Source organism: Triticum aestivum, chromosome 7A (genome assembly GCF_018294505.1).
Source record: "Triticum aestivum cultivar Chinese Spring chromosome 7A, IWGSC CS RefSeq v2.1, whole genome shotgun sequence".
Classification (NCBI taxonomy): domain Eukaryota; kingdom Viridiplantae; phylum Streptophyta; class Magnoliopsida; order Poales; family Poaceae; genus Triticum; species Triticum aestivum.
In genome coordinates this window covers 682,241,880-682,313,968 of record NC_057812.1, presented here as the reverse complement: position 1 = coordinate 682,313,968, position 72,089 = coordinate 682,241,880, and the positions used below count along the sequence as shown (strand labels likewise).

Genomic DNA, 72,089 nt, shown 5'->3' with positions numbered 1-72,089 from the left:
TCTATATAGTCAAATTTGCATGCCTTGGGGACTGGGAGAGAGTCATGCAAGACGGCCCGTGGAATTTTAGGGGCGATGTGGTGCTCATAGTGTCGTATGATGGAGTCACTAAACCATCAATTATCAAGCTGGAAACTATTGACATTTGGATTCAGATTCATGATGTGCCTGACCTGTATGCCCACTTAGTTGGTCTGATGGCGAAGAAGGTAGGAGAGGTGATGTATGCTGAAACGGGCTCTAATGATTTTACTGGAAACTTTTATCGTGTGTGGGTTCACATCAATGTTCTCAAACCTCTAAAGAATGTTGTTTCGGTGATAAGAGATGGACAGAGGCAAATCTACAGGGTAAAGTATGAGCGGCTTCCTGACTGGTGTGCCGTGTGTGGTATGTTGGGGCATCTTTACAAGGGGCATGGTAATGGAATACACCCATCCTCGGCGTTGGTTTTCAAGGATCTATGTGCTTCCTGGTTCATGCGCGCAGGGCGAGGACCGGGTGAGGGCAATGGCCGTTGGGGTGGCCGCGCTGGTGGCTGCACTGGAGGACGTACGAGGGGTGATCCAGGAGCAACCAAAGAGGAATTTCGTCAGGACATTGGGGATGGATCAGCAGCTTTGGTTGATGTGGACATGACTGATTAGAATAGGAAGAGATCCAATCTATGCGTTGCAAACTCCATGCAGACTCAGCAGATGGTTAAAGGGGGCCAAAATGACCAGAACAACACACAAATAGCATCTAACCAATTGGCGATTGTCCCCCACCTTCCTTCGCCAATCAGCCCTCCGCCGAAGATGGACCTCAAGAGAAACAAACATGCTGTAGAAGAGAAGGAAAGTGCTCCGAAAAACAGTTTGGCGGGCTCCCAAGTGGGGCGCCGCCAAGCTGAGTGTCTTCTGCTGGAACTGCCGTGGCGCGGGCAAACCTGCGGCAGTTCGCGAACTTTGTGATTTTGCGTTGAAGTTTGCCCCTACCGTACTATCTATTGTCGAGACACAAATCAGTGGTGTACGTGTAGAAGCTTTTGCTAGCACTCTGGGGTATGATAACTCTTATGCAATGAATAGTCAGGGTAGAAGTGGTGGAATTGGAAAGTTTTGGAATAATACAATCGATGTTGAGATTTTGGGCGACTCTGTTTATCACATTGATGCGAGAATACAGGGGGCGGGGCAGGACCCATGGCGATTGACATGCTTTTATGGGGAGGCCCAAACTAGTCTGAGGCACCAAACCTGGGATCTAATGGAAAACTTGGCAGCTTTGAATGAATTGCCTTGGGTCTGTGTGGGTGATTTCAACGAGGTGCTACGTTAGGAAGAAAACCAGGGCGTAGCTAATAGAAGCAATGCACAAATCCAAGCTTTCCGGGATGCTGTGGATGTTTACATGTTGATGGACATTGGGTATCAGGGAAGATTCTGGACTTTTGAGAAGAAGGTGGACGGGGGTTCTTATGCCAGGGTGCGACTGGACAGGGCTCTGGCATCTACTGGTTGGATGGACATGTTCCCTACAGCGACCCTGTAACACCTTACGTCAGCAAGCTCGGATCATGGCCCAATTCTTCTTAGCTTTGATCAAGAGCCGCAACAGATGGGAGGTGTGAAGGCCTTCAAATATGAGGTCATGTGGGAGTCACATGAGGACTGCAGGCGAACTATCGAGTCAAGATGGAATGATGTGTCCCTGGGTTATGGCGTAGGAGATTTCAGAGACAAGCTTCTCTCCATATCCCATCAAATAACATCTTGGAGCAGAGACACCTTCGGTAGTGTCCGGAAGGAGATAAAGGAGCTAAAATCCTCACTTGAGAGGATGTGAAGTGATCCAGCACGCACGGGACCGACGCACATAGATATCAAAATGAATGAAAAGTTGGTGGAGTTGTACCATAGAGAGGAGATTATGTGGCGGCAAAGATCAAGATTGGAATGGCTGTCAGTAGGAGACAGAAACACTAAGTTTTTTCATATGCAGGCAAGCATGAGAAGGAAGAAGAACATGATCAAGGCATTATACAACTCATTGGGTGTACACACCGATGACCCAGCCGAGCTACGCACCATGGTTCGTGAGTTCTATGAGGCACTGTACACGTCAGAGGGTGTCATCGGTGTTGAGGAGGTGTTGCAGCACGTTCCCCATAAAGTAACCCCGGCCATGAACGATATCTTATGTGCCCCTTATACCAGCGAGGAAGTTAAGCATGCGTTATTTCTGATGTTCCCAACCAAGGCCCCGGGACCCGACGGGTTCCCAGCTCATTTCTATCAGAGGCATTGGGATCTATGTGGCGAGGAACTTACTAAGGTCGTACTGCGCATCATCAAGGGTGAAGAGAGTGCAGAAATTATTAATGACACGGTGTTGGTACTTATCCCTAAGGTAACAAACCCTACATTACTGTCTCAGTTCAGGCCTATCAGTCTTTGTAATGTGTTGTACAAAATAGCTTCCAAGGTGGTAGCGAATAGATTAAAACAAATTCTTCCTGATATCATATCAGAAGAACAGTCTGCGTTTGTACCTGGAAGGCTTATTACTGACAACATTACATGTGCCTATGAGTGTCTGCATTTCATGAAGAGGAATAGATCAAAAACTTCCGGACTTTGTGCCTTGAAGCTGGATATGATGAAGGCCTACGACAGGCTTGAGTGGGATTATTTACAGGCGATCATGGTGAAACTGGGTTTTGCCCCAGCTTGGGTTGATGTGGTGATGTCTATGGTCAGGTCCGTATCTTTTTCGGTCTTATTCAATGGAGAGAAGCTAGAACAGTTCAAACCTACAAGAGGTATACGGCAGGGAGATCCCATCTCCCCCTATTTATTCTTGCTAGCAACGGAGGGCCTTTCATGCCTTTTAAAATCTAATTCTCAGTCATCAGTGCTCCGTGGCATCAAGGTGGCACCGACAGCTCCTGCTGTCAACCATCTTTTGTTTGCGGATGACAGCCTGCTGCTTTTTAAGTCTAGTGTGGAGGGTGCAACCAGGGTTTCAAACCTATTGGATATTTACTGTGGAGCGTCGGGACAGAAGGTAAACAATGAAAAATCATCTATTTTCTTCAGCAAAGGGTGCCCTGTCTCTCAAAGACGGGAGGTAAAGGATGTCCTTAATGTGCAAAATGAGACCTTGAGTGAAAGGAATCTAGGGATGCCGACGGAGGTTGTTCAGTCAAAGAATGGCACTTTCAAATACCTTCGTGATAGGGTATGGGAAAGGATCAAGGGATGGATGGAGAAGCTCTTGTCTGCCGCTGGGAAGGAGGTTTTGATTAAATAAGTAGCACAAACTATTCCGGTATTTTCAATGCCTTGCTTTAGATTGCCAAGGGGTCTCTGTGAGAGCATAACTTCTCTCATTCGTCAATTCTGGTGGGGCAGCAAACATGGAAAAAGAAAGTCGTATTGGGTATCTTGGGATATTATGACTAATCCTAAAAACTTGGGTGATCTAGGCTTTCGGGACATGGAACTTTTTAACCTAGTCCTTGAGTTTGCGTATACTGAAGGCAATCTACTTCCCGAACACCACTGTTGTTGACGCTGAACTTGGATCATCACCATCGCAGATTTGGCGTTCTATTGTGGACGGGCGAGACACTATGTTGAACGGAATTATTCGGAGGATAGGAGACGGAACCACAACACATATTTGGGAGCATAATTGGCTGCCCAGGGACGGGCTGATGAGGCCTCTTTCTTCAAGGGTTGCTAACCCTCCGCAACTTGTTTCACAACTTATCAATGCCACCACGGCTTCATGGAGAGAGGAACTAGTGCGGGATGTATTCGTGCCACTGGATGCTGAAACAATCCTCAAGATCCCTCTATGCACGAGACAGGTTGGTGATTTTTGGGCATGGTTAGAGGATCCTCGAGGCCGGTTCTCTGTTTCTTCGGCATACAAGATGATCTCACGCATCAAGGCGAGCAGAGAGGCATGGTTGGAGGAGGGGCATAATGCTTCTAACACTGCCATCGAGAAGAAGGGATGGTCCTCAATCTGGTCTATGCAAGTTCCATCAAAACTTAAGGTTTTCACATGGAGGCTGGCTCAACACTCGCTACCGACGGGTGACGTCCTACATCACCGTAATATGGCGTCTACTCATGTGTGCGCACTGTGCGGAGTTGAAGATAACTGGAGACACTCGTTGCTTGAGTGCACCATGGCGAAAAGTGTGTGGGCCTTGAGCAAAGAGGAGCTGGTTCAACACATGTGCGCGAATAGAGATGACAACGCGGAGAGCTGGCTTTTTACTATGAGTGAATCAGTACTATCCGAAGACTTCACGGAACTGATAGTCACCATGTGGGCGATTTGGCATGCACATCGCAAGGTAATCGACAAGGGAATCTTCCAAACACCTTTTGTGACTCATAGCTTTATCACAATTTACCTCTCTGAACTACAAGCGTTGAAGAAGCCGGTACTAAGACCGGCGCCTCAGAAGGCACGACCTAATTCCTGGATCCCACCGACGACTGGACATGTGAAGATCAATGTCGACGCAGCTACTTCTAGAGCGGGAGGTTTTGGTGCTGTGAGCGTTGTTGCGCGTAACTCAGAAGGCATCTATCAGGGAGCTTCTCTAGTAATTTTCAGAAAAATTGATGATCCCGAAGTTCTGGAAACTCTAGCGATCAGAGAGGCGTTAGCACTGGCTAATGACATGTACATTCAGCAAGTTCATGTGGCATCCGATTGCAAGCAGGCCGTCGAGGCCATCAAGGAAGGAATTGCCTCATCTTATGCGGCAATTGTGTTGAAAATTAAGGCACAAGCTATTTCTTTAGTTTCCGGTTTTTTTAGCCGTGAATTTAGAACCTCAAATGTCGAGGCTCAAAGACTAGCAAAGCATGCGTTAACGCTCGGGGTTGGCCGCCATGTCTGATTAGGTTACCCTGGGGATCTTTTGTTCGTCCCTGTAACTGTGTGACGGGTGAATAAAGATTTGTTGGTTTGCCTCAAAACAAAGTAATAACGAAACCAAATAGCGTACGTGAAATTAATTGAAGCGAGACCAAACAAAACGGGACGAAACCAAGAATACCACCTTCCTTTAATAGTAGGTATAGAGTATAGATATAGATATAGATATAGATATAAATATAGATATAGATTTATCTTTTATCTCAGTCTAAATTATTGCTTAGCTCGATCCCAGACATTATAGTATGAATTAAATAAAGTTTGCTACCCCTAAGCCGGGGTATCTTATATTTGTTTGTGTGCATCGTACTGTAGATATTTTTTTTGAGACGGAATACTGTAGATTTATTTGACAGTTGTTGTTGGGCTCGGCCTCTAGTTTTCGGATGAAGTCTAGTCTCGAAATCACGGAATATGCCTGCAACATATTAAGTATCATATTTTTATTAAAAATAAATGGCATAATTCATTGTGAAAACGGGTCGTGAGTCGGAAAATATGAGGGCCAAGGAGTGCTCTTGGGAAGGTGATACGCATCCATTCGAAGACTCTGCCCCTGCGTCGCTCCGGCCCCAGGGGCGGCACGGGCGGCGACCCCAGCCACCGAGGCGCTCGGCCCCTTGATCCCCTCCGCCCCCTCGCCGTCGCCGGTGCCTCTTGCGGGCAAAGCTCGTGCGGAGCGGGCGGCGGCGAGGTCTTCTCTCGCGCTAGCGGGCGCTGCAGGATGGGGATCTCGTGGCGTTGGGCAGCGGCTGGCGTCGGCGAGCAGCCTTGTGCCCAGGCGTGGAGGCGGTGGTCCTGCTGCGGCTTGGCGACCTGCAGTGGTTCGGCGGCTCGGCGGTGGCAGCGGGGCTCGGGCGGCTCGATGGGGCGGCGGGCCCCGATCTGACGGAGTGGATCCGGATGGTGAAGGTGCTCTGGCGGCTCTTGGCAGCATGGATCCGGCGGTTGGGGCTGCGGCCGGAGGCTCCTGGGTCTTCAGCGGCGGCGCCCCTGCTGCTATTGTGGTTGTGGCAGATGTGCTCGGGTTTCGGCCTGGCAACTCTGCTCGGTGAGATGGGGTGGGGTGGCGCCCCCCCCCCCCTCCCTGCCTGGTGCTACGGTGCTGGCCGGCTTGCTAGCCCGGCGTGGCTGGCGGCGTGGTGGAGGCTGCCGGGGCGGCGGCCCCGGATTTGGTGGAAGCGGCTTCGGCTGGGGGGCGGTGCGCGCGTCTGGGCGTGGTGGGTCGTGGGATCCCACGACCAGTGCGAGGTTGGCCTTGGCAGGATGGGGTTTGTTGGTTGCGTTGATGCGGGCAGGTGGTGGTTGAGCATCTCTGGGAGAAATCCTGTGTCCGGCCATTGCCGGATCGGGCGACGACGACATCCGTGGGCGTCGTGCTCTTTCTTGGAAGCGTTGCTGTTGTGTGGTGCTCCTCCTCCCTCCCCGCGGCCTTGGCTTCGAAGGGAAACCTCAGATCTTCAGGATCGGGCGATGAAGGCGCCTTCACGTCTTCTTCCTCTTTGGGGGCATCGTCTCGGAGCCGGCCACAACCTGGAGACCAGTGGATGGCAGCATCTTCGTCGTGTGGGTTGCGGCATCTTCGCCGCGTGGTTTGCGGCATCTTCGCCGCGTAGTTTGCTGAGGCGGCCATTTCGGGGGCGTGGATTTTTGTTTGGCAACGATGATGGCTTCGAGAGGAGCTTTGGTCACGGCTCGGGCTTCGGTAGTCGGATCTTCCCGGCGTGTCCGAGGTGCTCTTCCGCTGGTTGCTTGGTTGCTTTGAAGTCGGAGCTGCGGTGGAGTGTGTCCAGGCGGTGACGATGATAGACGCTCGGTGGTCGGTTTCGGAGGGCACGGGCGGCGCAAGTCCTGCATATTTCCCTTGTGATGATCATCGTCAAAGTCGGAGCTGTCGGTTGTTCACGCGTGTGGCCTTCTGTTGGCATGTGCCATCATGGTTTTCTGTGCAGCTGTTTGTAGCTCTATGATCCCATGTCGGTGGCCAGGTTGGCCGGTGGTGCCCATGTCATGTGGGTTGAGTTGTATCGGTTTTAGCCCGGCTTTCCATCAATTAACCGGGCAAGTCTCTTCTTCTTAATCAATGAAAATGGCAAATTTTTTGCCTTGTTTCAAAAAAAATAAGATACACCCAGAGCATGTACTTCTCTAAAAAAATCAGTAAATTATAAAAACCGCACGTGCAAATGAGTCAAGTATGTTTGCACATAAAAATTTTATGAAAAACACAACTTTTTTGTGATTCGTGAAAAAGGTGACTCTTGTTTTTTATCCATGTCGCAAATTAATAAAAAAAATCGCAAAATTTACTGGTACATGACCCACTCTAAGATCTACACACCAGATTGCTCTCGGAAAAATTCAAAATTGCAGTCATCTTTGAATTTTTCTAAAATAAAAGGACCTTGTGCTCTTCAAATCGAAGCAACAAAAAAAAAACATTCTTATTTTTATGTTAGAGGTTTCCATCACTCTCCCCTTCCAAGACATTTATAAACTCATTTTCCTGGACTTGCATCTCAGTTATACAGAGGCCGGGTGTAATGCTTAATCTTTTTAGATAATAAAGCTCCCTTTATCAAAAAATAAACTCATTTCCCTTATTTTTTTATATAAACGCATTTCCCTCAAAAAGGCCCCACACGGCCACACCCTAGTTGGCCCATGCCACACCCGACCCGAGCACCACCCACTCCCCGCTCCCCCCACTCCGAGTCCCCAGCTCCAAAGGCACGCCGCCGCCGCCGCCGCCATCCATCCATCTCCGCCGCTGCCGCCGCCTACCTATTCCACCCAAGAACCGTAGCCAGCGCTCGCGGCGGACACACGGCATGGAGGAGCAGATGTCGAGGCTCACCCACGACCTAATGGCGGAGATCCTCTCTCGCGTGCCCTACAAATCACTCTGCATCTGCAAGTGTGTGTGCCCTGCCTGGCGCGACCTCATCGCAGATCCGGAGAGTCGGAAGAAGATTGTGCAGTCCCTGGCCGGTTTCTTCTACCACATCCCGGCCGACTCTGCCGAGCCCCGCGGCTTGGCCGTCAACTACGCCGACCTCTCTGCCTTCCCTTGGTCCAGCGTGCCCAGGACCTACCCGCGCCTGCCACTACCGCCAGACAGCGCAGACTGTTCCTTCACTCTCAAGGATTCCTGCGATGGGCTGTTTCTTACCCGGATTGGGACGGGCACGCCGGAGCTACAGTTTCGCTACATGGTCTCCAATCCAGCTACCGGTGAGTACACTCTGCTGCCCCACTCTGGCTACGCCGGCAACTGCTGTGGCCCTTACTTGGGGTTCGACAGTGGTGTCTCCACTGAAGAGTTTCATGTGTTCGAGTTTGTGGAATGGGCAGACGAGCACTGGGTTCCCCCGGTTGTGACAGGAGTCAACATTTACTCTTCAGAAACTGGTGCATGGGTAGCAATGGAACCCAAATGGGACATCCAAGTTAGCTTGTGCGGCGGTCCACCTGGAGTTTTCCATAAGGGGTGTTTGCACCTGCTCATACATCTTGATGGGTTGGCAATACTTGATGCACAAGGGCTAAACTGGAGGACCATCCCCGTGCCAAATTTCATCGACCCGAGTTTCTCGGGTTTCATCGGAAAATCTGCAGGACAACTGTTCTATATCAACTCTGACGACAGTGAAGAAGGATATGGCTCGACCTCATTCTCAACTATATCTGTCTACGTTCTTAGCAGCGGGATTTATAACTGGGATGCGTCTTATTTGGACGACGGATGCGCGCATTGGATATTGTTGCACAAGCTTTCAGATGTGATTCCAAAGGAGAATTTTTGTCTCGGCTGGGACCTCAAAGTCATCGGAGTACACCCACATGCCAATATCATCTTTATGGCTGATTTCAACAATAATGAGCTGTTGGCATATGATTTGGATCATCGTGAAAGTACAGCTGTACACCACATTGAGCGGACCTACCTCGCACATGAGCAATATTTCCCATATGTGCCACTGCTGTCCAGCCTACGGCTGCCAACGCCCAGTTGATGAATGTTCCGCTGATTGAAAATGGGAAGGCATGGATGAGGTGCTCAGTTGGCCGTTGCGTTTTCAAGTGAACTCTTCACAAAGATTCAAACGGAGATGCTGTATTGTTCATAGAAAATGCTACCTTTAGTTTCAGTTTGATCTGCATTGGTTTTCATTTCTAGTATTTGTGTCATTGGATGTTTCCCTCATGGATGTGTTAGTCTGAGTTGTAGTATACTCTATGCCTTTTGATGGGCAACAAGTATGGCTGTATAAGACATTTCCGTGTGTACCTCCATTGGCTAAGCCAGAATTATTTATCTTCTACTATGGATGTGTACAAGACACTTGGTATGAGCTGTAGAATATTCTGTGCCTTTTGATGTGCAACAAGTAGAGCCATATATGAGACAGTGAGACACTAGTGTGTTCTATTTTTTTTTATGTTTTACCTGAGTGGCTAAGCAAGAGTTGCTTATGCTCTGATATGCGCACATACAATTCTATCTAGGTGTTTGCAATGTTTCTTGGCCTCTTGTTTTTACTTGTTTATGTTATTGTTCATAGAAGTTTGCATATGTGTACAGCATGTAATGTGATCATGCTAGCTCAAAGGTTGACAAAGGTCATTGTAGTGTCAGAAATGATCATAATCTCTTGATGATGCATGGACAGTTTCCTGGTCTGTTCTTTCTTCTAAAGGATTCAAATTGAAACTATGGCTACATAATCTAGTTTAATTTTCCGCATCCATGCTTGAACGGTGTTGGGAAACCATCTATTTAACTCTGTTCCAGCTTCAAAAATTTGGATGAAAGTAATAGCCCTTATCCAAAGCTTTTTACTAGTCAACAGCTAGAAAGTAATGATAATGAGAGTTTACAAATTTGATTTTTTTTATTTATGTTTTACCTGAATGGCTAACCAAGAGTTGCTTATGTTATGGTTTTTTGCACATACAGTTCTATCTAGGTGTTTGCAAGGTTTTCTTGGCATCTTTGTTTTTTCTTGTTTGATGTTATATTCATACAGGTTTGCATATGTGTACACCATGTAATGTGGTCATGCTAGCTCAGAAGGTTGAGAAAAGGTCATTTTTGATGATTCATATCCCAGTTGGTTTATATTATATGTCAGAAATGATCATAATATCTTGATGAGGCTTGAATAATTTTCTGCTCTGTTTTTTTTCTTCTAAAGGATCCAAATTGAAAGTACAGCTGTTTTTAAAATTTTCTGCATCAATGCTTCAACAGTGTTTGTAAACCATCTATTTAACAACAGTGTCGGTATATCCCAAACCCAAAACCACTCTAACTTTATACTGCATTTTGTTGCTCTAGCCCATGTCCTTTTTGTACTTGCTGCTTTAGTTTTTCTATTAATGACATCCTGATATTTCCTGCATTTATTCATTGTAGCTACACTACTTTTGTTTCTTCGATTGGTTATCTCCTGCAGGTGACTTCCATTGACCTCTTTCCTGGAGAGATTGCAGAGAGGATTCTCATTATTCCAGTAAGTTCTGAAGGTTGTACTGATTTTCCACCTTGGCCACTCACTAAGATTGGAGTATATTCAGCCAGATCTGCACATAACCTAGCCAGATCCCAGCCATTCTAGAAAAACCAAAGTGATTATTCCAAAAAAGCATCGTCAAATCAAGGTTCTATGGAAAAAGCTTGGAGAGAAACTTATGGGCAATTCTTATCAAATCCACCATAAAATTGGAAAGAAGCATCCTTACAAGATGGAGGTGGTTTTATGGAGAAGGATTGTAATTGCCTTCTTACGGGTATCCAACTTCAAGTGCGATCAATCACAACAAGGTATGAGTATCATCTTTGTAATTGAAAGGAAATGTGGAGCATTGTTTTTTGTAATGCCAATATGTTAAATAAATATGGAAAGAGCCGAAGAAATATATTTTGGATACTAGACAGGGTGGCATCCACATCGCCCCTGCAAGGCCAGCCAAGCTCCAGGAATGTACCTCACCAGATATATTTTCCCCTAGGCACAGATGATAATGGAGCAGACCTTTGTGGTCGTCTTCTTTGGGTGGCATCTTCTTCGGGCAGTTGTTGGCATCGCAACGTTGCAGCACGTCCTGCCAGACAGCGCGGGTGAAAGGGCATTGGGCAAGAAAGTTAAGAGCTGATTCTAGGTGAATGCAACATAACTTGTAGACGGGGCTGTGAGGCCATCACTAGTAGAAAACAGGGCTTTGGTCCAGGCCGGGTCAGCCCATTAGTCCCGGTTCAGTCCAGAACCGGGACCAATGGGGGCATTGGACCCGGTTCGTGAGACCAGGGGGCCGGCCGGGCCACGTGGGCCATTGGTCCCGGTTCATCTGGATCTTTTGGTCCCGGTTGGTGGGACGAACCGGGACCAATGGGCCTCGCTCCTGGCCCACCACCATTGGTCCCGGTTGGTGGGACGAACCGGGACCAATGGGCCTCGCCTTTAGTCTCAGTTCATGCCACCAACCGGGACCAATGAGGTGCCTATATATACCCCCTCGCGTAAGAGTAGAGCACACTGCTTTGTTTTTTTTTTGGCCGAGGGGGAGAGGGCTTGGTGGTGCTCTAGCTCATCTCCTATGCACACAAGGTGTTCGATGGAATGCCCGAGCCACACTAAGCTTTCTCCTTCAAGCTCCATTTTCCTTAATATTTGTCTAGGTTTAGCGGTTCGTCACGCCCCGTCCCCGTCTTCACCGCCGTCGATCACCCGCGCCGAGCTCATCGCCAGCACCACCGTGGTGAGCCTCTTGTTCTTATCTTCTTTCTGAAAGGAAAAATATTCTTACTTGTATGTTTACATAGATACTTGTATTATTTTCTTACTTTTATTATTGCATCTCATATAGTGTGATGGTTTTGGTATCCGCCCCCGTTGGCCCTCGTCCTGTCTATGATTCGGATGTGGTATATATATTATCTTTATTACTATTGGTTCATTTATTGTTTATGAAAATTATGCCGACCAACGTGACATAGATTTTATTTATGTAGGATGTATGTGAATCGGAAATGCCAACCGATCCTATTGTCGAGAGGTTAAATTTAGTTGAAGAAGAAAATAATTTGTTGAAGGAAAAAAATTAGGAGAAGATGATATTGGAGTTGCATGTTGCGGATGTCGTCGATGATCACAAGATCAAGATGGATGCAATGCGCTTGAAGATTAGAAAGATTAGAAAATATGCCATTCATACTGAGGCTTGGTATCATTATGTCATTGGATCAATTGTTACCTTGGTTGCGATTATGATTGCATTTGTTTTCGCATTCAAATGTTTTACATAGTTTCAATGTATAGTTTAATTAATTAGATGCTCTGGAGAGCTATATGTTGTTAGATGAGAACTATGTATGCACTTTGGTTTTAATGTGATGATGAACTTTTATTAATTTGGACACTTAATTATATATAATGCACGCAGATGAACCGACAATGGATGTACGGTGACAAACACACCTCCGAGTACATTAAGGGCATGCATGAGTTTCTCGATGCGGCTGAGGCAAACAAGCAGAATGGTTTTATGTGTTGTTCATGCATTGAATGTGGGAATACGAGGTCTTACTCTAACCGAAAAATCCTTCACTCCCACCTGCTTTATAAGGGTTTTATGCCACACTATAATGTTTGGATGAGGCACAGAGAAATAGGGGTTATGATGGAAGACGGCGAAGAAGAAGAGTACGATGACAACTATGTGCCCCCTGAATACGGTGATGCTGAAACGGGGGGAGCTGGTGAAGATGAAGAGGAACCAGACGATGTGCCCAATGATGCTGCAACGGGTGAAGCTGTTGAAGATCAAGAGGAACCAGATGATGTGCCCGATGATGATGATCTCCGCCGGGTCATTGTCGATGCAAGGACGCAATGCGAAAGTCAAAAGGAGAAGCTGAAGTTCGATCGCATGTTAAAGGATCACAAAAAAGGTTTGTACCCCAATTGCGAAGATGGTAACACAAAGCTCGGTACCGTACTGGAATTGCTGCAGTGGAAGGCAGAGAATGCTGTGGCTGACAAAGGATTTGAGAAGCTACTGAAAATATTGAAGAAGAAGCTTCCAAAGGATAAAGAATTGCCCGACAGTACATACGCAGCAAAGAAGGTCGTATGCCCTCTAGGATTGGAGGTGGAGAAGTGTTGGGTTTCGTAGTAATTTCAAAAAATTTCCTACGCACACGCAAGATCATGTGATGCATAGCAACGAGAGGGGAGAGTGTTGTCTACGTACCCAACGCAGACCGACTGCGGAAGCGCTGACACGACGTAGAGGAAGTAGTCGTACGTCTTCACGATCCAACCGATCAAGCACCGAAACTACGGCACATCCGAGTTCGAGCACACTTCAGCTCGATGACGATCCCCGGACTCCGATCCAGCAAAGTGTCGGGGAAGAGTTCCGTCAGCACGACGGCGTGGTGACGATCTTGATGTACTACAGCACCAGGGCTTCGCCTAAACTCCGCTACAGTATTATCGAGGAATATGGTGGCTGGGGCACCGCACACGGCTAAGGAATAGATCACGTGGATCAACTTGTGTGTTTCTGGGGTGCCTCTTCCTCAGTATATAAAGGACTAGAGGGGGGAGGCTGGCCGGCCATAGGAGGTGCGCGAGGAGAGTCCTACTCCCTCTGGGAGTAGGATTCCCCCCCAATCCTAGTTGGAATAGGATTCGCGGAGGGGGGAAAGAGAGAGAGGGGGCCGGCCACCTCTCCTAGTCTTAATAGGACTAGGGGAAGGGGGGAGGCGCACAGCCACCTTGGGCTGCCCCTTTCTCCTTTCACTAAAGCCCACTAAGGCCCATATAGCTCCCGGGGGGTTCCGGTAACCTCCCGGTACTCCGGTAAAATCCCGATTTCACCCGGAACACTTCCGACATCCAAACATAGGCCTCCAATATATCAATCTTTATATCTCGACCATTTCGAGACTCCTCGTCATGTCCGTGATCACATCCGGGACTCCGAACAACCTTCGGTACATCAAAATGCATAAACTCATAATATAACTGTCATCGTTACCTTAAGCGTGCGGACCCTACGGGTTCGAGAACAATGTAGACATGACCGAGACACGTCTCCGGTCAATAACCAATAGCTGGACCTGGATGCCCATGTTGGCTCCTACATATTCTACAAAGATCTTTATTGGTCAGACCGCATAACAACATACGTTGTTCCCTTTGTCATCGGTATGTTACTTGCCTGAGATTCGATCGTCGGTATCCAATACCTAGTTCAATCTCGTTACCGGCAAGTCTCTTTACTCGTTCCGTAATACATCATCTCACAACTAACATATTAGTTGTAATGCTTGCAAGGCTTATGTGATGTGCATCACCGAGAGGGCCCAGAGATACCTCTCCGACAATCGGAGTGACAAATCCTAATCTCAAAATATGCCAACCCAACATGTACCTTTGGAGACACCTGTAGTACTCCTTTATAATCACCCAGTTACGTTGTGACGTTTGGTAGTACCCAAAGTGTTCCTCCGATAAACGGGAGTTGCATAATCTCATAGTTATAGGAACATGTATAAGTCATGAAGAAAGCAATAGCAACATACTAAACGATCGGGTGCTAAGCTAATGGAATGGGTCATGTCAATCAGATCATTCAACTAATAATGTGACCTCGTTAATCAAATAACAACACTTTGTTCATGGCCAGGAAACATAACCATCTTTGATTAACGAGCTAGTCAAGTAGAGGCATACTAGTGACACTAAGTTTGTCTATGTATTCACACATGTATTATGTTTCCGGTTAATACAATTCTAGCATGAATAATAAACATTTATCATGATATAAGGAAATAAATAATAACTTTATTATTACCTCTAGGGCATATTTCCTTCAAGAAGATACATGCATGCCCTAATGACTGCATCCTCTACCGCGGTGCATACAAGGATCTGAGCGCATGCCCGGTATGCGGTGCATTGCGGTATAAGATCAGACGAGATGACTCTGGTTATGTTGACGGCGAGCCCCCCAGAAAGAGGGTTCCTGCGAAGGTGATGTGGTATGCTCCTATAATACCATGGTTGAAACGTTTGTTCAGAAACGAAGAGCATGCCAAGTTGATGCGATGGCACAGTGAGGACCGGAAGAAAGACGGCAAGTTGAGAGCACCCGCTGACAGGTTGCAGTGGAGAAAAATCGAGAGAAAGTACTGGGATGAGTTTGCAAAGGACCCAATGAATGTATGGTTTGCTTTAAGCGCGGATGGCATTAATCCTTTCGGGGAGCAGAGCAGCAATCATAGCACCTGGCCCGTGACTCTATGTATGTATAACCTTCCTCCTTGGATGTGCATGAAGCGGAAGTTCATTATGATGCCAGTTCTCATCCAAGGCCCTAAGCAACCCGGCAACGACATTGATGTGTACCTAAGGCCATTAGTTGAAGAACTTTTACAGTTGTGGAATGGAAACAGTGTATGTATGTGAGATGAGCACAGACAGGAGGAATTTAACCTAAAGACGTTGCTGTTCGTGACCATCAACGATTGGCTCGCTCTCAGTAACCTTTTAGGACAGACAAACAAAGGATACCACGCATGGACGCACTGTTTAGATGACACTGAAAGTATATACCTGGACAAATGCAGGAAGAATGTGTACCTGGGCCATCGTCGATTTCTTCGACCAACCATCAATGCCGAAAGAAAGGCAAGCATTTCAAAGGCGAGGCAGATCACCGGAAGAAGCCCGCCATGCGTACCGGTGATCACGTACTTGCTATGGTCAATGATTTACACGTAATCTTTGAAAAGGGTCCCGGCGGACTAGCTGTTCCGAATGACGCTGAGGGACACGCACCCATGTGGAAGAAGAAATCTATATTTTGGAACCTACCCTACTGGAAAGACCTAGAGGTCCGCTCTTCAATCGACATGATGCACGTGACGAAGAACCTTTGCGTGAACCTGCTAGGCTTCTTGGGCGTGTATGGGAAGACAAAAGATACACCTGAGGCACGAGAGGACCTGCAACGTTTGCACGAAAAAGACGGCATGCCTCCGATGCAGTATAAAGGTCCTGCCAGCTACGCTCTTACGAAAGAAGAGAAATAAATCTTTTTTGAATGCCTGCTCAGTATGAAGGTCACGACTGGCTTCTCGTCGAATATAAAGGGAATAATAAATATGCTAGAGAAAAAGTTTTAGAACCTAAAGTCTCATGACTGCCACGTGATTATGACGCAACTGCTTCCGGTTGCATTGAGGGGGCTTCTACCGGAAAACTTCCGATTAGCCATTGTGAAGCTATGTGCATTCCTCAATGCAATCTCTCAGAAGGTGATCGATCCAGAAATCGTACCAAGGCTAAGGAGTGATGTGGCGCAATGTCTTGTCAGTTTCGAGCTGGTGTTCCCACCATCCTTCTTCAATATCATGACGCACGTCCTAGTTCATCTAGTCGATGAGATTGTCATCCTGGGGCCCGTATTTCTACACAATATGTTCCTCTTTGAGAGGTTCATGGGAGTCCTAAAGAAATATGTCCGTAACCGCGCTAGGCCAGAAGGAAGGGCCATCAAATAGAGGATGTTATCGGGTTTTGTGTTGACTTTATTCCTGGCCTTAAGAAGATAGGTCTCCCTAAATCGCGGTATGAGGGGAGACTGACTGGAAAAGGCACTCTTGGAAGTGACTCAATAATATGTAGGGACGGATATTCTTGGTCTCAAGCACACTACACAGTTCTACAGAACTCTACTTGGTGACCCCGTATGTCGATGAACACAAGAACAGTCTGCGCTCCAAACACCCGAAGCAGTGCGACGACTAAATTGCATGTGAACACATCAGGACTTTCAGCAGTTGGTTGGAAACACGTCTCAGAGGTGACAACACTATTTGTGATGAGCTGTACTTGTTGTCCAGGGGACCATCTTTGACTGTATTGACTTACAAAGGATACGAGATAAATGGGAATACATTTTACACGATCACCCAAGATCAAAAGAGCACCAACCAAAACAGCGGTGTCTGCTTTGATGCAGCAACCGAGAGCGGAAATGACACATATTATGGTTACATAGTGGACATATGGGAACTTGACTACGGACATGATTTTAAGGTCCCTTTATTTAAGTGCAAATGGGTCAATCTGTCAGGCGGCGGGGTACATGTAGACCCACAGTACGGAATAACAATAGTGGATCTGAAAAATCTTGGGTACACTACGAACCGTTCGTCCTAGCCAATGATGTGGCACAGGTTATCTATGTGAAGAACATGTCTACCAAACCGAGAAAAAGAAAAGATAAAGAAGCGAATACATCATACGATGAGCCAAAGCGCCACATAGTTCTTTCAAGAAAAAGGGATATCCTGGGAGTGGAGGGCAAGACAGACATGTCTAAAGATTATGAAAAGTTTCATGAAATTCCTCCCTTCAATGTCAAGGCTGACCCAAGCATCTTGATAAATGATGAAGATTATCCATGGTTACGCCGCAATAAGCAAATGACACAAGCGAAGAAAAAGTGAAGACTTTCTCCCGCAACTATTATGATGATACCATGCCAACTTTGTAACACACAAGTATGCTATGCCAACTTTTTCAGAGTTCATTTGAAAACTATGAATTTAGGTTGAATTTTCTTTATAGGTGCATCTATGTTCATTATTTAGTAAAGTTAATCACAAACTTGTGATTCACACAAATTTCAAAGAATTCAAATTTGAAAACTAATGTCACTAACAGAAAGTTTATAATTTTTCTAAAACTAATGGCACTAACAGAAAGTTTATAATTTTGCTGACCTAAAAGCAAAAAGAAATAAAAAATAAAGCAAAAAACAAAAGAAAATAAATAATGCAGAAAACAAAACAAAAAATCTAGAAAAAAATAAAAATAGCAACAATAACTATTTTTTTGTAAACAGAAACAAAATAAAATAAATAAAGCAACAAATAAAACAAAAAAACTAAAAAAGTGTTTTCAAATTTGAAAACTAATGGCACTAACAGAAAGTTTATAATTTTTCTAAAACTAAAAGAAAAAAGAATTAAAAACAAAACAAAAAACAAAAGAAAATAAATAATGCAGAAAACAAAACAAAAAAACTGAGAAAAAATAGCAACAATAAGTATTTTGTTGTAAGTAGAAACAAAATAAAATAAATAAAGCAGCAAAGAAAAAACAAAAAAAGTGTTTTCAAATTTGAAAACTAATGGCACTAACTAAAAGTTCATATTTTTTGTAAAACTAAAAGCAAAAAAGAATTAAAAAATAAAGCAAAAAACAAAAGAAAATAAATAATGCAGAAAACAAAACAAAAAAACTGAAAAAAAATAGCAACAATAAGTATTTTGTTGTAAGTAGAAACAAAATAAAATAAATAAAGCAACAAAGGCAAAAAAAGTGTCACCTACTGGGCCCCCACGGCCTGAATACGACTAGAAACCCTATCATGGGCCAGGATTCAGATCCGCAGGAGGCCCAGTAGGCCCACAGGCACACAGCGCAGGGTTAGGCCCAAAAGCCTGCATTTGAGAGGAGCTCGAGAGGGAAGGCGCAGTAGCACTTATAAACCACTCTCGAGCTCTCTCAGCTAGCGAGGTGGGACTAAAGTTTTGGCGCGGGGTAGGCGCAGGCCTTTGGTCCCGGTTGATGGCACCAACCGGGACAAAAGGCCTCTTTTCAGCAGCCCAAAGGGCGGGAAGCGGCGGCCTTTGGTCCCGGTTGGTGGCACCAACTGGGAAGCGGCGGCCTTTGGTCCCGGTTGGTGGCACTAACCGGGACTAAAGGGGGGCATTGGTCCCGGTTTGAGCCACGAACCGGGACCAATGCCTTTGCTATATAAGCCAGCACTTAGGAAATTTTCACATTTCCCTCGCAGTTGCCCCCGACGACGCCGAACACATCGACGCCGCCAGGCTGCCCCGACGCCGCCCGCCGCCCCCGCCATCGCCGTCGCCCGCGCCCTCGCCCGTCGTCGCCGTCGCCCGCGCCCTTGCCGGCCGTCGCCTGCGCCCGTTGTCGCCGTCGCCCGCGCCCTCGCCGGCCGTCGCCAGCGCCCATCGTCGCAGTCGCCCACGCCCTTGCCCGCGCCCTCGTCACCCGCGCCCTCGCCGGCCATCGCCCGCGCCCTCGCCGGCCATCGCCCGCGCCCTCGCCGGCCGTCCACTGCCTCGACGCGTCGCCGCCTCTGCGAGCACCGCGCGTCTGCCGCCCCCGCCGCCGCCGTGCAATTTTTTTAATTATACATGCTTTTTTACATGTTTTTAGATTTTCATATATATATGTATGTATGTATTTTTTAGATATATGTTTTTTTATGTATGTTCATATATGTTTTTTTATGTATGTTCATATATGTATATATGTATGTATGTTTTCAATTGTAATGATGTTTTAAAAATACATATATGCAAGAGTTAGATTTTTAATTAGAAAAGTTTTATCTATATATGTTCTCTGATTTAGTACATTTTAGGTTAGTTTCATTTTAAAAAAAGTTTTATATATTTAGGAAGAAGGAATAGAAGGAAGAAGAAGGAAGAAAATGTTTTATATATGAGGGTCGAGAGGGGGTCGACGGTCGCCGAGGGGTAGAGGGTCGTCAAACATGAGAGGAAGAAGAGGATAAAAAAAGAAGAGGAATAAAAAAAAGAGGAGAATAAAGAATAAAGGAGATTCCCCTCTATTCTTTCTTCTCCTCTTTTTTTCTTCTTCTTCCTCTTTTTTTATCGGGAACGAGGGTCCTCTATTCTTTCTTCTCCTCTTTTTTTATTCTTCTTCCTCTTTTTTTATCGGGAACGAGGGTCGTCGAGGGTCGCCGAGGGGTCGAGGGTCGAGAGGGGGTCGACGGTCGCCAAGGGGTCGAGGGTCGAGAGGGGGTCTAGGGCCGCCGAGGGGTCGAGGGTCGTCGAACATGGGAGGAAGAAGAGGATAAAAAAAGAAGAGGAAGAAGAAAAAAAGGAGAAGAAAGAATAGAGGAGAGTTCTTCTCCTCTATTCTTTCTTCTCCTCTTTTTTTTCTTCTTCTTCCCCTTTTTTTTTATTGGGAATGAGGGTCGTCGAGGGTTGCAGAGCGGTAGAGGAAACCCTAAATAGCAAGTATTGTCGGTGTGAGATACATGTGACCGTCGGTGTCGGACACTACATCCACGTCCCACAAGTGACGCGGGCTTCGACGCCCACGTCACTTGTGGGATGTGGATGTAGTGTCCGACACCGACGGTCACATGTATCTCACTCCGCCTCCTTCTCCGCCTCGTCAGCAAGGGCGGAAGAGACCTGCCGCCGCTCCGGCTGCTCCGACGCGTCGTAGTCCTTCTCCTCCGCCTCGTAAGCAAGTAAAGAAGACAACCGCTCCGTCTGCTCTGCCGGCGTCTAGCAGTACAGCCAGAGGCGGGAGGACATACAGATTCGGTCCTTCTCTGAAGACTCCAGAGAAGTTACCATACGAGAGGACCCCGGAGGAGAACGCCGAGATCGCGCGAGAAGAAGTGAGGAACTTCTTTGAAGGGGTGAAAGCAAAGAAACATCCACCTCCGGAGGAGAAGGTAGATCCGGTGAAAGCGAAGCGCACTCTGGCTGCCCTGAAAAAATCACCAAAGTCTTCGTCGAAAGGAAACTATGAGCGCATTATTGGAAAGGAATTTGCCGAAGCGGAGCGGTCGGGAAGTACTGTCAGTGATCAAAGGCTGAAAGAACGACGAGCTGGAAAACAAATTGCACAGCTCAGCGAACAAGCGAAGCAATTGTGCCCCCCGCTCAAGGTGCCTAGAGACATCGTCGCTAATGATCCGAGGATGGTGCCCTGTTATAGCAATCTTGGCGATTACCTGCCCGACGATGTACATTATGATTTCATGGAGGTGCAGATACAAAGATACGAGTACGGGAATCCTCTCATCAAAAATGAAAGATCTCTATCAACGATGATGCGAAGATTGCATGATTGATACTTGAAAATCTGCAGAGAGTCTGGGGGAGGAGTACTTTGTATGTGAGAGTTAAAAAGGAGCATGACCTCGTTGGAATTGAACTGTTGCCTGTTCCATTTGAGGAGTTCTTTCAGTTTTTCAATCAATTGGCTCTCGATAAAGCAACGGTCACCTGCTACTGTCTGTAAGTACTACTACTTCTGTCATTAAGTCTCTCTATATAGCTCAGCTCTTTCATTGCATGTATTTATAATTATCCTCACTATATTATGCAGATTGAAGATCGCCGAATTGAAGAAAAGACAAGTCGGTGATATTGGGTTCATTAACACATATCTCATAGATGCAACTGAGGTTAAATTTCATGTCGCAGATACCAAGGCCAACTTGCTACGATCGTTGGTAATAAATAAAAACAAAGATATAATACTCTTTCCTTACAACTTCAAGTGAGTGTTACTGTCTTATGCGTATTCGGTTTCTCTTATATATTAGTCAATGTTATAGTAATGTAATTGATGAGTTATGCATGCGTGTGCAGTTTCCACTATATTCTCCTAGAGATTAAGCTTGAGCAGGGACTAGTAACCGTCTTAGACTCAAGACGAAAAGATCCTCAGTACTATGCGGACATGACTCAATGCTCGAGAAGTAAGTTAAATCGATCATTATCCACCATATCAGTAATTTTGTTCATTTCCTGATATATCAAGTAATTGTTTTCTTTGTCTGGCAGGGTTTGGAAAAAATTCACCAAAAAAGCTTCAGGACTCCTGAAGAAGCTGCAATTTAGACACCCGAAAGTACTATAGTAGCATGTTCCGCGCATCTCCTATTGATTCAAGCGCTAGTTTCATCAATACCATTTGGCATTCTTGCTTATCAGTTTGATTGACCTCTATTTCTTGTAAAGTGGTTGTGGCAGGAATAAGGAAATGATTTTTGTGGATACTACGTTTGTGAGTCCATCCGCCACACGACCTGTGAGCGGGGCTACTCTGACGAACAATATGAAGTACGTAAATAACAACATTCACAATTTTATTTTGTTATCATCATTTGTGTTGAGTTTCATTCATTCATATATATATATATATATATGTATTGACCCCCTTCTTCAAATTAGATGTTTCAGAAGCGGGATGAACTCCTAGCACCAGCTCGCATGCGAACAATTCAAGAGGAATTGGCGGCATTCTTTCTTGACCACGTGATCGCTGAAGACGGAGAATACTATGTGGACCATGAATTCGTATGTTAGGAGATTATATTTGTAAGAGATAATTATTGTATATATGTAGCCGGTAGTGTCGGATAGATATACGAGAACTTGTTGTTCGACCAATCTCTCGGAAAAGGAGAGGTGGTCGATATCACTTCTCTCTGTATGCATATATGTTCATGACGATCTTCTATTTCCTTCGTTTGCTTACTAGCTAGCTAGCGTGTCTAGTTCTCTCTATACGTATGTATAGTTCGTGCGTCGACCAAGCACGGACATAAGAGAGGACACTTCTCTCTATTAATTATAGCTAGCTAACACAATATATGAAACACCTAAATTAACCCCCAAAACCCCCAACCCCCTCCCCCCTCCCCCCCTTAAAAAAACAAAAACCCCAACCACAGAAATGCTGACGCGTGGCCAAAAGCCCTCCAGTCTGGGCTCCGCGCACAGGCCACATGGAGGCCCTTCTATCCTGGTTCTGGATTGAACCGGGACTAAAGGGACAGGGCATTACTAGCGACCCTTTAGTCCCGGTTCAGGAACCGGGACAAAAGACCCTTACGAACCGGGACAATAGGCCCTTTTTCTACTAGTGCATCCCTTCCTCTGGACAACATAGGCAGTGTAGATCATCAGCTTATAATCCAAACAGCGCTCACAGTCAGAAAACGAAACCTGTATGGTCTTGGCATACTTCGCACAATCTTGTCTGGCGCTACGGTTGAGCAATGGAAATCATGTAGAAAGTGAGGAGGGCAGAGAGGGCCATGAGCACCAGGATAAGCGTGCCCGAAATGTTCATCCAGCCAATCTTCCTGATGGTGCATTTGGAACCAAATTTGTCCATGACTGGCTGACAGTCGGTTTTGGTAAGTTTTCTGTCAGAGAGAAGCATGCTGAGGTATTTTGCAGCGGAATGGTCCGAGCTGGCACCCGAGAGCGAGCTGAAGGGGTTGCAGATCAATGCCCTCACATCTTTCTGGTATGGAGGAGCCACTTTTCTGAAACTTTGTGCGCCGGTCAGTGGCATGTCCGAGCTTTCCTTTCTTTAAGAACTAGAGGGTAACCCATGTGTTTCCGCAGAATCATGGTAGAAACAAATGCAAAAGTTTATGCTTGTGTGATTGCTTGTCGTCGGTAGATCGACGTGCGCCCCGGATTGTTCTATCAGTTACAGGTCAGTGAAAACTGCTTAGGGGGAAATGGCAGACATGTCACCACAGCAATGGCACGTGCAATGGCATGATTTTCGTGTCATCGTGCTCGACGGGGCTGCGATGAGCACCATCTAGAGTTGGTCGTGGACGATGGGGGGCGACGGCATCGAGCACCATCCCGTCACCATGATCACCATGAAATACCGTGGTCTGGTGCTTCATAACACTTTGATCCCGAGATGGTGCGTTAGAGACCATTTACCGTGCCGGGGCACGTGTGCCTAGCGAGTATGTTCGCTCCTGTGGTCTCCCCACTGGTCAAAGAATTACCTTTAACTCCTACCGACTCACATTTTATTACCGATGCTGATTGTACACACGATTACAAGACATTTGAGAAATATAATGGATGACTATTCAATGCAGCAGCAGAACTGGTAGAGCGGCGGCACGCACTGCCCTCCTTTGGAGTAACCGCCGGGCGACTTGCACCAGTTGTCGCAGTCCGGTATGTCCTCGCATTTGCCTTGACACACGTACTTGCCCTCTCCTGCATGCATGCGTCCATAACCACAATGTTACTAAAACTGAGTCAAGACTGATTCAGTTCAAAAGTTAAATCACAAGATGATGTAGGACTTTTTAACAAAATTTGTTCAATATCTGTAGAATCAGCGGAAGATCCTATGTTCAAACAAACTCGCTCCGTAACTTAATATAAGGCGTTTTTTTACACTGTCGACATAGTGTTAGAAAATGTGTTATATTGAGTTACAAAGGTAGGAGTAGCATTTATCCGGTCTCGCCGTTTCGAGAGAACCTGCACTGATCTTAGATAGAAATTGAAGGCTTCCATTGGAGTGGTAGAGACCTAAAGAGCCATGGATCGACACACATACCTGGGGTGAGAAGGAGGGAAGAACTGGCTAGCGCGATGACGAGGATCTTGAAGATGAGAGAGAGAGAGGTTGCAGCCATCTTGCGGAAACTATGAATGTCTTCTTGAGTCTAGTATATGCCGATGCATCGCAGGAATCCTCATCTCAACAACATGTTTATATAGACCGAGCATTAAAGGGCATAGGACAGCAGTGAGAAGATATGCGTGAACTTATTAATTACTCCAGTCCTTTGTTTGGCATCATCTTCATGTATTTATTGGATCCACTGAAAAAGATGTGGACGTACGTGGTTGTGTAAAATTGGATTACTCCCGCCAGTCTGCTTTTTACTGTAACTCACACGCGCCCGTGTGTTCTGTAACACACAGAGCTAGCTTTCTGATAGCAGGTTGCTTGCTTTCCAAAGATTTGGATATCCCAAAGGAAACGGGTCCAATGTTTGTCCGCAAACTATAGGATCCGAAACGAATTCTCCAAAAAAAATCATGAAAATATTGCTGAAATCACACACACACACACACACACACACACACACACACACACAAAACTACCTCTATCATCTTGTGCACACAAACAACAATAATGCTAACTGGCAAACGTTTGCTTGGAAGGAACTCCAAGCGAACATGCTCGCAGCCGATGGCCGTTTTTCAACAAAATTGTCTTCTCTAGGAAGGAATTGGCATGCTAGTATGAAGAAATTATCACTTCTTATATAACTAAAATTGTCATGAAAATCATTCGTAAATGTCATCCTCCCCAACAAACGTTCACCAGCTAAGAGGGTCCCAAAACAAACAATTATGCTTTGAAGTTCCCTCCAATTTCCTTAACTTCCCTTTTAAGGAGTTAGACCCCAACTAACCATTTCCCTATGGCTATAACTGCTCAAAAGTTTGCACTTCTGCTCAAATTTGAGCAGCCATGGCATTTTTCCCCAAATATCCTCTTTCCTTTCTCCCAATGAAAAATAATGGCTCAACCACCAGCGTGCCGCCCAACTGACCACTCCCCCTGCCGTTATAAAACCGCACCGTAGCCCCATCCAAACCCTAATGCACGCCCGTCGTAACCCATTTATTCTGAATCGCCGCCACCACCACCGAGCTCTCGACTCTGCTCTATCTCGCGGCCTCCCCACCCACGAGTACGCCTACTCGTGGTAGAGGCGGTGGGGGTGTGGCCGTGGCGGGCGTCACGATGGCCTTCTCAAGTTTCGACAACGATAATGAGCTCGATGAGGCACCCACAACGCCAGGGCATCAGGCTCCGACAAGGCCTGGTCTACCTCTTCTATAATGATGATTAGTTCATTTTAGCTCTATTTAACTCTTTTTACCTTTAATAAAGTGGTATCTAGTTTAATTGTGCACTGGGATGTTTAGTTATGGACTGTTATGTATAGTTAAACACTACATGGTCTTAACCTAGTATCAGTTTGAGATTCCAATGACTTATCTTTGCACTTTCTTTTTATTTCCAGGAGTTAATTTTTGGAGGGAACCTCCAAACCTTTTATAATCCTCATTTTCTAGGAGTTAAGATTTGAGAAGAAGTTTAAGGGAGTTCTAGAATAAGGAAAGGGTGCTAAGATGTGGTAATCGATAGATGAGCCCAGGCTCATCTGCACTTTATCAACAGTGAACTCTAAAAATAGTTTTAAAAATCCCAAAAATCTAAAAAAATTGGGTATCCAAGATGCTCGAGTTTGCAAGGAGAGAGCAAAAATTCGTGGCGAAACAACGTTCGTGGAGCTATATACAAAAAAAGAATTTCTTTGGCATTCAAGACGCTCGAGTTTGCAAGGAGGGAGCAAAATTCCGTGGGGAAACAACATTCAAGGAGCTATTCACAAAAAAAGTGAGTCTCCAAAATGTCTTTTCAAAGTTTCTTTGTTGTTGAATTTTTTTAGAGCTCCTTGAATGCCGTTTCAGCACAAAAATTTGCACGCTCCTTGCAAGCATCTTGGATGCTATTTTTTATTTTCTTTTGAAATCGTTTACTAATTTTTTTTCAAGATTATTGTTCATGTGCGGATGTAGACGCCCCAGGGCACCAAAACACCTCTGCAAATATCCTTGCACTATTAGTTTGAGATATGCTCATACTTGTTCCTCATAGTGAAAACCTAGAATATGGCATTTGGTGATTGTATCTGTTGATGGTGGTGATTGAGGGTCGTTCTCCTCCTGATGGCGTTGCTATTGAAGAACCTCATTGTCTTTATGGTGCCAAGAGATGACTGGCGCGGATATGGTCATTATTGTAGTTTAGCGATCGTTGTTTTGATCGTTTCAGGGTTTTTCTTCTCCTTTTTTCTTGCCTAGGCATAGCTTTAGTCTCTTACGGACGTGTTTATATGTGTATGTGTATTTATTGGTTATGTTCATCTCAAAAATAAAGGTTAAGTGTGTGCTCACTACGTTTATATCCACTTGATACTTCATTTTGACTAATAAAATCTACCTTTGTAAAACAAATCGACTAAAGAGCAGGCATTCCGAAGCCAGCATATGCCCTCACGGTTAGAAGACCCCAGAGAAGCCACCAAAAGGAACTGGCAATGGACAGCAGTCGTTAGCTGCACCACTGAACTCATTCCATTGACCAACTTAACTATACTGAGCTATTTGTTTTGCGTGTATATCTAATTGTTTCTGGAGGGTTGTGCTATGCTTGACCGTGGCGAGCGCGACGGACAACCTCATCCACGACGTCCTCCCTGCCGGCTCCGTCAACTTGACGACGGCGGTGGCCCTCGTCGACGCAGTCCACTTCCCAGCCGTTTGACCCGTCGGCGACGTTCACCGCGCGGTTCCACGTCGACGACGGCACCACCGTGCGCGCGCCGTTCATGACGGCGACAGGCTCGTCGCCGTCTTCCCCCGCTTCAGGACTGTCAAGCTGCCCTACTACCGCAGCAAGAACGATGTGCAGCAAGCGACCGCATTCTACATGCTTCTATTTCTCCCGGACAGCACCACCGTCGGCGTCAAGCTCGCTGATCTCTACGTCAACATCGTCATGACACCGGAGTTCGTCAAGAACTACACGCCGGCGGCCAAGGTTCTGGTCAGGCGGTTCATGGTCCCCAAGTTCGAGGCGTCGTCGGACATGAGAGAGATGGGAGTCGGCGGAGCTTTTGGAGGCGGTGACTTCTCGGACATGGTGACCCATGGAGACGGGCTCTCCATCAGCAGAGCGTACCATCGAGGTGGACGAGCTCAGCACTGCTGCTGCCGCCACCACAGGCATGCCCACAGATCAAGGTGGAAACACAGTACAACCTCCGGTGGATTTCGTGGCGGACCGGCCGTTCTTGTTGGCCATCGCCGAGGACAGAACCGGCGAAGTTCTGTTCCTCGATCATGTGGTGAATCCTCTAGCTAAGTGACCCGATGGGTGCGGGAGCACGAACAACTCCACCCCGTTTGCGGCACTGTAAAATCCAAACAGCAATCCAAGAAGATAGCTACAGCTATTTCACAAAATGTTTCATCAGACAAGCAAACGAGTCCCGTCCCGAGCCCCGTAAAATTTCATAAAAGTGTTTCCATTTTATTTAGATGCCATCGATTGTGCCATCGACGACTGATAACAAAAATTCACGGGGAAAGTCGGGAAGGGGACGACGTCCGACCCCGCTAAATGTAGCAGCAGCAGTAATGGTGGAGGGGCAGGCACACCCCTCCCTTGGGGTACACTCCCTTCGTCTTGCAGTAGTTGTCGCAGTCGGGTATCTCCGCGCATTTGCCCATGCACATGTACTGCGCCATTCCTGCATCCAAAACCCTAACGGTAAGTTCCAATTTGTAACAGAGAAAAGTAACCAGTATGCCTTTTGTTTTCTGCGAAATCAGATATGTCCTGAATGAAGTTTTATCAGGTCACACGATGTGTGTATTTGGATGAGAAGTGCTTCACTTCAGAGGATTAGTGCAAATAACCAGTTACAGCTTACACAACTGATTTAATAATAGAGATGGAAACTGTGCTGATCTTAGATTTACAAAAGCAGATTTGGATGGAGTAGAGAGCATAGATACCTGATGAGAAAAGGAGGGCAGCACAAACTATAGCAATCACAAGGATCTTGCAAACGACGGAGTGAAAAGTTGCAGCCATCTCAATGTTGTCTACGTAGGTCTCTGGAAATTAAGCAGAAGTGTTCTTTGTATATGCTGCACTGCTGGTATCTCATCTCCACATGTTTATATAGGCAGTGTGCATTAAAGAGCATAATCGGTTAGATCAAAAAATATATATTTTTTAGAACGAAGACGCTGGACGCGTCCGGCTTTAAATTAATAAAGCCCACAACTAGGCAGCGTGACTGACAGAGTCTTAGATCACAAACACGAGCACGGAGGCTCCGGCCAAAGCGAGCGCATAGTCTGGAGAGTTATCCGGCAGGCCGAAAGCAGCACGGAGCAAGCAAAGTAGATTACATGGCTTGAAGCCTGAGCTTAATCAAAATATATATGCTGTTAATTGATCGGTAACATCCCTTCGAGAAGGAAATCTATCAGATTAAATGCAAGATGTGCTTGAGATTTACGGCAGTACAATGCCTTCCCATCATGGCTTTATTGTACTGGAAGGAGATATACCAGTGCTTTTGCTGAAGTGTAAATCAGAGATAGATACTTTGATAATTGGGGAAATCCTTTTGAGAAGAAAAAAATATCAGATTAAATGCAGAAGATATGCTAGTGATATTAAAGCAGTACAATGTCTTCCCATTGTGGCTTTATTGTACTGCAAGATTTTTTTTTCTTTGCGAATAGTTGTACTCCAAGATATACCGGTGCTTTTACGGCCGCACAAAGCAGCACTGCTGCGATGTATATCCAGGTCCTTGATTCTTCTTGCTAATTGCTATGTGCATTGTGCATGTGCACAGCAAGATGGACAAATTCAGATATTGATACAAAAAAAAAGGGCATCACAATCTATTTTACAGCCAAACTGTTCTGGGATAAAATGCAATTCCATACTAGTATTAGAGAAGGCTGTACATTGGTTACTTGAGGTTCCAATGCCTCGTCAGTTTCTTTCTCAAATTTCACAACAGCTAGAAAGATGTGAAGGCTATCCAAGGGTACAGTTTGCCATTGTCGAATCTTGTTACTGCTGTAATCTTTGGTACTTTTGGAGGAATACCTTCGATCTTATATCAGCCTGGGCAAATGATGGCCAATTAGTACACAAAATGCAACTGCCGACGTGTGGAAACTCGATATATGATATTCTTTAAATTTAACCTGGCGTGTAGGCTCTGGAACACGATATCTACAGCAGTACTTCACTATCCCAATGGCAGAGTCGAGCGAAATGCGATGACCAACTGAGATGTAGATTGGCCTCGATGAACCAGGGCATGAACACATTGCCTAGGACAAGTTGTTTGAGTTCATGTGCAACAAACATACATTTCATTAACAGGAAGTATATAAAAGAAAGGAAACCCCGTTACACGTTTAGCAATATAATATAAATTTTTGGTGCAATATAGAGTCTCTTACCGCTCCCCATGTCGTCCCAGACTGCCCAGTCAATGAAATACATTCCTTATTGCAGTTTCCTTTTGCTTCAAGCTGTTTTCTGACTTCAGATTGGTCAAGACCATCCACATGGTGCAACTGGAGCATTGAAAATGCTGATGATTTAGTCTTCCCTAAAAGTACAACTGTGGGAGAAGAACTCGAGACACTACAAAAAAAATAATTGCAACAGCAGTAAAATTAACCTACATTTTTTCCAACTCCGATGGTTGGCAGGTCTGCAAGGACACCAAGATGACATGCTAAACCAAAACCTGCTGAACATATATTTATTAGAGGATGACCAATTCACATATATTAACTACAGCTAATGCAGCTTGCCACAAATATGCATAACGTAACAAGATGTATTGTATCACCAGGATTACATGTTAAGGGCTTCAGGGATTACAAATGAACTCATTCTTTCATAAACACAGAAATCACCTCAGTCTTACGAACTATATCAATAAAAAAATCCAATAACACCGCGTACATATTATATGATTCTAGAACCTAATTTCACATGTGCAGCGTATTCTACTACTGCCAAACTTGCTACTATTAATTGAAAACTGTAAAGAGTGCATAAGTGTGACTGTAATTGGTCTGTTACCTCGTGGATGGAGTAACCCATTTCCATCAACCATGAGTAACTGCCAAAGCAGAATGATAAACCTTAGAAAATGCACTGGCAAAGAAAGATGATTACTACATGTTGAATTAGAAAACTACTACTGTTATATGTAAAATGTAAATTCACATGAGATTTTAATCCAAAATGAATTCTCTGACTGCATAGTAATGTACCTTTTGTTCTCGTCATCACAGGCACACCAACAGGAAATAAGGCATGCAACCCCATGAGATAGTTGAGAATATATCCTCAGTAACCCTATTTGCCAAAGAATCGTTACATCTAGTTCCTATTCCCTTATGTGGACATTTCGGCAAGTGATGTCATCTAACTTAAGCATGCTTGCAGCTTTTTCTTCTACGGAAGTTCCTGTTTGCTAACAGAAATGCTATACAGAACATCATGTTCTAAATTAGTGTTATTCACCAAATACAGGCTAAGATTAGTAGAGTTGCAAGCACCACAAAGGATAATTCTACCTGAGGGTAGAAATGATGAGCATTGATCTTCATCTTCTCCAGGAGTCCTAGAAGAATGGGGGCCTGCACAGGTAGATAGTTTTCTTACATATGATACATGCAGATTCATAAACTGAAGAAAGATAAATGATCACAGATGTTTGCAACCAAACAAGGAAGCAAAGTCAATCACGATTATCTCTCCTATGTTCTATGATAACTAGACATTGCCCTGGCAACACTAGACTCACTTCTGACTCTAGAGATAACAATAAGCTGAAGGCATGTCGAGCACGTAACAAATAACACTGATTGAATCAGATTTTTTTCAGCCTGATTTGCACATTTGAGGACTACTGTCCAGACATAATAAACTTTGTACCATTGATGCAAGTAAAGACAAGATTGTTCGGTGATACAACAGTAGTCCAAGAATTTTATCTTACTTATTTACTGTCAAAGCAAATTAAACTGTAGAGGTCCAACTGAAGAACAAAGTGTCTACCATAGATAAACTGCACGTGTCTATATCTTCATTGTTCCAAACAAATTCAGCGAAAGAAAGTGCATATATGGTGTGTCATACCTCTCTGAAAGCAAGAAAACCCGGAATGTAAGGCACTTGCATCCGGACAACATCGAACTCCTCATGGACGATTTCCAAGGTATCGGCATCCAGAACCACCACCGCGGCACACGCTGTAGACGGGTCTTCTTTCAGGAAGCTAATGTCAACCCCGCCTATATACTTCAGCTTGCCCCTGGCATCACTCTGGTCTGACTTCGAGCTCACCGAAGGTAAAGACCACTCGAAATCATCCTCAAGAACGAGCCTACCCCTGAGCAAATCCTGCGTCCTGCATCACCAGACAGCATGAATCGAATCTACTCCCTTTGATTCAACCTGAGACGAACTGAATGGAAAGCTCATGGAATCGATGGATTGGGCATATACAGACCTCGCCCATTGTTGCTTCTGCAGCTCCAGATCAGAGCCGTCTCCTCCTCTATCCATCACCCTTCCGGTTCCTGCTCGCACGGTGGTCCGGAGCTCTCGGGGGGAGATGGAAACCTAGGAATTTCAAGTTGGATTGAGGAATCGATCGAATGGCTTCCGCAGCAGCTATGCGCGCGTCTACTACGCGGCGCGGCAGCTTCCGATCAGTACCAGGGGAACAACGGGCGGGCGAAGCAAGCAGCGGGAAACGCGCCGCGATTCTCACCTGTAACGGCGGGGGCGCCTGGTCGATGCCGGCGGCGAGCTTTTCCTCTCCGGGAACAGGCCGACGACTCTCTCTCTCTCTCTCTCTCTTCTTTTTTTTCTTTGCTTTGTTTGGGCTTCGGGCTGATAACGGTGGTCCTGGGCTCCTCGTTGTTCACTTTCGTTTCCTCGTTCATTTCCCCTAAAAGAAGTGCATATCTCAACTCTCAACGCCTACCCTAGCCTAATCTACAAAACACAACTATAATACCGTCTAAGAATCAATGCCGAACTCTTAAAACCGGTGAGGATTCAACCCTCCCCTCTCCACACCCTGGGTTTGACCCGTTGATCATCCGGTCAGCAAGCCACTCAGCAAAAATTGAAAAATTGCAGAGAAATAAAAAAATCTGTAAATAGAAAATTCCAGAAAAAACCTTATATTTTTTAATAAACAAATTCTAAATTTGGGGAAAATGAAATTTGACGATAATGTACATTAATTTAAGTTTTTTGAAACTTTCTTAAAATTCTTAGTATTGTTTTCCAAAGTATACATGTTTTTAAAAAAAATGCGGGAATTTTGAAATTTTTTTGGCAAAATTATAATTTGATGATAATTTTCATTATTTTTAAGCAAAAAAGTTGAAGCTTTCCAGAATGCTTAGTATTGTTTTCTTGATTTTACATATTTTTTCAGAAAGTAATGAAAAATTTATTTTCTGACAACATTTCGCAAAAATTGGGCAGAATATTACCGCTTTTTTCGATTTTACAATTTTTTACAGAAATATTTCTTGTTTTTCTGGATTTTTTATTTTACAGATTTTTTTGGTTTTTCCTGGAAATGTTGAAATTTATACGAACATGGCTTGATGACTGGATGGTCAACTGTGTCAAAACCAAGGTGTGGGGAGGAGAGGGTTGAATCCTGGCCGATTATAAGAATTTGAGGTTGATTTTTAGACGGTATAGTTAGTCATAGATTAGACTAGGGCAAGAGTTGAGGGTTGAAATATGCACTTCTCTCAAAAAATGCATGTTGTATACAATCTGAAGGTTCATCGTTTTTCCTTTGGCAATGAATCTATCCCAGTTCTTGTTGACATGTTGTTTTTACTTCTAGGGGAATGAATCCTGCCTGCAGCAGGTCCTCAATCAATCCTATCTTAATCTTAATCAACAAGATCACTAGATACTTATGCTGACCAGATTTTCTCAGATATTTATATAAATTTATTCTGACCAGATTTCCTCAAATTTTATACTGCAAAGGTTTTCTCCTTCATGTTCTAATACGAACGATTTTCACAACAAACAACATACCACAACACATGCTAAACAGATGCAGACATAACACTTCACAAACGAAAATGGAAACCTTCAACAGAGCTACGTGTAACGTTAGAACCAGTCGTACATTTGAAAGCTCAAGCCCAGACAATAGATGTTGCCTGTTTTAAATTCCATGTCACACGCAAAGAGAACATCACGGTCAGCTTAGTGTATACCTTCCATGTTCTGTTCTTTGCCGAAAGCACGGTAATTTCATTTTAACACGCGATATATATACATCCAATTACAGTTGCTAACAATCAAACGGAACTTCCTTTGAGGGTTCCCAAACTACTGATCTCCTCCTTGATGCCTGGGTGTGCTATCAACCTTAATCTCAAGAAGGCTCTCAACAGGCTGCCTGCACATGGGGCATTTGTTGGTCTGGAACCTTAATGTCTGAGCACACTCCCTGCATAGGCACTGCAAAAGAGCACACGGCATGATTTTCAGTTTCACTGGTTTCATGAAGATGACAGGTCAATGAAATTTGGCTTATTTTCATCTGCAACATAAGATAAAATGGTTGCATCTTGAGGAATATATGAAACACGATTGTATTAATTTCAGCTAGATGTATGAGAAAAGGTAGAAACATTGGGCACGCTGCTACAGACATAAGGTTCTTGTGTTGGTTTCAAGCTAGGGGCCAGTTTACAGTTGATATACTGTGCCACGCTGCACTGCCGTATATGCCCATATGGCCCATATCTGTAGTAATTTTGAAGATTTTGCAGTGTTTCCAACTATGTACGTACAAAACAGAAATTCATGATATTCACATTTTGTGGCTTTGGTAAGTAGTAGTTCTTCCATCTATGGGCGACTACAAATGAGGCCTGATGTGCTCTAAAACTTTTCCTATTCATTTGTCAGGAAAGCATGGAAACAGTGCAGGATGTATCTTTGCCAAAATAGCAAGCATTGAAGAAAGCAGAAAGAAATGGGAATGGATATTACAAGTAACTAGCTAAACAGCAAGACTTGGTAAACTTTCCTGATAAGAAACGAATAGTTATTTCGATGCATGCTAACCAGATTACTGAGTGCATTTCACAGCAATTGTGGGTGCTTTTTAATGTTAATCAAATATGCAATGATGAATGTGCACACAAAAAAAATACCCAAAAAAGAAAATTCCACAATGAAATAAGAACCAAAGACTCTACAAAACTGATACTAACTTTGTTAAAAAAATACTCTAGATGATGTTTTAGACAGTGACATGACCTCCAGCAATCATCTTTCATCATTGCTTTCTGTACAGCTTAGAAGAGAAGTATAAGATACTCCCTCCATTCCTAAATATAAGTCTTTCTAGAGAATTCCAATATGGACTACATACGGAGCAAAATGAGTGAATCTACACTCTAAAATATGTATATATACATCCGTATGTAGTCTATATTGAAATCTCTAAAAAGACTTATATTTAGGAACGGAGGGAGTATTATATTATGACATATTATTCCACAGATATAATAAAATTATTTTCACTTTGGCAAACTAATTTTTTATATAGTAGTAGTCACAGTTAGAACTCTTTGACAACGCGCTTTCTAGGATGCAATGCATTTGTGGATGGGGGTAATATAACTAATCTTGCCAGGCCTGTTTCCATCCTAATTTTCTTTAAGAAGAAAGGTTATCAATTTTTATATTTAAAACAAGTTTCAACAGCCATAAGCCTTATATCTACATCTATACATCTAAAGGACATTTAGTACAAAAGGATAACCTACCATATGCCTGCATGGAAGAACAGTTGTATCTCTTGGTTCTGTTAGACAAACCACACATTCTTTTCCAGAATCATCCTCATTAACATTCCTGTCAGCTGTGTTCCTGTTCCCAATACCGTATATCTCCTGCAAGACATATCTGGTTCCATTTACCCACAGTATCTGCTGCACAATGTTGATCCCATATTCAGCACTGTCTTTCTTAACAAACACAGCAAATTTAGCCAAAGACTTCGAGTCTTCAGCATCATGTTCCCTTCCTAATTCTTGGTTACTTGGCACACCCACTTCCACTTTCAATGCAAGCGGAAATACATGATCCTCCCCAACCTTAGTTAGCTCAGATTCCTCAAACATTGAGAGCTTGATTCCAGTTCCACTAGGTTGCCTGAACTCCTGACCATGACCTTCCTTAAAAGTTACCGTGACAGGTTTGAGCAAATTTTCCTTTGTACCCTTCAGGACAGAATCATCAGCTTCTTGTGCAAAGAAGTAGACTGTTATGCTGTTTGCAGGATCAGAAATTAAGAGTCAGTATTTGATTAAAAATAACATGACAGTCTTGTCAAAATATTAAAAGAAGTAGAGGCACGCACTACACAGGTACAAAGCATGAGATGCTACTAATAAACACTATGCAACAAATGGGCATAAAATGGGGATAGTCAAACCTCGGAACGGGACAGAGCCAGGCATGCATTTGAGAAATTCATTAAGCATAGCTTTGCCATGGTAAAATTACAGAAGGTAGTAGACAACCCAAGACCATTAAAGCTCCATTGAGCCTCATGTACCCTGAGTTTTTCACTTTCCCACACACATGAATATGATTAAGTTCAGATTCCATACCTAGGCCTACTACTTCCTTCAACAACAAGCCGTGCAAACAATATACAGTACTCTAATATATCAAGTGAAGACCTCCCTTCTTCACCAAGACAAGCACATACATGAGCCATAAGTGCGCCATAAATCTGTTTCTACAGGTTACTGCTCCTTGTTACTCGGACTCAAATATGAAGAATTCAGAAAGTTGACACGGAATGTCCCAGTTTTGTTCAAATGGACAACAAAACACAAAACAAAAGTATCATGTGGCTCCAACCAAATATGAAAGTATCATGGCTCCAACAAAATATGTACATGACGGCAGAAATTTTACACTGGCTAACTAATATCATCACGGGATAAAGCCTAATGATCGGCCACAAGGGTCCACAACGACACTACAGGCCTCCATCTAATCAGCAAAACAGAGAAGAGTACGAGGGGGGCTGACCTCCCGGGGGCGTCGGCGTCGAAGGAGAAGGCGAGCAGGTGGCCGCCGCCGTCGTCGTCGCGCTCCAGCCGCAGGGTATGCCCCTTGACGTTGACGCCGACGCTCACCGCAACGGCCCTGTGCCGCTCCACGTGCGTGGGGAACGGCACCGGCGGCGGCGCGGCGGCGCCCGGGCGCCACGGCGGGTACTGGTGGTAGTACGGTGGGGGCACCCCATGCAGATGAGGCCGCGGCGGTGGCAGGTTGGGGCGGCCGCTGCTTCCGGCGTTGCCCATCGGCGCGTCGCCGTCGCCGTCGCGCTGCGATTTAGGTTTTTGCTTGACTTTTAGTCGAGTTTTGGTGGGGGGTAAACTGCGGCTTCGGTTCGGCCGAGTGGATGTGTATTGTGTAGAGGGGTTACTATTACTACACGGGTACTGTCTCAAGGCACACAATTCGTGGATTGGGTTTGCTATGCGACTATTTTCTTAATAATAGAGAATGATAAGGACAAGATGCAAAACTTATTTTCGACATCTTTTAGAGTACATTAAGAGTGAAGAATAATAATAATTTTAATAGCAGTGATCTCTATTGTTTTGGACAAGCTCAAGAGAAAATGCATGAATGTATTCAAATATTTACCTGCAACAGGGGTGATTTGCTCGTCAAGTACCTGGGATTTTCCAAAACATGACAGGAGATTAATGGACATGATCTCTCTTTTGTTGTCCTTCTCCTAGCAACAAAAAAGAAGACGATCATTCTTAAGGTATGTGGCATATGTTCTGATTGTGTTCACGTTCTCAAGCAGCAAGGGGATTTCTGGACTGAGTTTGCTATGACATCACAGATTACACTAAAGGTGAAGAGAAGGTCTAATGGAGAATATGACTAGCGCTAATGAGGATGCTAACACGTATCGACCTTTGTTAAATTCTTAGGTCATATCACCTTATCTATATCTATACCAATATAAAAAAACCCAAATGGGCAGATCCAAACCATCTCGACCGTCAAATCATGTTATCTAACGGTTCAAATCGCTCCAATGTTGAACACCAAACACGTTTAACACTTTAATTACCCATCACTGCGATTGGTTATAAACACATTTTGACTCAGCGCTATCTTTAAAATCTGTCATGTAATTAATATCCTACCATTCCCGCGAAAAAGTAATTGATATCTTACCAAATACCAACGTGCAACAGATATATCTTAACTAATATAACGCACAACTAATATCCTACCTAATATAAACATGCATTACATGTACATTATTACTAGTGACTGTAGTGTAAGCATCAAACAAATATGTCATGTGTAATTTTTACAGGACACATGTGGTTCCTAGTTGGATGCCTCGGATTGGTATGAAATTTAATTCCACAAAAGAGGCTTGGAACTTCTGGACGTGTTATGGAGAGTCATATTGGTTTTGATGTAAGGACAAATGATGAAAACAAGAGAGAACTCGATGGAGTGATCACTTCAGCAAGATATGTTTGTTCCAATGAGGGCTAAAGAAGAAAAAGACAAGAGGGGTGAAGAAACTAAACGATGAGGAGGAGGAGTGGACGAAAGGATAAACATAGGACGAGCGAGAAGTAGAATGGGCTAAATACATAATGTTACATGTTTTAAGTAGAATAGTAATGCATACGTGCAATGCACGTTAATATAAGGCAGGAAATTAATAACTGCACATCGATATCAGGGATTTTTTTTATTGCACATTAGTATTAGGTAGGTTATCAGTTACACGTTAATTACATGGATATTCTATATTTGGCATGTTATTAATTACACGCTAAATATGGATTTGACAATGTTGGATAGATGATTATCCATATCTTTAATCAATTCAAACCAATAAAAGATATGCATTTACAATGACATTTGAAGGATTAAAGAGCACACATGCTACAAATAGTGCAATATTTTGCATCCTCGATGGCACGGAGAAATCCAAGGTAGAGCCGCAATGAAGATCATTCTCCTCCTCCTCATCCTTGCACCCCTCGGCGTGTCCGTCACCGCCCGCCTCAAGTGCCCCGGCGTGCCATACAACGGCGCTGTGGCGACCTGCTACCATGGTTGCGGCACGAAGCTCATCTACGACCTCTGCATCAAGACAATGCAACAGGGCCACATCGACCTATCTCCGTCGCACAAAGAAGAGACCACCGCGTACGCCATCCTCGTGCTAAGCGCCGCCGTGGAGTCCACGAGGACCACGTCGCACACGCTGACCTACCAGCTCCAGAAGAACGCGTCCATCTCCGTCCAGGAAAGGGCATTCTACGGGGCGTGCCTCACTGACTACGTCGCGGCGTTGAACTCCCTCGACCACACCCTCGTCGTGATGCTGCCGAACTGCTTCTTTCAGGGGATCAACGACGACTACCTCAGCGCGCTGGCCAGCCTGAATAGTTGTAGGGACCGGTTCATAGGGCCGGCTATGTACACGTCGCCGGTGTACCCCTTGGTTTTGGCCGACCGAAACAAGGCATTGCTGGCTTACTCGCTTGGCAAGTTGTTATTATGAGCATCCCGTAAAAAAAGTTATAATTATGAGTATCGTTAGATCCAGCAGCGGCATGTAGCCCGAACAACGATCAATAAATGCGGGAATTGTCTACACAAATTTACATGTGTGTATGTACCACTTTGTGTGTCCTTTCTTGCTCTGCATATGTAGTTGTTGGCGGGCGAAACCGAAAAGTCCTATGATTTGGGCGACTCCTTACACTAGTAGAAAGCAGGGCTTTGGTTCGAGCGCAATATACACATTAGTCCCGGTTGCATTACGAACATTAGTCCTGATTCGAACGGCTAAAGGCATTAGTCCCGATTTAAATGGGCTCTTTAGTCCCGGTTTAAATGGGCCCTTTAGTCCCGGTTTGAGACACGAACCGGGACTAAAGGGCATCGCATACTTTAGTCCCGGTTCGTGTCTCAAACCGGGACTAAAGGAGACATGATCCGGGACTAAAGGGTGCAATGCCCTTTAGTCCCAGTTCGTGTCTCAAACCGGGACTAAAGGACACATTTCTCAAACTCTACCCCCCGGTGTATCACCATTTCAGTTTTGGAAAAACAAAAGAAAATGTTAAAAACTTCAAAAAATAAAATCCTTCGAGATGTAGTTATATTACTACATCTACTAGTTAGGAAAATTTAAAAACTTAAATTTGGACATGTTTTGCAAAAAAGTGTCATGAAAATGTAAAACGGCTATAACTTTTGCATACGATGTCAGGAAAAAATGTATAATATATCAATTTTTCAGCACAAAAATCTGCATCCGATTTTGACGGCCTATGGCCTGTTTGCAAATTTTTAGAATCCTCAAATTCTAAAAGGAAAAAAAGATATGCCCAAATTTCAGTTTTTTTTTGAATTTTGGTTAAATCTGGTCAAACTATGGTCAAACTACTTATTCAAGAAGTATTAGTGTTACTACATAATTATTCAAGAATATTAGTGTTACTAAATAATTATTTCAATTTTTTTGAATTTTGGTCAAATCTGGTCAAACTATGGTCAAACTACTTATTCAAGAAATATTAGTGTTAAAATAATTATTGTTTTTTATAATAATAGTTTCAACTCAAACAGTGAAACGTGTGACTTCATGCTTAAACTAAACTCCTGAGGGTTAATAGGGTTGACATCTTACTATTGTCAGGAAAACAATAAGTGCAGACTTGGAAACGAGGGGGAATAGAACCCGAAAGTTAAGCATGCTCAGGCTGGAGTAGTGAGAGGATGGATGACCGGCCGTAAAGTTAGATGATTTGAGATGATGATGGATGATTAGAGATTAGAGGTTAAATTGAGCAGTGATGAGGGATGATTAGAGATTAAATTATAAAATAATCCAAAAATTTGAAAATCAACAATAAAATTTTAAAAAATAATTTTTTTAAAAAATTCATAAAATTTTCTTTAGTCCCGGTTGGTGAAGCTCCAGACGGCGGCCACGTGAAGAGCCTTTAGTCCCGGTTCGTATAAGAACCGGAAATAAAGAGGAGAGGGGGAGGGGCGCTTTAGTAACGACCCTTCGGTTCTATGATTTTAGGACACGAGAGTGTTGGGCTGGGAGCAGTGGGGAAATGGAAGAGATTGCCCACTATTGATGATGAATGCAGAAATAACCACAAAGAAACAACGAAGTGTGATTTAACTGGCATGGAGAGAGGGAAAGACGGCATTTCTCCACGGATAAAAAGGGAGATCTTAGCTGATTCATACTCCCTTTGCCCCAAATTACTTGTCGCTTAAATGAATGTATCTAGTCAAATGGATGTATCTAGCACTAATACATCCATTGAAGTGACAAGTAATTTGGGACAATTTATATGAAAACATAATTCTTAGGGAAAATTCCTGTATTTTTAACTCTTATAATATAAAATTGAACCAAAGTTTTTTTCTCCTCCACATCAAGAAAAATGTTGCACATCATCATTAACGATGTTGGAAATGACATCTTTTATTCAGATTATATTGAATATACGGTGATGGTAAAATATCTGATTTCTATTTTCGCATCTATACTAGTCAGTTGCTATCTTGTACACGTCTTGCAAGCATATCTTTGAGATTTTTTTAATTAAGAGCATTTCTAGCCCTTCTTATGAGAAACTATCTTGACATATCACGACATTGAGAGTCCAACATATCTTGACATGTCAGTCCATATATCTTTTTAATTAGGAGCTCCAACATATCATCACATGTCAGCCCATATCTTTTGTGCCATAAACTCATCAATTATTATTTACTCTTTTTGTGAAAAGGGAGCTAAATCTATTATAAAACTTCACCACATGTATAACACCTCAAACATCATAAAAATGACAAGATCTCTAGACCATCAAATGACAACTACCGATGGCAGAAGATCCTCCGACGTGTGTTGTCGCCGCTACCCTATCGGAGCCGGCTTGACCTTGTCGATGACAGCCGAAAAGTCTTTGTGCACGCGCCCTTAAGGACCAACGTCCTAGAGCCACAGTCCTCGCCCCTGAACACTTGAATGGATCCAAAATGATTGCTATCGCGTATGGACCGCCGCCCAAAGAGGATGGTAGGAATCTATGTTGGAGTTTCGTCGACTCCGTCCACAATCTATGTTGGAGTTTCGTCGACTCCAATGGACGGACCCGGGGAGAATTGGAATCCGAAAGACCAACTCAAAGAAGAAGCGCCACAATTTGCTCAAGCGCCGCACCTGCAAGGAATTTACATGCCCGTCCATATCTTTTGTGAGATCACTCATCAATTTATAGGTACTCCCTCCATTCATAAATATACAACGTTCTAGCTTTTTCTCTGAATCAGATGTATATAGAACATCTTGATGTATTTGTTCACTCATTTCAGTCCGTATGTTGTCCATATTGACATATCCAAAACATTTTATATTATATATTTGTGAATGGAGGGAGTATCATTCACAATATTATTGATGATGAAAGGATTATACGATACAAGTAGTGCAATGATGAGCCTCGACGTGTTGCTTCGGGACGTGGTGGCGGCTTGGCACAAGTTCTACAAAAGGATCTACGGCCTCTGTCCAGATGATGGGAAGTTGGGAACGACGCCATTCACGAGACCTCCTAGTCCTATGTGCTGCTTATTGCGACGACTGCCACCATTTCGCACAGGGGAGTCCCTCGCCTGGGCCGGCCCATGCGGGAGCAGCCAACGACGAGCGGTGTGAAAATTCCCCAAAAAAGCAACACGATGGCCAGAAATAAAAAAACAGTGCCATTCACGGGACCTCATATGTGCCTCTTATTGCACCGATTTGCTAGCACGCGACCCCCCGCTGATGGCCACTAGAGCTGGTTAGTGTTAGTGACTGCTCCCCTGTTCACGAATATAAGATGTTTTCAACAGTTCGTTATGGATTATATACGGACTAAAATGAGTGAACAAACACACAAAATATGTGTATATACATTCGATTAAGAAAAAAAGCTAGAACATTTTATATTTGTGAACGGAGGGAGCAATATGCAGTGCGAATATTTAAGAACTACTTGCACGGAAGATACAAAATATTTTTTGATATTTTCAAATATTTCTTGAAATTATGAATAATTATTTATTTATATTTTTATAAACAATATTTTTTGAAAAATATGAACCATTTTTGAATTTGTGAGCTAATTTGAATAGATATATATTTTGAACTTTTTACAAATGATGAAAAACTTGAACATTTTTAAAATTCCTGAAAAAACATTTTAAAACGTGAATAACAAATTTTGAAAACAGGAATATTTTTTAAATTTCGAACAATTTGGAAAACATGAATACTTTTTGGAAAAATCAAACATCTTCCTAAAACACGAATATTATTTGAATTTGTTAAAAAAATGAAAACATGAACAAATTTTGAAATTCTGGTATTTTTTAAAAAGTGTGAGTATTTTTTGAATTTGTGAAAAAAATTTCAAAACCGGAATATTTTATGAAGTTTGTGATTTTTTAAAAAAGGAAAAAAGAAAACAAAAGAAGAGATAATCAGAAAAATTAGTAGAAGAAAACACCAAGGAAAAAAACCCAGTTCAAGAGCTGCAATAGTGTTCCCAAAACAGACCAAAAACCTTCTAGAAGCTTCGCAAAATTGGATCATGTACCACATTGGCGTTGTACAAATGGGCCATGCCAGACTCGTTCACTCGCTTAATCCTTGTGAGAAACCCGGTCATTTTGTCACAGAATGCGACATAAGATGAATTCTGCCATTCGCCTCGTCCCCGAGCACAAGGAGGAGACGGTATATGTTATCCTTGTCACACGTCTCTCACCCGTGGTATACCCGTGGCATTCCTATGACGACTCTAAAGCTCCGATCATTCATGGGCTTGGGCGAGAATGAGCCACCGAGTTGGACCAAGCCATAATAGGCTCGACTTGTTCACCGTATGAGCCCAATTTCCTAACTCGGCTCAGTTTGTTACCTTCTCGGGCAGAGGTGAGTCGGGTCGAGTTGGTACATTGGATTGACCCAAAACGCTCGCTTGGCCCATTCAACCTTATATACAAGTTGGGTGTATTTGGTTGTGAGTAAGGATTTTGCCTGCACTGCATCCGTGTCTCAATTTAGCCTGGCTGAGGAAAAACAGGCAAAAAAATCAACATATGCATGTTGTTTGATTGCCTGCATACCCTCTAACCTGCGTGAGGTGAAACGAAAGGTAAGTTGTTTGGTTGCCCGTTTGTTTAGGCAAAAACACAAGCCATGGTGTTTCATTACATGCAACACATGTTGTCTGGTAAATTCCTCGTGAAGGTGATGAGGTTACCAACACATTAGGTAGACAAAACAAACCAAATGCATACAAATAGATAGCATATAAACATAGTTTCAAACCAAACCAAGCAGTTTTCAACATAGTACGACACTTAAACCAAGCAGTTTTCAACCAAACCAGTACGACATAGTCCAAACCAAACCAACACGAACAATAGAGAGCTCTCCTGGATGTTCACGGGGAGGGCGTCGTTGTGCCTCCTGCACTTGGTGACCACTTCAATGCCATCACCGTTGAAGATGATCACCTTCAGGGTGTTGGGAGTCAGCAACTTGAAGGTCACCATGTACCCGATCTTGATCTGGTGGACAGCGGCGAAGGGTGCCCAACCCTGATTGAGGGTGACCCTGCCATTCATTAGCCGGATAGTGAGCCTCCAGCGCAACCAGTGTTCGTCTTTAGCTTGAACTCCGTCAGCACGGCCGAGAAGTGCTTCGCGAAGTCTAGGGGCATAGGCAAGCACTCTAGCTTTAGGGCAAGGATCACCTTGCAGAAAGTGAGTTGGCCCTTCCACCTCATGGTAGTGCCCGTAGTTCTGGCGCTTGCCGCCGGGGGCTCCTCTAGCACCACATCCTCAGTCGTGGGCAGCATCACCTCGTTCCCCTTCTCCATGGTCGGCACATACACCTTGCTTTTTTCTCCATCTTGATGTGCATTATGAACATCACAATTGATCAACATTAAATCCTATCGTACAAAAGCCCCTATATTTACCCACCCAAAGGCTCTACTGTCACACTCAACACCATGAACCCATCCCCTTCCCCTGGGCACTGAATGGAGGGCCTTCTTCCTCCGGTGCTCACTTGGTGATTGCACCAAGTTCAAGAATACCATGGAATTATGCTCCAACTTCACTAGCATCGACAACATGCACAAGGAGGCAGACACTGTGGTAAAGAAGGTGATATGGAGGAGTTGAAGATGTTGATTCCTGACCCAACGAAGGTCACCATGTCAGTGGACATCCTGCGATGGTCCATGCATGAGGTCGACTCCGACGATGCTGGTCAGAGGGCAAGATGGGCCAAGTACATGGGGTACAGAGCTCCTCAAGACCAACATGTCATAGCATTCTGGACTAAGACATTGGTGGCACCACAGGTCATCGCTCTGGAGCCAGAGGACGAAGAAGAAGCGTTGGAGGTGGTGGTTAGGGCATGATGTCTACTACACAACCTTCTTCTTATAGACGTTGTTGGGCCTCCAAGTGCAGAGGTTTGTAGGACAGTAGCAAATTTCCCTCAAGTGGATGACCTAAGGTTTATCAATCCATGGGAGGCGTAGGATGAAGATGGTCTCTCTCAAGCAACCCTGCAACCAAATAACAAAAGAGTCTCTTGTGTCCCCAACACACCCAATACAATGGTAAATTGTATAGGTGCACTAGTTCAGCGAAGAGAGGGTGATACAAGTGCAATATGGATGGTAGATAAACGTTTTTGCAATCTGAAAATATAAAAACAGCAATGTAACTAATGGTAAAAGTGAGCGTAAACGGTATTGCAATGCTAGAAAATAAGGCCTAGGGTTCATACTTTCACTAGTGCAAGTTCTCTCAACAATAATAACATAATTGGATCATATAACAATCCCTCAACATGCAACAAAGAGCCACCCCAAAGTCACTAATAGCTGAAAACAAACGAAGAGATTATTATAGGGTACGAAACCACCTCAAAGTTATTCTTTCTGATTGATCTATTCAAGAGTCCATAGTAAAATAACACGAAGCTATTCTTTCTGTTCAATCTATCATAGAGTTCGTACTATAATAACACCTTAAGACACAAATCAACCAAAACCCTAATGTCACCTAGATACTCCAATGTCACCTCAAGTATCCGTGGGTATGATTATATGATATGCATCACACAATCTCAGATTCATCTATTCAACCAACACAAAGAACTTCAAAAAGTGCCCCAAAGTTTCTACCGGAGAGTCAAGACGAAAATGTGTGCCAACTCCTATGCATAAGTTCACGAGGTCACGGAACTCGCAAGTTGATCACCAAAACATACATCAAGTGGATCACGTGATATCCCATTGTCACCACAGATAAGCACATGCAAGACATACATCAAGTGTTCTCAAATCCTTAAAGACTCAATCCGATAAGATAACTTCAAAGGGAAAACTCAATTCATCACAAGAGAGTAGAGGGGGGAGAAACATCATAAGATCCAAATATAATAGCAAAGATCGCGATACATCAAGATCGTGCCGACTCAAGAACACGAGAGAGAAATCAAACACATAGCTACTGGTACATACCCTCAGCCCCGAGGGTGAACTACTCCCTCCTCGTCATGGAGAGCGCCGGGATGATGAAGATGGCCACCAGAGAGGGATTCCCCCCTCCGGCAGGGTGCTGGAACGGGTCTAGATTGGTTTTCGGTAGCTACAGAGGCTTGCGGCGGCGGAACTCCTGATCTAGGTTATTTTCTGGAGGTTTATGTATTTATAGGAATTTTTGGCGTCGGTCTCATGTCAAGAAGGTGCCCGAGTCATCCACGAGGCAGGCCCACACGCCTGGGGGGGGGGGGGCGCCCCCACCCTCGTGGACGACCAGGGACTCTTCTGGCCCAACTCTTTCACTCCGGGGTCTTCTTTTGGTACATAAAAAATCGTCAAAAATTGGCACGTCAATTGGACTCCGTTTTGTATTCCTTTTCTGTAAAACTCAAAAATAAGGAAAAAACAGAAACTGACACTGGGCTCTAGGTTAATAGGTTAGTCCCAAAAATCATACTCCCTCCATTCCAAAATATAGTGCGCCCGCGCTTCCCGAGGTCCAACTTTGACCATAAATTTAACCAACGAGACCAACTGCGGCGGGAGAAAAAATTATATAATTGAAAACTTCATTCGAATACGAATTCACTGATATAATTTTTGCTCCCGCCGCAATCGGTCTTGGCAGTTAAATTTACGGTCAAAGTTGAAGCACGTGGATAGAGGAAACACTACATTGTGGAATGGAGGGAGTATAAAATAGCATATAAATGCATATAAAACATCCAAGGTTGATAATATAATAGCATGGAACAATAAAATATTATAGATACGTTGGAGACATATCAAGCATCCCCAAGCTTAATTCCTGCTCGTCCTCGAGTAGGTAAATGATAAAAACAGAATTTTTGATGTGGAATGCTACCTAACATATTTATCTATGTAATCCTCTTTATTGTGGCAAGAATATTCACATCCATAAGATTCAAGACAAAAGTTTAATATTGACATAAAAATAATAATACTTCAAGCATACTAACTAAGCAATTATATCTTCTCAAAATAACATGGCAAAAGAATGTTCATCCCTACAAAATCATATAGTTTGGTCATGCTCCATTTTCGTCACACAAGAATGCTCTCCTCATGCACAACCCCGATGACAAGCTAAGCAATTGTTTCACACTTTAGTAACCTCAAACTTTTTTCAACTTTCACGCAATACATGAGCATGAGCCATGGATATAGCACTATGGGTGGAATATAATATGATGATGGGGGTTATGTGGAGAAGACAAAAAAAGGAGAAAGTCTCACATCGACGTGGCTAATCAATGGGCTAGGAATATGCCCATCAATTGATGTCAATGCAAGGAGTAGGGATTGCCATGCAATAGATGCACTAGAGCTATAAATGTATGAAAGCTCAACAAGAGAAACTAAGTGGGTGTGCATCCAACTTGCTTGCTCATGAAGACCTAGGGCACTTGAGGAGGCCCATTGTTGGAATATACAAGCCAAGTTCTATAACGAAAAATTCCCACTAGTATATGAAAGTGATAACATGAGAGACTCTCTACTATGAAGGATCATGGTGCTACTTTGAAGCACAAGTGTGGTAAAAGGATAGTAACATTGTCCCTTCTCTCTTTTTCTCTCATTTTTTGGGCCTTCTCTTTTTTTATGACCTTTCTCTTTTTTTGGAGCCTTCTCTTTTTTTATGGCCTTTCTTTTTTTATTCCTCACTTGGGACAATGCTCTAATAATGATGATCATCACACTTCTATTTATTTACAACTCAATGATTACAACTTGATACTAGAACAAAGATGACTCTATATGAATGCCTCCGGTGGTGTACCGGGATATGCAATGGACCAAGACTGACATGTATGAAAGAACTATGAACGGTGGCTTTGCCACAAATACTATGTCAACTACATGACCATGCTAAGCAATATGACAATGATGAATGTGTCATGATGAACGGAATGATGGAAAGTTGCATGGCAATATATCTCAGAATGCCTATGGAAATGCCATAATAGGTAGGTATGGTGGCTGTTTTGAGGAAGCTATAAGGAGGCTTATGTGTGACAAAGCGTATCATATCACGGGGTTTGGATGCACCGGCGAAGTTTGCACCAACTCTCGAGGTGAGAAAGGGCAATGCACGGTACCGAAGAGGCTAGCAATGATGGAAGGGTGAGAGTGTGTATAATCCGTGGACTCAACATTAGTCATAAAGAACTCACATACTTATTGCAAAAATCTACAAGTCATCAAAAACCAAGCACTATGCGCATCCTCCTAGGGGGATAGATTGGTAGGAAAAGACCATCGCTCGTCCCCGACCGCCACTCATAAGGAAGGCAATCAAAGAAACACCTCATGCTTCAAATTTGTCACACAACAGTTACCATACGTGCATGCTACGGGACTTGCAAACCTCAACACAAGTATTTATCAAATTCACAATTACTCAACTAGCACGACTCTAATATTACCATCTCATATCTCAAAACAATCATCAAGTATCAAACTTCTCTTAGTATTCAACACACTCATAAGAAAGTTTTCACTATTCTTAGATGCCTAGCATATTAGGATTATTTAAGAAAATTACCATGCTATTTAAGACTCTCAGAATGATATAAGTGAAGCATGAGAGTTCATCTATTTCTATAAAATAAAACCACCACCGTGCTCTAAAAAGATATAAGTGAAGCACTAGAGCAACAACAAACTACTCCGAAAGATATAAGTGAAGATCAATGAGTAGTCGAATAATTATGAAACTATGTGAAGACTCTCTAACATTTAAGAATTTCAGATCTTGGTACTTTATTCAAACAGCAAGCAAAACAAAATAAAATAAAATGACGCTCCAAGCAAAACACATATCATGTGGCGAATAAAAATATAGCTCCAAGTAAAGTTACCGATGAACGAAGACGAAAGAGGGGATGCCTTCCGGGGCATCCCCAAGCTTAGGCTTTTGTTTCTCCGAGAATATTACCTTGGGGTGCCTTGGGCATCCCCAAGATTAGGCTCTTGCCACTCCTTATTCTATAGTCCATCGAATCCTTACCGAAAACTTGAAAACTTCACAACACAAAACTTAACAGAAAACTCGTAAGCTCCGTTAGTATAAGAAAGCAAATCACCATCATAAGGTACTGTAATGAACTCATTATTTATTTATATTGGTGTTAAACCTACTGTATTCAAACTTCTCTATGGTTTATAAACTATTTTACTAGCCATAGATTCATCAAAATAAGTAAACAACACATGAAAAACAGAATCTGTCAAAAACAGAACAGTCTGTAGTAATCTGGATCAAACGTATACTTATGGAACTCATAAAATTCTCAAATAAATTGCTGGACCTGAGGAATTTATCTATTAGTCATCTTCACAAATAATTAACTAAAATAGCACTCTTCAAATAAAAATGGCAGCAATTCTCGTGAGCGCTAAAGTTTCTGTTTTTTACAGCATGATCAACAAGACTTTCCCCAAGTCTTCCCAAAGGTTCTACTTGGCACAAACACTAATTAAAAGCATAAAACAACATCTAAACAGAGGCTAGATGAATTATTAATTACTAAACAGGAAAAAATCAAGGAACGAAAATAAAGTTGGATTGCCTCCCAAACAAGCGCTGTCGTTTAACGCCCCTAGCTAGGCATGATGATTTCAATGATGCTCACATAAAGGATAAAAATTGAAACATAAGAGTGCATCATGAAGCATATTTCTAAATGATGCTCACATAAAGGATAAAAATTGAAACATAAAGAGTGCATCATGAAGCATATTTCTAACACATTTAAGTCTAACCCACTTCCTATGTATAGGGATTTTGTGAGCAAACAACTTATAGGAACAAGAATCAACTAGCATAGGAAGGCAAAACAAGCATAACTTCAAAACTTTAAGCACATAGAGAGGAAACTTGATATTATCTACAAGCATAGAATTTTTATTACTCTCCACATAAGTAAATTTCTTCTCATGAATAGTAGTGGGAGCAACTCAACAAAATAACTATCATGCGAGGCATAATTCAATTGAAAGTTAAAATCATGATGAAAAGTTTCATGGATATCATTATTCTCTATAGCATACGTGTCAACACAATAATCATCATAGATAGCAACTTTGTTCTCATAATCAATTGAAACCTCTTCCGAAATAGTGGAATCATTACTAAATAAAGTCATGACCTCTCCAAATCCACTTTTATAATTATCACAATAAGATTCAACATCCTCCAAAATAGTGAGATCATTACTTCCTAAAGTTGACACTCTTCCAAACCCACTTTCATCAATATAATCATCATAAATAGGAGGTATGCTATCATCATAATAAATTTGCTCATCAAAACTTGGGGGACAAAAAATATCATCTTCATCAAACATAGCATCCCCAAGCTTGTGGCTTTGCATATCATTAGCATCATGGATTCAAGCATATATGTCAGGACCCCGATTCCAAGTCACATCGATCTAGCCGGTAACACCTCATATCACTTTGCGGCCTCATGCACGGTATTCCCACGAGTGTCGCCTTACCATGGCCCGGGACCGTTTGCGCCTTTTGGCTCACGTATATGATATTGTCGCTAGCATCCATATGACAAAGAACCCAGGCCGACATGGCTAGTCGTGAACCCAAAGCGGCACTAAACCTATGAGGATAGGCATACATGAATCACATCGAACATGTCGGTCAGCAGCGTGTGAATCCGGGCTGTAGCACTGGGCTAACAGGACTCTGGGAACCCGGGCTGTAGCAGGCTAGGAAGGACTCCGGATGTCACCGCGTGACATTTCCCCAAAGGGACAGACATAGGAACGAAGTGAAACACATGCCGGCCAGTCAAGTGTCCTGAGCAGTAGTGCTGGGCTAGCAGGACTCTGGTGAACCGGGCTGTAGCGGACTACTATGGCTCAAGGAGGCACTAGACTACATTTCCCCATAAGAGAGGCTGCCAAGGATAAACAACTAGATTGTCGGATCCCACACATACCAAGCATTTCAATCATACACACAATATGCTCGATATGTGTAAATACAACATGGCATCACAAAAAAACTCTACAATCAAGTACTTTATTTAAAGGCTCCGGAGAGCCATACATAACATGTTCATACAGGTAGGGGTCACATGACCCGACACTCAAGTCATACAAGCATACAAGCACATGCGGAAGCAAATAAGTCTGAGTACAGACACTAGAAAGAAAGAAGGCTTGACGAAGCCTGTCTATCTACAAAGGCCCCTCCATGGACAGAATCACCACATGGGTGGCAAGTCACTCATCGACGTTGAGGTCTACGTAAAACCCGTCGGAGAGGGCGGTGTTGTCGTCTGAAAACAGTAATTAAAGCAACATGAGTACAAAGGTACTCAGCAAGTCTTACAACAGATCCTACTATACATGCTCATTCTCAAGAAGGTGGTGGAGTTATTGCAGCAAGCCAGCTTTGACTCTTGGCTAAGCTATCCTACGAGACACCACTAGTAAAATAGTTTTCGCACACGAGTCCACTAATCACCAACACAAAACTCCACCATGGATCCTCCCTCGTCATCCTACGAGAGGGCCATCCTCGATACTCGCACTTATCTTGAGTCTTTTAGTAGTAACCATTAACTTGTCTATGAACTGTATAGGCAACCAAGTAGTCCTTTACCGCGGACGCGGCTATTCGAATAGTTTTATAACCTGCAGGGGTGTACTTTGTCACATATGTTTCCACCACTTAGCGTCTGCACACGACATGTGCTCGGCAAACTTCAAGCGAAAGCCGACGTGAGTGTAGACCACCACCTGACTAACCACACAACTCTCTAGTCCAGGTTTATCGCCTATTCGGGTTCCATCCGCAAGGAAATCCGGCCGGGGTGTCCTCAACGGCCCCAAACGATGTGTGCAGGGTTCCCGAGACACCAAACGGGCGACTCGGTACACCGTGCCATGGTGTATCTACCGCATCATAGCCCACCCCTGGGGTCAGCGCTACGCACGGCCGCCAACACATAACCTATAAACACCAGAAACTAGTTGCAACTCCTGGACAGAGGACGAGAGGGGTCAGTAATTCGAGCGGGGTCATATTTCAAGGCCCAATGTGTGGTAGTAGCTGAATTTTAAATCACGCATACAGATCTCAGTTCTTAGGGACGGCCTCAATGAAACAACCCACCATGTACTCCTACATGGCCTCTCATCGATACCTTTACCAAATCATGTTCAACACATCCCTCACATTACCGACGTAATCATTTCACTCTAGCCCATCACCCAGATGAACCAGACCTGACACAACTCTAAGCATAGCAGGCATAGCAAGGTAGGAAACACATACATGGCTCAATCAACTCCTACACATGCTAGTGGGTTTCATCTAGTTACTGTGGCAATGACAGGTCATGCAGAGGATAAGGGTTCAACTACCGCAGCACACAGCAGTTTGAAACGTTGTTGTCTTAATGCAGTAAATGAGAGTAGGAGCGTGAACATGGGATTGTATCGATATGATCAATGGGGCTGCTTGCCTGATGGAGTAGTAGTAGGGTACCGCCCTTCAGTTGGATACTCGGAAATATCCTCGGAGGCAGAACCTACCACGAAAGACACCACAGAACACAATCATCACATGGCAATATGCAACAATATGATGCATGCTATGACATGGCAATATGAGGTGTCCTGGCTAATGCATTGTGAAACAAGTTGGTTTGAGTCCATTTGAATCAAGGATTCAAATGGAAGCTTATGTTCTTAAGCCATATAAGTGCATTAGCTTGTTTCACCTAAACAGCAGGGTTAAAGTGTTTTGTCATGCATGAAACCATTACAAATGGAAAGCTTGAATTTTTCTGATCAAATTTCATATATAAATCTTTGCATTTGGAGTTACAGATTAAAAGTTATGAATTTTTGAAGTTTGTAATATTTTCTGGAATTTCCTATATAAGGATAATTCCAGTAATTGAATTATTGCGTCAACATTGCGTCAGGGTGACGTCAGTGGTCAACGGGGCCGGTCCAGGTCAAACCTGACCAGTGGGACCCGCGTGTCAATAGTTAATTAACTAACTAAATTTAGTTAGTGCTAATCTAAGTTAATTAGCAGAGCGGTCCCACTTGTCATAGACTCAGGGGGAGTCAACCTGGGCCCACACGGGGTCAACCAGGGTCAAATTCACCGGCGTTTAGCCGCCGGTGAGGCCAGACGCAGCGGAGCGGTGCGGGTTTCATGCTCCGGCGACCAAAACGACGACGGAGCACATCTACGTGATGCGGGGAGTGAGCCGCGTCGAGTGGTGGCAGTGGGTGGGGCTGGGGTGGCCGGAAACATCGCCGGCGACGAGCTGTGCGGCTGCCGGAGCTCGGGTGAGGTCGAACCCAAGGCTACGGAGCACGGCGAGGCGCGTGGAGAGGTGCTATGGGCTTCTGCGAGTGCGGTGAGTGCGTTGGTCACGGTGGTGTGGTCGGTGGGTGGCCGGAGTCACGTCGGCGACGAGCTAGGCGGCGGCGGGTGCGGGTGAACGTGGTGCAGTGCATACGATGCAGGAGAGAGTTAACGGAGAGGGGGAGGACGGAGCTGAGCTCACGGCGGTTGCAGCAAGCGTCGAAGAGGGCTCGGGGAAGGCCGGAGCTGAGCGGGGCGATGATGGCGATCTTGGCGGCCGGAGTTGGGGGAGACGGGGTCGGGGGCGACTCCAGAGCGGGCGAGCGCTCGGGGCTCGGCCTGCTCGACGTAGTCGACGACGGCGGAGCGAACGGACACGGTGACGCGGCACGGGGACGACGACGGACACGGTTATCACGGTGGCACGGGCGCGACAGCGTCGGCCATGGTGGGAGAGGGCGAGGGAGAGAGGCAGAGGAGTGAGCAAGGTGTCTGCGGGGTCGGGGCGGCGACGTGGAGCTCGCCCACGTGTCCAGGGGCGAGGGCGGCAAGCAGCTGACGCGCTGGCGAGCTCACGCACGCCGGCGTCACCTCCCTGCCTGCCTGGCGGGGACGAAGCAGCTGGCTGGCACGGGCCAGCATAGTGCTGGGCCGCCAGGTGGCTTTGCCAGGTAAGTTAGTTTCCCTTTTATTTTTCTGTTTTCTTTATTTATGCAAGTTTGTGGCTTTTCTAAAAATACTTAGGCATTTCCAAAAATCACCAAAATGCACATGCCCACTGTTTAGAACATATCCCACATGGAACATTTCAGTTTGGGATTATTTGGACATTCAAAATATTTAGTAGCATTTAAATGTCCAAATGCAAATAGCATATGGTTTAATCCAATGACCTTATGATGTCCTAGAAAAGTGTGCACCATTTTTGTCAAAGGTTCTAGACCAAGGCAAAGATGATGAACATTTTAGAAGGGCATTTCAGGTTCATTGAAAAAGATTTTAGTAAACCCTAGTTGGTTTCCAGGGGGGTGCTGGGGGTTCTGTCATCCCCATTTCAGTTTTCTGGAAAAGAAGACATGATGCAACACTCTAATGCATGAACTAGCTAGGGTGTGACAACTCACCCTCACTCAAAAGAATCTCGTCCCGAGATTTAGGATCCGTTGGAAAGAAGGTGGGGTACTCAAGTCGAAGACGATCCTCCCTTTCCCAAGTGGCTTCTTTCTCAGAATGGTGTGACCATTGAACCTTGAGAAACTTGATGTTATGGCGTCGAGTGGTACGCTCGGCTTGATCAAGGATATGAACGGGATATTCCCGATATGTGAGATTATCTTGGAGATCAAGCGTTTCGTGGTCCACTCCACGGATAGGATCCGCGAAGCAACGCCTGAGTTGAGAAACGTGGAAGACATCATGAACTTTGGAAATATGCGGAGGTAGTTCCAATTGGTAGGCAACTTCTCCTCGTTTGGCAAGAATGCGAAAGGGTCCAATGTAACGAGGAGCCAATTTGCCTTTGATACCGAAACGATGGGTTCCCTTTAAAGGAGTAACCCGAAGGTAAGCCTTCTCACCGACTTCATAAGTCATGAGCTTGTGTTTACGGTCATATTGGCTCTTTTGACGAGATTGGGCTGTTTTCAATTTCTCACGAATAACGCGAACCTGCTCTTCTGCTTCCTGAATCATATCCGGGCCAAAGAGTTGTCTTTCCCCGGTTTCTGACCAGTTAAGAGGCGTTCGACATTTTCGTCCATAGAGAACTTCGAAAGGAGCTTTGCCCAAGCTAGCTTGATAACTATTGTTATAAGCGAACTCCGCGAATGGAAGGCATTTCTCCCAATCCATTCCGAATGAGATGACAGAAGCTCGGAGCATATCCTCCAGAATATGATTTACTCGCTCTACTTGACCACTTGATTGCGGGTGGAAGGCGGTGCTAAAAGAGAGACGAGTTCCCATAGCATTTTGGAAACTCTCCCAAAATCGAGAGGTGAAGAGACTCCCATGGTCTGAGTTAATTTCCAATGGGACACCATGAAGAGACACTATTCGGGAGATGTATAAGTCAGCTAGCTGGCTAGCGGTAATACTCTCACGAACAGGTAGGAAGTGGGCTACTTTGGGAAAACGATCGATAACGATGAAGATAGCATTATTCCCTCTCTTGGTCCTGGGAAACCCAGTAATGAAATCCATACTGATTTTATCCCATTTCCATTCAGGAATAGCCAAAGGTTGAAGGGTGCCAGCAGGCCGTTGATGCTCTGCTTTAACACGACGACAGACGTCGCAACTAGCAATGTATTGAGCAATTTCTCTCTTCATCCTAGTCCACCAAAACCTCTGGCGTAGGTCTTGATACATTTTAGTACTACCGGGATGAATGGTGAGAGGGGATTCATGAGCTTCCTTAAGAATCAACTGACATAGATGTTGTTTCTTGGGAACCACTAAGCGGTTCTCGAAGAAGACAACACCTCACTCATCCATGGAAAAACATTTAGCAACTCCGCTAGCGATGTTTTCCTTAATCCGGGATATGCCCTTATCACGCTTCTGGGCAGCTATGATTTGATCCGTAAGGTTAGGCTTCGCCACCAGGGTGGATAGGAATCCTCGAGGAACTATGTGAAGGTTAAGCTTACGAAATTCCTTGTGGAGAAGTGGTTGACTTTGTTGTAACATCAGGTTGTTACAATAAGATTTACGACTTAGCGCATCAGCCATGACATTGGCTTTGCCCGGGGTGTAAGTTATTCCTAGGTCGTAATCCGAGATCAACTCGACCCAACGTCTTTGCCTGAGATTCAAATCCGGTTGGGTGAAGATATATTTCAAACTTTGGTGATCGGTGAAGATCTCGCAACGATTACCGAGAAGGTAATGTCGCCAAGTTTTAAGTGCATGGACTACAGCTGCAAGCTCTAGATCATGTGTGGGATAATTTTCCTCATGGGGGTGTAATTGCCGTGAAGCATAGGCAATTACCTGTCGATCTTGCATGAGTATGCAACCTAGTCCTTGTCGCGAGGCGTCGCAATAGATAATAAAGTCCTTGGAGAAATCTGGTGGTACCAGTACGGGAGCAGATGTCAGGCGTCTTTTCAGTTCCTGAAAGCTGAACTCGCACTGTGGGGTCCACTCGAACTTTTTATCTTTCTTGAGGAGTTCAGTTAGAGGTTTAGCAACTTTGGAGAAATTCTCGACGAAGCGGCGACAATAGCTCGCTAAGCCAAGGAAGCTCCGAACTTGCTTGACCGTCTCAGGTGGAGTCCAATCAAGGACGGCTTGAACTCGCTCGGGATTGACAGCAATACCCTTACCAGAGATTACATGGCCTAGATAGGTCACTTCTGGCAACCAAAATTCACACTTGGAGAATTTGGCATAAAGGCGATGCTCTCGAAGTTTCGTCAATACCAGCCTTAGATGTTCGGCATGTTCTTCCTCACTCTTGGAGTAGATGAGTATATCATCGAGGTATACCACGACGAATTTATCCAAATACTCCATGAAGACCGAGTTCATTAACCGAGAGAAGGTGGCTGGGGCATTGGTTAAATCGAAGGACATAATGGTGTACTCGTATTGGCCATAACGAGTAACAAAGGCCGTTTTGGGAATGTCCCCGTTTTTGATTTTGATTTGATGGTAGCCCAACCTCAAATCCATTTTGGAGAAGACTGAGGATCCAGCGAGCTGATCATACAGATCGTTGATCCTGGGGAGCGGATACTTGTTCTTGATAGTGACCAAGTTGACAGGTCGGTAATCTACAACCATCCGATCCGTTCCATCCTTCTTCTTGACGAAGAGGACGGGGCAAGCCCAAGGGGAAGAACTAGGACGGATGAAACCCTTTTTCAAGGACTCATCGAGTTGTTTCTTAAGCTCGGCTAATTCTAAGGGTGCCATCTTATAGGGTCTTCTAGAAATTGGGACGGTTCCTGGAACAAGGTCTATCACGAACTCGACATCCCTGTCAGGTGGAACACCTGGCAGTTCTTCTGGAAAGACATCCGGGAAGTCTCGGACTACCAGAATATCTTCAAGGTCTGGAAGGGGGTTGGCATTTAGGGAGTAAAGCTGGCGCTTGGCCACTCGAGTTAAGACATTGACTGTCTTGCCCGATGGGTGAGTAAGTTGAACGGTTCTAGTGGCACAATCAATCTTAGCATAATGAGCTGACATCCAGTCCATACCCAAGATGATGTTTATGTCCGAGGACTTGAGAGCTATTAAGGATGCAAGGAAGACAAGTCTATCGACAAGAATTTCATTCCCATGGCTTACTCTAGAAGTTTGCCATTTGGAACCCGGAGTTTGAATTACCATGGAAGTGGGCATGTCACAGAATGTCGTGTTATGCAGTCGAGCATAGCGCTCAGATATGAATGAATGAGATGCTCCAGTATCGAAAAGAACAGATGCCGGATGGCAATTAACAAGGAGCGTACCAAGGACGACGTTAGGATCATCATGAGCCTCCTCAGCTGAGACATAGTTGACATGGCCACGTGTAGTGGTGGCTGGCTTGGCGTAGAATGTCTTTCCCGCTGGCTTACCACGGCCAACAGACTTTCCAGACTGGTTGGGGTTGTTGTTCTGGGGACACTCTCGACTGTAGTGACTCGGCTCTCCACACTTGAAACATGTCACAACATTGGGGCGCGGAGCAGCATTAGCAGCGGGGCCACCATAGGTCTTAGGTGGTGCAAACTGCTGGTTGGGGCGAGGCGTCTCAAAGGATGGCCTCGGAGTGAACCTGGGTGGCAAGGCTGTGCTTGGAATCCACACCCGGCGCTTCTGAGATCCAGAGCCAGATGAAGAACCAAAATCACGGGAGTGCTTGCGTGAAGCATCATAGTCAGTCTGACCTGTCTCATCACTGATGGCCTTATTGACCAACTTCTGGAAGGAGGTGCACTCGTGCAGACGAAGATCGCGCTGAAGCTCGGGGCTAAGTCCCTTACGAAACCTTGCCTGCTTCTTAGCATCGGTGGATACCTCTTCAGGAGCATAACATGCCAGATTTCCAAACTCACGACTATATGCATCCACAGTCAGTCTGCCTTGGGTGAAATTGCAGAACTTTTCCCTCTTACGATCCATGAGACCTTCCCAGATGTGATGCTTACGGAAAGCCTCACTGAATTCAGCCCAAGTAGTGATTTGGCCGACCGGGCGCATAGCCTCAAAGTTTTCCCACCAAAGGCTAGCAGGGCCTTCGAGGTGATATGCAGCATAGGTAACCTTATCAGCTTCGGCTACATTGGCAGAACGTAGCTTGTGGGTGATGCTGCGAAGCCAGTCATCCGCGTTGAGGGGCTCGACGGAATGATTAAACTTTGGTGGGTACAACTTGATAAAGTCATTGATTGACACCAAGTCGTTTCGCTGATGACATGCAGTGTTCTGCTCAATCTGCTCCAGCAAGCGGTTAGTCTCACACTTGTTTCTTTCTGCCTCCAGCATAACTTCGGCCATAGAAGGCGGGTGAGGCAAATTCTCATCCCTAGCTGCACTGGCTTCCCCCTGCTCCGGGGCAGTAGGGTTGCTGCGGGTGTTGACCATCCTAGGAAAAACAAGACAATGGTTTAGACAAGGATGGCACAATCTTGGCAAGGAAGTGCAGAATGTAATGGATAACATGGAATGCTGAGATGTTCATTGCACGACATGGTAATATAGAAACTGCCATATATATATCATTGGTCATACGCACCGTACATAGTTTAGTACAAGCCCAGGCTAGAGTACAACTATGGTGAGAGACATTACATCTCATCGGAGGCATTCCAAGATCCTATACATTATTTTCTACACCTCCGGAGCATGATACACACCAAGTCGTATCCCATGGGTCACGCAGGACAGTGGAGAATACAACTATTACAGTACTAGTGAAACTACTACTAGCTCAGACAGCTCCGTAGTAATCCTCATAAAAGTCACCACCAAAACCTGGAATAGGAACATGATCATCTGGGAACAGACGGTCCTGTGGAGCTTGCGGTCCATAGGGACTCGGATGTGGCCTTGCTCCCACAAACGGTGGCAGACGGGGACCACGAGGAGGGGTGATGCCTCCTACATCACGCCAGTCCATACAATCTGGCAACCCAAACCACACAGGGTACACGTCCCTCATGTCCATGTATCCCACCTGCACAGCAGGTGCAAACCGAGTCAAAGTGGCCCAGTGATCAGAACAAGACTTGAAGAGCTCCATCCACAAGGCCTGATTTTCGCGGTCCTTGTCCTCGAGCATCTCGGCAGTGGTGCAGAGTAGTGACTCCTCATGTGTAGAGTCATAGTACAAAGCCTGATAGTACCCCTGTGCTCCAGGGAGTGAGGCTGGCATGTAGCGAAAATCGGTGTTCTGGAGCAAGGCAGTTCTGGCTCGAATGATAGTCATCATTGAGTAAGATGCATCCTGCACGGACATCTCAATAGTAACCCCAAGTCCATAAGAGCAGTGGAGGGGTTCAGTGGCTCCAGGATAAGAGGGATATATCCTGACGGTACAAAGGTACTGGCTCTGATTGAAGTCTCGGAACTGCTCCTCGACAGTATACTCAGGATACCATCGATAGCCTGTCTCGACCATCACCCGGACCAGCATGGCCGTGTGACCGGGTACATCAAGGCACCGAGTCAGATGAACCACTTGGTTCTGGGAACGGGTGGCCATCTGAAAGCACAAAATAATGCAAAGGCATTAGAATTTTCAAGGAGAAATCGGACAACATAACGGCTGTAAATGCTCAGAAAAAGATTTGAGACATTCACAACAGTTTGCAAAACCACTCATTAACATCATATCAAGGTTCTGGTTCAACTCACAACATACTAAAAGTAGTGAGAACTGAACTGAGGCTTGTAACAACAATCCTATAAGCTACTACGGATTAGTAACACGTGAACCTGCTAGAGAGAAGAGAGCCTAGTCCTTAACCCACGTAGAAAGAGAAGAGAATGACTCAGATCAGAGGGCATAAGGAAAAGGAGTAAAAGAGCCTTACGTTCCCTCCCACAATCAATTCCCCTACATATAACTAAAGCATTTCTAGACTCAACATCGATCAGTTTGGCTCAACGAACCTACCAGCAGTCCGGCTCTGATGCCAACGCTGTCAGGACCCCGATTCCAAGTCACATCGATCTAGCCGGTAACACCTCATATCACTTTGCAGCCTCACGCACGGTATTCCCACGAGTGTTGCCTTACCATGGCCTGGGACTGTTTGCGCCTTTTGGCTCACGTATATGATAGTGTCGCTAGCATCCATATGACAGAGAACCCAGGCTGACATGGCTAGTCGTGAACCCAAAGCGGCACAAACCTATGGGGACAGGCATACATGAATCACATCGAGCATGTCGGTCAATAGCGTGTGAATCCGGGCTGTAGCACTGGGCTAACAGGACTCCGGGGAACCCGGGCTGTAGCAGGCTAGGCAGGACTTTGGATGTCACTGCGTGACATTTCCCCGAAGGGACAGACACATGAACGAAGTGAAACACATGCCGGCCTGTCAAGTGTCCTGAGCAGTAGTGCTGGGCTAGCAGGACTCTGGTGAACCGGGCTGTAGCGGACTACTATGGCTCAAGGAGGCACTAGACTACATTTCCCCATAAGAGAGGCTGCCAAGGATAAACAACTAGATTGTTGGATCCCACACATACCAAGCATTTCAATCATACACACAATATGCTCGATATGTGTAAATACAACATGGCATCACAACAAAACTCTACAAGTCAAGTACTTTATTTAAAGGCTCTGGAGAGCCATACATAACATGTTAATACAGGTAGGGGTCACATGACCCGACACTCAAGTCATACAAGCATACAAGCACATGCGGAAGCAAATAAGTCTGAGTACATATACTAGAAAGAAAGAAGGCTTGACGAAGCCTGTCTGTCTACAAAGGCCCCTCCATGGCCAGAATCATCACCTGGGTGGCACGTCACTCATCAACGTCGAGGTATACGTAAAACCCGTCGGAGGGGGCGGTGTTATCGTCTAAAAACAGTAATTAAAGCAACATAAGTACAAAGGTACTCAGCAAGTCTTACACCTGATCCTACTATACATGCTCATTCTGAAGAAGGTGGTGGATTTATTGCAGCAAGCCAGCTTTGACTCTTGGCTAAGCTATCCTACGAGACACCACTAGTAAAATAGTTTTCGCACACGAGTCCACTAATCACCAACACAATACTCCACCGTGGATCCTCCCTCGTCATCCTACGAGAGGGCCATCCTCGGTACTCACACTTATCTTGAGTCTTTTAGTAGTAACCATTAACTTGTCTATGAACTGTATAGGCAACCAAGTAGTCCTTTACCGCAGACGCGGCTATTCGAATAGGTTTATACCCTGCAGGGGTGTACTTCATCACACATGTTTCCACCACTTAGCATCTGCACACGACATGTGCTCGGCAGACTTCAAGCGAAAGTCGACGTGGGTGTAGACCACGACCTGACTAACCACACAAGTCTCTAGTCCAGGTTTATCGCCTATTTGGGTTCCATCCGCAAGGAAATCCGGCCGGGGTGTCCTCAACGGCCCCAAACGATGTGTGCAGGGTTCCCGAGACACCAAACGGGCGACTCGGTACACCGTGGCCACGGTGTATCTACCGCATCATAGCCCACCCCTGGGGTCAGCGCTACGCACGGCCGCCAACACATAACCTATAAACACCAGGAACTAGTTGCAACTCCTGGACAGAGGACGAGAGGGGCCAGTAAGTCGAGCGGGGTCATATTTCAGGGCCCAATGTGTGGTAGTAGCTGAATCTTAAATCACGCATACAAATCTCAGTTCTTAGGGACGACCTCAATGAAACAACCCACCATGTACTCCTACATGGCCTCTCATCGATACCTTTACCAAATCATGTTCAACACATCCCTCACATTACCGACATAATCATTTCACTCTAGCCCATCACCCAGATGAACCAGACCTGACACAACTCTAAGCATAGCAGGCATAGCAAGGTAGGAAACACATACATGTCTCAATCAACTCCTACACATGCTAGCGGGTTTCATCTAGTTTCTGTGGCAATGGCAGGTCATGCAGAGGATAAGGGTTCAGCTACCGCAGCACATATCGGTTTGAAACGTTGTTGTTTTAATGTAGTAAATGAGAGCAGGAGAGAGAACATGGGATTGTATCGATATGATCAATGGGGCTGCTTGCCTGATGGAGTAGTAGTAGGGTACTGCCCTTCAGTTGGATACTCGGAAATATCCTCGGAGGCAGAACCTACCACGAAAGACACCACATAACACAATCATCACATGGCAATATGCAACAATATGATGCATGATATGACATGGCAATATGAGGTGTCCTGGCTAATGCATTGTGAAACAAGTTGGTTTGAGTCCATTTGAATCAAGGATTCAAATGGAAGCTTATGTTCTTAAGCCATATAAGTGCATTAGCTTGTTTCACCTATAAAGTAGGGTTAAAGTGTTTTTTCATGCATGAAACCATTACAGATGGAAATATTGAATTTTTCTCATCAAATTTCATATATATATATCTTTGCATTCGCAGTTACAGATTAAAAGTTATGAATTTTTGAAGTTTGTAATATTTTCTGGAATTTCCTATATAAGGATAATTCCAGTAATTGAATTATTGCGTCAGCATTGCGTTAGGGTGACGTCAGTGGTCAACGGGGCCGGTCCAGGTCAAACCTGACCAGTTGGACCCGCGTGTCAGTAGTTAATTAACTAACTAAATTTAGTTAGTGCTAATCTAAGTTAATTAGCAGAGCGGTCCCACTTGTCATGGACTCAGGGGGAGTCAACCTGGGCCCACACGGGGTCAATCGGGGTCAAACTCGCCGGCGTTTAGCCGCCGGCGAGGCCAGACGCGGCGGAGCGGTACGGGTTTCGTGCTCCGGCGACCAAAACGACGGCGGAGCACATCTACGTGATGCGGGGAGTGAGCCGCGTCGAGTGGTGGCAGTGGGTGGGGCTGGGGTGGCCGAAAACGTTGTCGGCGACGAGCTGTGCGGCTGCCGGAGCTCGGGTGAGGTCGAACCCGAGGCTACGTGGCACGGCGAGGCATGTGGAGAGGTGCTATGGGCTTCTACGAGTGCGGTGAGTGCGTTGGTCACGGTGGTGTGGCCGGTGGGTGGCCGGAGTCACGTCGGCGACGAGCTCGGCGGCGGCGGGTGCGGGTGAACGTGGTGCGGTGCATATGATGCAGGAGAGAGTTAATGGAGAGGGGGAGGACGTAGCTGAGCTCATGGCGGTTGCAGCAAGCGTCAAAGCGGGCTCGGGGAAGGCCGGAGCTGAGCGGGGCGACGATGGCGATCTCGGCGGCCAGAGTTGGGGGAGACGGCGTCGGGGCCGACTCCAGAGTGGGCGAGCACTCGGGGCTCGGCCTGCTCGACGTAGTCGACGACGGCGGAGCGAACGGACACAATGACGCGACACGGGGACGACGACGAACGCGGTTATCACGGTGGCGCGGGCGCGGCAGCATCGGCCATGGTGGGAGAGGGCGAGGGAGAGAGGCAGAGGAGTTAGCGAGGTGTCTGCGGGGTCGGGGCGGCGACGTGGAGCTCGCCCAGGTGTCCAGGGGCGAGGGCGGCAAGCAGCTGGCGCGCTGGCGAGCTCACGCACGCCGGCGTCACCTCCCTGCCTGCTTGGCGGGGACGAAGCAGCTGGCTGGCACCGGCCAGCATAGTGCTGGGCCGCTAGGTGGCTTTGCCAGGTAAGTTAGTTCCCTTTTATTTTTCTGTTTTCTTTATTTATGCAAGTTTGTGGATTTTCTAAAAATACTTAGGCATTTCCAAAAATCACCAAACTGCACATGTCCACTGTTTAGAACATATCCCACATGAAACATTTCAGTTTGGGATTATTTGGACATTTAAAATATTTAGTAGCATTTAAATGTCCAAATGCAAATAGCATATGGTTTAATACAATGACCTTATGATGTCCTAGAAAAGTGTGCATCATTTTTGTCAAAGGTTCTAGACCAAGGCAAAGATGATGAACATTTTAGAAGGGCATTTCAGGTTCATTGAAAAAGATTTTAGGAAACCCTAGTTGGTTTCCAGGGGGGTGCTGGGGGTTCTGTCATCCCCATTTTAGTTTTCTGGAAAAGAAGACATGATGCAACACTCTAATGCATGAACTAGCTAGGGTGTGACATACTAACAACATTGCAATCATGCTCATCATTCAAAGATTTAGTGCCAAACATTCTAATGCATTCTTCCTCTAGCAATTGGGCACAATTATCGGAATCCTTACTTTCATGAAAGATATTAAAAAGATGAAGCATATGAGGTACCCTCAATTCCATTTTTTCTAATTTTCTTTTATAGACTAAACTAGTGATAAAACAAGAAACAAAAAGATTCGATTGCAAGATCTAAAGATATACCTTCAAGCGCTAACCTCCCCGGCAACGGCGCTAGAAAAGAGCTTGATGTCTACTACACAACCTTCTTCTTGTAGACGTTGTTGGGCCTCCAAGTGCAGAGGTTTGTAGGACAGTAGCAAATTTCCCTCAAGTGGATGACCTAAGGTTTATCAATCAGTGGGAGGCGTAGGATGAAGATGGTCTCTCTCAAGCAACCCTGCAACCAAATAACAAAAAAGTCTCTTGTGTCCCTAACACACCCAATACAATGGTAAATTGTATATGTGCACTAGTTCGGTGAAGAGTGGGTGATACAAGTGCAATATGAATGGTAGATAAAGGTTTTTGTAATATGAAAATAAAAAACAGCAAGGTAACTAATGGTAAAAGTGAGCGTAAACGGTATTGCAATGCTAGGAAACAAGGCCTAGGGTTCATACTTTCACTAGTGCATGTTCTCTCAACAATAATAACATAATTGGATCATATAACAATCCCTCAACGTGCAACAAAGAGCCACTCCAAAGTCACTAATAGCTGAGAACAAACGAAGAGATTATTGTAGGGTACGAAACCACCTCAAAGTTATTCTTTCTGATCGATCTATTCAAGAGTCCGTAGTAAAATAACACAAAGCTATTATTTCCATTCAATCTACCATAGAGTTCATACTAGAATAACACCTTAGGACACAAATCAACCAAATCCCTAATGTCACCTAGATACTCCAATGTCACCTCAAGTATCCGTGGATATGATTATACGATATGCATCACACAATCTCAGATTCATCTATTCAACCAACACAAGGAACTTCAAAGAGTGCACCAAAGTTTCTACCGGAGAGTCAAGACGAAAATGTGTGCCAACTCCTATGCATAAGTTCACGAGGTCACAAAACTCGCAAGTTGAGCACCAAAACATACATCAAGTGGATCACGTGATATCCCATTGTCACCACATATAAGCACATGCAAGACATACATCAAGTGTTCTCAAATCCTTAAAGACTCAATCCGATAAGATAACTTCAAAGGGAAAACTCAATTCATCACAAGAGAGTAGAGGAGGGGAAACATCATAAGATCCAAATATAATAGCAAAGCTCGCGATACATCAAGATCGTGCCGACTCAAGAACACGAGAGAGAGAGAGATCAAACACATAGCTACTGGTACATACCCTCAGCCCCGAGGGTGAACTACTCCCTTCTCGTCATGGAGAGCGCCGGGATGATGAAGATGGCCACCGGAGAGGGATTCCCCCCTCCGTTAGGGTGCCGGAGTGGGTCTAGATTGGTTTTCGGTGGCTACTGAGGCTTGTGGCGGCGGAACTCCCGATCTAGGTTATTTTCTGGAGGTTTCTATATTTATAGGAATTTTTGGCGTCGGTCTCACGTCAAGAAGGTGCCCGAGTCGTCCAGGAGGCAGGCCCACACGCCTCGGGGGGGGGGGGGGGGGGCGCGCCCCCACCCTCGTGGACGGCCCGGGACTCTTCTGGCCCAACTCTTTCACTCCGGGGTCTTCTTTTGGTCCATAAAAAATCGTCAAAAATTGGAACGTCAATTGGACTCCGTTTGGTATTCCTTTTCTGTAAAACTCAAAAAACAAGGAAAAACAGAAACTGACACTGGGCTCTAGGTTAATAGGTTAGTCCCAAAAATCATATAAAATAGCATATAAATGCAGATAAAACATCCAAGGTTGATAATATAATAGCATGGAACAATCAAAAAATATAGATATGTTGGAGACGTATCAGGGCACCGGAGTCAGGCCATCGCAGTATGCCAATCGATCTGGATGACGAGGAGGATGACGAGATGGTGAATGCTATGGCTGCGCTGGAGGACAACTACAAGGCCAAGGGGCCCCACAGCTCCAAACGCCTCTAGGGTCGCCAGGGCTAGGATTTACTTCTACTGTTTAAGATTAACCACGAATCCCCATTCCCCTTGTATTTAATCTTGATTGGAACCCTAAAATCCATAGCTACTTAGTGCTCCCTTTGTCCCAAAATATAAGAGCATTTTAACACTACACTAGTGTAAAAAACACTCTTATATTATGGGACGGAGGGAGTACTCATGAAGACGTGTTGATCAATCCTATGGCTATTTACCCTGATTCCCCATTTCCGTAGAATGCGGATCGAATACAAAAACGTAAGCGAGGAGGTAAAAATAGGTCTTACCACCATTGCCGAAGTTCTACAGGGTATGTTGGTGATGCCGGTGATGGAGGTCGGTGGTCACCTTGTTGTTCTCCGATCCGCTGATCGCCGCCATCGATGTGAGAGTGGAGAGAGAGAGAGCGGTGAGGGTAATTATTGCCGGCGCTTCGGGAAACAACGCAACATCTTAAGCGTGGCTCCTCGCGTGCAGCCGCCGCCACCCACGTTCATCCCCTGGGCCCGAGTATGAAAAAACTGCCAATTCGGCGGTTCCCGGCGGGCCTGGCCCCAAGTTGCTTAAGTTTCGTGCTATGTGGGCCAAATAGTGAATGCAGGTAACCAAATAGGCCAAAAAAATCGCGCGGGCCTGATTGGGCTTGCTACCTCTTGAGCACTGCATTGGTTTTCCCTTGAAGAGGAAAGGGTGATGCAACAAAGTAGCGTAAGTATTTTCCTTAGTTTTTGAGAACCAAGGTATCAATCCAGTAGGAGGCCATACGCAAGTCCCTCGTACCTACACAACAAATAAGAACCTCGCAACCAACGCGATAAAGGGGTTGTCAATCCCTTCATGGTCACTTACGAGAGTGAGATCTGATAGAGATGATAAGATAATATTTTTGGTATTTTTATGATAAAGATTGAAAGTAAAGATTGCAAAATAAAATAGATTGGAAACTTATATGATAAAAGATGGACCCGGGGGCCATAGGTTTCACTAGTGGCTTCTCTCAAGATAGTATAAGTATTACGGTGGGTGAACAAATTACTGTCGAGCAATTGATAGAAAAGCGAATAATTATGAGAATATCTAGGCATGATCATGTATATAGGCATCACGTCCGTGACAAGTAGACCGACTCCTGCCTGCATCTACTACTATTACTCCACACATCAACCGCTATCCAGCATGCATCTAGAGTATTAAGTTCATAAGAACAGAGTAACACATTAGGTAAGATGACATGATGTAGAGAGATAAACTCAAGCAATATGATATAAACCCCATCTTTTTATCCTCGATGGCAACAATACAATACGTGTCTTGCTGCCCCTACTGTCACTGGAAAAGGACACCGCAAGATTGAACCCAAAGCTAAGCACTTCTTCCATTGCAAGAAAGATCAATCTAGTAGGCCAAACCAAACTGATAATTCGAAGAGACTTGCAAAGATAAACCAATCATACATAAAAGATTTCAGAGATGAATCAAATATTGTTCATAAATAAACTTGATCATAAACCTACAATTCATCGGATCTCGACAAACACATCGCAAAAAGAGTTACATGGAATAGATCTCCAAGAAGATCGAGGAGAACTTTGCATTGAGATCCAAAAAGAGAGAAGAAGCCATCTAGCTAATAACTATGGACCCGAAGGTCTGAAGTAAACTACTCACACATCACCGGAGAGGTCATGGAGTTGATGTAGAGGCCCTCCGTGATCGATGCCCCCTCCGGCAAAGCTCCGGAAAAGGCCCCAAGATGAGATCTCTTGGGTACAGAAGGTTGTGGCGGTGGAAATGGGGTTTTGTGATGCTCCTGATTGTTTTCAGGGTATATGAGTATATATAGGAGGAAGAAGTATGTCAGTTGAGCCACGAGGGGCCCACGAGGGGGAGGGCGGGCCCAGGGGGGTAGGCGCGCCCCTGCCTCGTGGACTCCTTGTTTGTTTCTTGACGTCCACTCCAAGTCCTCTAGATCACGTTTGTTTCAGAAATAACTCTTCCGAAGGTTTCATTCCGTTTGGATTCCGTTTGATATTTCTTTTCTGTGAAACACTGAAATAGACAAAAAAACAGCAATTTGCACTGGGCCTTGGGTTAGTAGGTTAGTCCCAAAAATAATATGAAAGTGTAAAATAAAGCCCATTAACATCCAAAACAGATAATATAATAATATGAAAAAATCAAAAATTATAGATACGTTGAAGACATATCATGACTCTATGCGAGCAACCAAACACGCCCGTAGTGTTTGAACAAATATGATGTAGGAGCGAGCTCCATCAACCGCACCATCGAGGTGACGCTTTCTGGCTACAACTTCGAGCGGCTCAACAAGGAGTACGTGAGCGGGACAACGAACCTGGAGAGCTGTAGCCTATAGAAACCGACTGAGGGTGTCGTGGCTGGGAGGGTCATCGCTGCTCTACCGCATTGTTACACCAGGACAAGGTCTTACTGGCAAGGCCGTCTCTATAAACTTGGGACCCTGAGATGAAACACAAAATGTGGCCATAAAATTTACTTTTAGTATAGCTAAAAAACTAATACAATTAAAGCATAACTTTACCTTGTTATGTAACTTCAAATATGCGTCGTTCCATATAATGTTTAGGAAAATATCAAATATTAACTATATATATGTCCGAATTGCAATGGCTAGCGCTGCAATTTTTTAGTTACTAAATGATATCACACATGTTATTGCAGAAATATTTGGCAATATATTTAAATGGGATTCGATTGCATGAAACATGAATATTTGGAGTAATAATGTGAGAAATAAAATTGAAAGTACATATGATTTACTGTATTTGATTTGATTATTGTATAGTTGTAAATTATTTATTAAATATAAATAGCATAACATAATGAAAATTCTCATGCATATTTACGTCATTCAATGTTGTGGTGGGCACTTTTTCATGCATGTCGCATGTTGAGATGGCATGCTTACATGTTGCAAGAAATATGTTAGTGGAGACTAGGAATTTAGATATCAGTTTGGCTAAAGCACATCTAGATGTGTCATAAGTATTGCACATCTAAGTTCTATGACATTGATCTTACACAAAGACTCGTGTGGACTTTTTTTTTTCATTTTTCTTTTTCTCTTTATGCTTGATTCACTCACTTAGATATGCAATAACTAGACAAACCCGATATAAAAGATGAATGCCAGAAATCAAAGAGCGCATGTGCGATAGAGTTAGAGTTCGGACCTTGATTTTTGGCAAGCTGTCTACTTTGTTCCCTGTTATTAGAACCATGCCGGTGAAGATGCATCAGTTGTGGCAACGATGTCACTCGGACGGCGGAAATGATTCCGGGAAAATTGTACTTCGACTCACTGCATCCACCACAGAAAACAAAATAAATAAATAAATAAATAAATCATGTTGTACAGTTATAGTACATATTACAGTCATTCAGACATGCAGTAATCATCAGGTGTCTCTGAACGCAAAATCACAGCACCCTGTCGATATCTCAAGCATTCATGTGGCGGTTAGCACCGATCTTAAGATTGATTTCAGAGTTGATGATGAAAGGAGGCTCACACCCAACCTAAAACCACGACATCAATAACTGAGAAAGCTACCAACATTAATCACACACAAAGCAACGATATGATGTAGAGTAGATTGATTTGTGTTTTCTTTTTTCTCGAGAAAACACAAAGCCTGCGTTTGAATGAAAGTGTCCTTCTCGGCTCGAGCTCATATGAGCTCGTGTGAACAGTAAAATTCAGAAAGAAAACAAATCAAAACATTCTGAAATATTTTGGTGACAAACTTTGACAAAATTTGCGATTCTTGCAATTTTTATCATGAAATGACATTCATGAAAGTCATGGAAAGAAAATGGATACTCCAAAATTCTTTTGAAGCATCGATTTTGTTTTTCTCCCACGTCTTTTATGAATGTCATTCTTTGATGAAACTTTGCAAGCATTCAAAACATTTATCAAAGTTTGTAACAAAAAGAATTCATTTTTGTTCAAATTTAAGTGTTCAGTGTTTACCCAAACTTATATGAACTCGAGCTCAGTTAATCTGCATCCGCTTTTGAATCCTTTGATTGAAAAATGATTTACAACCCAGCAACCCAAAAATAAGCCGAAACAACCAAGCACTCAAGACAAGGCTACGACACACACTACAACAGACACCACCAGTTCAGAGGGACATCGTGTGACTTGGCATCACCGTATTTTGTCCATTGAATCTGACATTGATCCAAAGACCAAGTTGACGCTGCCCTGCCTTTTCTCGGCAGTTACTGAAACTGCTAGCCTGTGCAAAAGTCTTTTAACCAATATGGCATGCAGAAGCACATGGGACGTCGCGCGTACATCTTTATTTGTAATGGAACAGTTGGTAGTTTCCGTCGGTTAATTTTCGTCCCATCTATCATGGTTTTCTTTCATCCCATCTTCGTTGGTTTTTTTTCATAGATTTTTTTCGTCCCCTCCGCCCACTTTATCGGTTTATTTTTGCGTCACCCTCTCACACAACGAAAGAAATCTAAACAGATCAGAACTTTCCATACCGGCGCAAGTTATTTAGTAATGTAGAATCAATCACGAACAATCTCTAAAGATCAAATCTAAATTAATTAAACTTACCTTAAATCACTCAATCAAATTAATTAGAAAATATTTTCTTTCCTAACTGCACCCGGCTTAGTGTGCACATAACAACCCGAAGTAATTAGAGCCACATGATTGAATCCATTTATTTAGAGCCACATGATTGAATCCATTTATTAACAATAAAATCCCCACCAAAAGTGCGTTTAGCAATTTTAGAGGGCAGACCAAAACTCTGCCATCCGCTCGCCCGCGTTTGTTTAGGTACAGGAAAAAATGGCATAATATATGGAAACAACACGGCCGGGGCGGCGGCGCAATCTTCGGGGGTAGGGGATCGGAGGAGAAGGATTGGCCTGGCAGCATGATCGGGGTGCTTCCCCGCGGCCGCGGTCGTCCTCGCGATGCCACCTACCCGAAATCAACGCTGCTCCCTGCCGTCAGCCGAGGCGACGCCGCCTGCCCTCCTACCCACGGTCCGCTGCCGCGTGGGGCTACGACGGGAGGAGTAGCAACGGGGCCGAGGTCCTCCATGCGTTCCGGGATGGAGGCCATGATTTCGTCGAGGTTGTTGCTGCCTCCTGCACTCAGGGTGTGTTGCCGAGATCGAGGCGAGCATGAGGAGATGTGGCCACCGCCATGGTCACCCCATCGCAGGAGATGGAGCACGCCGTCGGCCTACATCTTGTGGAGATCACTGTTGCTCTTCAGGTTGCATGGTGACCGGATCTTGCCGATGCGTCCCTCCCCGACAACCTCCTCTTCGCCTGGTTGGCCGACATGGATCTTGCCACTGCTGCCCTCAACTTCTCTGCC

At 44.6% G+C, this 72,089-nt stretch overlaps 4 protein-coding genes across 4 annotated transcripts; 2 read left to right on the top strand and 2 right to left on the bottom strand.

Moving 5' to 3' along the window:
• Nucleotides 1–7,608: 7,608 nt before the first annotated feature.
• Nucleotides 7,609–9,275, top strand: LOC123149281 (uncharacterized). The gene is made up of 2 exons (XM_044568913.1): nt 7,609–8,184; nt 8,305–9,275. The coding sequence occupies exons 1-2, from the start codon at nt 7,782–7,784 to the stop codon at nt 8,964–8,966; spliced, it is 1,065 nt and encodes a 354-aa protein (XP_044424848.1). The 5' UTR covers nt 7,609–7,781; the 3' UTR covers nt 8,967–9,275.
• Nucleotides 9,276–29,147: 19,872 nt separating this feature from the next.
• LOC123154719 (endonuclease V) lies at nt 29,148–32,171 on the bottom strand. The gene is made up of 9 exons (XM_044573371.1): nt 32,035–32,171; nt 31,771–31,883; nt 31,398–31,668; nt 30,833–30,895; nt 30,333–30,372; nt 29,927–29,991; nt 29,699–29,815; nt 29,438–29,566; nt 29,148–29,354 (listed from the first exon to the last, which is right to left on the bottom strand). Exons 2-9 carry the CDS (start codon nt 31,824–31,826, stop codon nt 29,301–29,303), a joined length of 795 nt encoding a protein of 264 aa, XP_044429306.1. The 5' UTR covers nt 31,827–31,883; nt 32,035–32,171; the 3' UTR covers nt 29,148–29,300.
• Nucleotides 32,172–33,411: 1,240 nt separating this feature from the next.
• LOC123149280 (probable E3 ubiquitin-protein ligase LOG2) lies at nt 33,412–36,747 on the bottom strand. The gene is made up of 3 exons (XM_044568912.1): nt 36,369–36,747; nt 35,090–35,594; nt 33,412–33,770 (listed from the first exon to the last, which is right to left on the bottom strand). The coding sequence occupies exons 1-3, from the start codon at nt 36,641–36,643 to the stop codon at nt 33,639–33,641; spliced, it is 912 nt and encodes a 303-aa protein (XP_044424847.1). The 5' UTR covers nt 36,644–36,747; the 3' UTR covers nt 33,412–33,638.
• A 1,570-nt stretch (nt 36,748–38,317) lies between these two features.
• On the top strand, nt 38,318–38,997 carry LOC123147907 (uncharacterized). Its single transcript, XM_044567233.1, has one exon. It carries the CDS (start codon nt 38,335–38,337, stop codon nt 38,896–38,898), a length of 564 nt encoding a protein of 187 aa, XP_044423168.1. The 5' UTR covers nt 38,318–38,334; the 3' UTR covers nt 38,899–38,997.
• Nucleotides 38,998–72,089: the final 33,092 nt, after the last annotated feature.

What these genes read in the sequence shown, in the direction of transcription:
- LOC123149281 (XM_044568913.1), top strand. Translation starts at nt 7,782, where the DNA reads ATGGAGGAGCAGATGTCGAGGCTCACCCACGACCTAATGGCGGAGATC. An exon ending in GGTCTCCAATCCAGCTACCG is followed by an intron (nt 8,185 to 8,304) that starts GTGAGTACACTC and finishes TGGAATGGGCAG; the next exon opens with ACGAGCACTGGGTTCCCCCG.
- LOC123154719 (XM_044573371.1), bottom strand. Translation starts at nt 31,826, where the DNA reads ATGGATAGAGGAGGAGACGGCTCTGATCTGGAGCTGCAGAAGCAACAA. An exon ending in CAGAAGCAACAATGGGCGAG is followed by an intron (nt 31,669 to 31,770) that starts GTCTGTATATGC and finishes CTGGTGATGCAG; the next exon opens with GACGCAGGATTTGCTCAGGG. An exon ending in CCATCGGAGTTGGAAAAAAT is followed by an intron (nt 29,816 to 29,926) that starts GTAGGTTAATTT and finishes TCAATGCTCCAG; the next exon opens with TTGCACCATGTGGATGGTCT.
- LOC123149280 (XM_044568912.1), bottom strand. Translation starts at nt 36,643, where the DNA reads ATGGGCAACGCCGGAAGCAGCGGCCGCCCCAACCTGCCACCGCCGCGG. An exon ending in GACGCCGACGCCCCCGGGAG is followed by an intron (nt 35,595 to 36,368) that starts GTCAGCCCCCCT and finishes TCCTGCAAACAG; the next exon opens with CATAACAGTCTACTTCTTTG. An exon ending in TTCTTCCATGCAGGCATATG is followed by an intron (nt 33,771 to 35,089) that starts GTAGGTTATCCT and finishes GCTCTTTTGCAG; the next exon opens with TGCCTATGCAGGGAGTGTGC.
- LOC123147907 (XM_044567233.1), top strand. Translation starts at nt 38,335, where the DNA reads ATGAAGATCATTCTCCTCCTCCTCATCCTTGCACCCCTCGGCGTGTCC.